Raw genomic sequence first — 72,089 nt, forward strand, 5'->3', positions numbered from 1 at the left:
GGAATACACCTCCCAAAAAAGACACTGGATTTGAGTTTGTTACGCTGCTATCATTCGGTGGTGTTGAGAAATCTGGCCCAATCCAGCTCTTGTTTATTTTTATAAGAGTCAGCCTGTCAGCATTTTCATTTGACAGGTGGATGCGCTTATCAATTAGAATTCCACCAGCAGCACTAAAAACCCGCGCTGCTAAAATGCTAGCGGCAGGGCAGGCCAGGATCTCCAAGGCGTAGAGAGCCAGTTCATTCCACGTGTCCAGCTTGGATACCCAATAATTATAAGGCACAGAGGAATCACGAAGGACGTTGGTACGGTCGGCAAGGTACTCCCTCCTAAACTTTGCACTTCTTGTGAGAATACCCCACGCCTCAGGGCCTGTGTGATGGGAGGTGCTGAGAAAATTCTCCCAGAACTTTGACAGTGTTCCCCTGCCTCTGCTGGATTGGAGTTGTGTCTCTCTTGCCTGTACTCCTTGGTTGTCCAATGAACTGTGACCTCTGTCGCCAGCGTTTTCAGATGGGAATTTTTTTAATAGTGCTGCAACAAAGGCCTTCTGGTACTGCCCCATTTTTGTACACCTGTCGGCCTCAGGAATAAGAGATATAAAGTTCACCTTGTAGCGTTGGTCTAGAAGTGTCACCAACCAGTAATGACCATCAACCAAAATTTTGAGAATGCGAGGGTCATGGGAAAGGCAGTGTAACATAAACTCAGCCATGCGTGCTAGACTGCTAACAGGCAAGACTTCCGTGTCCTCACCAAGAGGATGACTGACCATGCTCTCCCCTCCTCCTCTCTGTCCTCAGGCCATCCACGCTGAACAGACGGTATGACAGTTGTGCAGGCAGTACCGTCTATAGCTCATGAAACTAGATCCTGTTCTTTCTCCTCCTCCTCTCCCTCATTGTCACCCAATCCACATTCGTATGAGATGAGGCTGGGCTGTGTGTAATCACCCTGTATGGTTCCTTGCTCCATCTCATCGTGCTCCGCCTGCAATGCATCTTCTTTGATTGTGAGCAGAGAGCGTTTCAGAAGACAGAGGAGCGGGATGGTGAAGCTAATTATGGAGTGATCGCCGCTCACCATCTTGGTGGAGTCCTCAAAGTTTTGGAGGATGGTACATATGTCTGACATCCATGTCCACTCCTAGGGTCTTATGTGTGGAGTCTGAACTGAATACTGACGGACTTGTTGATGTTGGTATTCAACAACTGCCCTCTTCTGCTCACAAATCCTTCCCAACATCTGTAGTGTAGAGTTCCAACGCGTGGGGACATCACACACCAGTCTGTGAGCCGGAAGCTGCAAACGCTGCTGAAACACGGCAAGGGCGGTGGAAGCTGTAGGTGACTTTCTAAAATGGGCACACAGGTGGCGTACTTTAACAAGCAGCTCCAGGTAGGATTTGAGAAACTGCTGAACCATGAGGTTAAGCACATGGGCCAGGCATGATACGTGTGTGAGCTTGCCTCATAGCCGCCACCAGATTCCGGCCATTGTCACACACGACCATGCCTAACTGTAGGTTAGGGTTAGGGATCTGCTTGATCTTTCAGAGCTGTCCACAACTTTTCAGCATTGTGCGGTTTGTCACCTAAGCCTATTAGCTTCAGCACAGCCTGTTGTCGCTTGGCCGAGGCAGTGCTGCAGTGCTTCCAGCTTGTGACTGATGTGGTCATTTCAGAGATGGAGGCTGAAGAGGAGGAGGAGGCTGAGGAGGATGAAGTGCAGGGACTGTAGACTGTGGGGGCAACCTTGATTGACCTAGGGCCCACAATCCTTCGTGTCGGGAAGACGTGTTCCGTCCCAAGGACCGACTGGGTCCCAGCTTCCACTATGTTAACCCAGTGTGCCGTCAGAGAGATGTACCGTCCCTGCCCATAAGCACTTGTCCACGTGTCCATGGTTAGGTGAACTTTCCTGGTAACTGCGTTGTTGAGGGCGCGACTAATGTTGGGACACGTGCTTGTGTAATGCGAGGACGGCACACAGGGAGAAATAGTGGCGACTGGGGACTGAGTACCGAGAGATGGCAGCCGCCATCAGGTTGCGGAATGCTTCCATCTCCACGAGCCTAAAAGGCAACATTTCGAGCGCGAGCAGTCATGAAAAGTGAGAATTTAGTAGTGTGGCCTGTGGGGCGTTTGCTGCATATTTGCGCTTGCATTCCAAGGACTGGGATATGGACAACTGAACACTGCGTTGGGACAAGGACATGGACGTGCTTCCTGATGCTGCTACTTGAGAGTGTACAACGACAGGTGCAGGGCAGGAGGCATCTTTGCATGCACCATGGACAGGGGATTAGCTAGCATGCACAACAGCGGAAGAAGCAGTGGTGTCACCTGCAGACACTGTTCCTGGACCCTGGGGTTCAGCCCACAAACTCGGGTGCTTGGCTGCCATGTGCCTGATCATGCTGGTGGTGGTCAGGCTGGTAGTTTTGCCACCCCTGGTGATGCTGGCCTGGCAGGTGGTGCAAATGGCCTTTTTGGAGTTATCGACAGAGTCTTTAAAAAACAACCAGATCGGGAAGACCTAACAGTTGTACTGGCAACTTCCTTCGTATTGGTGTTACGGGGAACGGTTGCCTGCCTTCTGTCTGCGGCCACCACACTGCTTCTTCCTGCCTGTTGGGGTGCTCTGCCTCCCTCCCCCTGTGTGCTGCTGTCCTTGTTCTGCATGTCCTTCTGCCAGGCTGAGTCAGTTTTGTATATCATCCACCACCTCCTCTTCCACTTCCGCACCCTGGTCCGCCTCCTGACTTTCTGGCAACTGTGTCTCATCATCGTCCACCTCTTGTGACACTTTCCCACCGTCGTCTTCGTGTGACCGTGGCTGCTCAAATATTTGGGCATCGCTACATGCGATCTCCTCTTGTCCCGCTTCTAGTAGGCCGGATGAGAGGCCCGAATCTATAAATGGAAAAGAGAACAGGTCTTCGGAGTGTCCAAGTGTGGGATCAGTTGTCTCCGGGCACTCAGCATGGTGGGAGGAAGGAGGATCAGGGTGGGGAATATGCAGTCCAGACTCAGGGCTGCTGAGACTTGACTATGTGGAAGACAGGGTGGTGGTGGTGGCAAAGTGACTGGAAGCATTATCTGCTATCCAACCAACAACCTTTTGACACGGCTCTGGGTTCAATAGTGGTGTGCTGCTAGGAATTGGGACAGGATGGTCGGGCGAGAAGATGTGGGTGTTTGTTGTGGCACAATTTCAGCTTGCCCACGGCCTCGGCCTCTGCATGCACCAACCCTAACCCTAACCCTTGCCACGTGCCTTACCCATTTTAAATGGAGGACAATATCTTCCATGCTCACTACAAATGGCTGAATTTGGAGCGAAGTTATATGTGATCTGTGTGACAGACAAACCACAGTTTTAAATACCTGACACACTGCAACAAAATTTAAATGGAGGCCAGAAAAGACAATATTTTCACCGCAATTATTTATGATCCGTGTGATAGACAAACCACAGTTTTAAATAGCTGGCCTGTAGGTAACTATTTTTAACCACACCGACCTCGTGTGAATCAGTTCACTGACACACTGCAACAAAATTTAAATGGAGGCCAGAAATGGCAATATTTTCAGCGCAATTATATGTGATCCGTGTGACGGAGAAACCACAGTATTAAATACCTGGCCTGTAGGTAACTATTTTTAACAGCAAACCGGTGTCAATAACTTTGCTGACACACTGAAACAAAATTTTAATGGAGACCAGAAATGGCAATATTTTCAGCGCATTTATATGTGATCCATGTGACGGACAAACCACAGTTTTAAATAGCTGGATTTTTATCGCTGTAATATGGAAAGGACCTGGCTGTATTCTGCACTGCCAACAAGCAAATGGCGCAGATAAACCGTGTTCTCTGGATTGCTTTTTAAGCAAATAATGAGGATTAAGATCCAAAAAAAATTATTCCTGGCCCCTGAGACCTGGACCTATGTCTAGAAATGTCTAATAGCAGCAGCAGACAGAACTGGAATGGAGCCTCTTGTGCTATGTGTACAGTCATGGCCAAAAGTTTTGAGAATGACACCAAAATGATATTTTCCCATGATCTGCTGGCCTCTGGTTTTTATTAGTGTTTGTCTGATGTTTATATCACATACAGAAATATAATTGCAATTATATTATGAGTACCAATAGGTTATATTGACAGTTAGAATGAGTTAATGCAGCAAGTCAATATTTGCAGTGTTGCCCCTTCTTCTTCAAGACCTCTGTAATTCTCCCTGGCATGCTCTCAATCAACTTTTGGACCAAATCCTGACTGATAGCAGTCCATTCTTGCATAATCAATGCTTGCATTTTGCCAGAATTTGTTGGTTTTTGTTTGTCCACCCGTCTCTTGATGATTGACCACAAGTTCTCAATGGGATTAAGATCTGGGGAGTTTCCAGACCATGGACCCAAAATCTCTATGTATTGTTCCATGAACCATTTAGTTATCACCTTTGCTTTATGGCAAGGTGCTCCATCATGCTGGAAAAGGCATTGTTGGGCGCCAAACTGCTCTTGGACGGTTGGGAGAAGTTGCTCTTGGAGGACATTCTGGTACCATTCTTTATTCATGGCTGTGTTTTTAGGCAAGACTGTGAGTGAGCCAATTCCCTTGGCTGAGAAGCAACCCCACACATGAATGGTTTCAGGATGCTTTACAGTTGGCATGAGACAAGACTGGTGGTAGCGCTCATCTCTTCTTCTCCGAATAAGCTGTTTTCCAGATGTTCCAAACAATCGAAAAGGGGATTCATCAGAGAAAATGACTTTGCCCCAGTCCTCAGCAGTCCACTCCCTGTACCTTTTGCAGAATATCAGTCGGTCCCTGATGTTTTTTCTGGAGAGAAGTGGCTTCTTTGCTGCCCTCCTTGAAACCAGCCCTTGCTCAAAGAGTCTCCGCCTCACAGTGCATGCAGAAGCACTCACACCAGCCTGCTGCCATTCCTGAGCAAGCTCGGCACTGCTGGTAGTCCGATCCCGCAGCTGAAACAGTTTTAAGATACGGTCCTGGCGCTTGCTGGTCTTTCTTGGGCGCCCTGGAGCCTTTTGACAACAATGGAAGCTCTCTCCTTGAAGTTCTTGATGATGCGATAGATTGTTGACTGAGGTGCAATCTTTGTAGCTGCGATACTCTTCCCTGTTAGCCCATTTTTGTGCAGTGCAATGATGGCTGCATGTGTTTCTTTAGAGATAACCATGGTTAACTGAAGAGAAACAATGATACCAAGAACCAGCCTCCTTTTAAAGTGTCCAGTGATGTCATTCTTACTTAATCATGATTGATTGATCACCAGCCCTGTCCTCATCAACACTCACACCTGTGTTAATGGATCAATCACTAAAACGATGTTAGCTGCTCCTTTTAAGGCAGGACTGCAATGATGTTGAAATGTGTTTTGGGGGTTAAAGTTCATTTTCTGGGCAAATATTGACTTTGCAAGTACAGTAATTGCTGTTAAGCTGATCACTCTTTGACATTCAGGAGTATATGCAAATTGCCATTACAAAAAATGAAGCAGTAAACTTTGGAAAAATTACTATTTGTCTCATTCTCAATACTTTTGGCCATGACTGTACTGCAGTCTGCTATACACACTGCCTGCCTGCCTATATACACTGCCTGCCTGATATCTCTGCAGATGGATTAGTCCTGTGTAATATACTTCTGTTCTACCTACACTACCTAATAAACAAGCAAATCTCTCCCTAGCTCATCAGCACCTCTCCCTACACTGTCTGATTGGGGAGTAGACTGACGAGCACGGCGGCGCCAGGTCTGATATAGACCTGATGACGCTGTGCGGCCAGCCAATCACTGTAATGCCACAATTAACATGGCTCCGGCATTACAGAGAGTGGCAGGCAATCCCTGCTTGTTCATTGGCTCTGTAAAGAGCCACAAACATGCAGGGAGGGGACCCGAGCATCCGCCCGAGCATCTCGCGAGTACTCAGCGAGCTCCGAGCATCTCGAGTACTGAGATGCTTGGGCGAGTACTCATCACTAGTAAGGAGTACTATGATCGAAAACGTTATGGAGCAGAATTGACAACGGGATGCCGGGTGCTTGTCAAGAACGTACATGAGAAAGGTGGTCCAGGAAAACTTTGTTTGTACTGGGAAGACAAGGTGTATGTGGTTGTAAAGAGGAAAGCTGATGACAGTCCAGTGTATGAAATCCAATTGGAAAGAGGGGACAAGAAAACCAGAATAGTCCATCGGAATTTATTAATACCCTGTGATTACCTCCCACCACAACAAGACTTCTCAGAAGCAGACTGACATCGACCGAGATCGACTAAGGGACCACCACAGACTGAAACTCCAGAGGTGGATAGTGACCTTGAAAGTTCCGATGAGGAAGAGCATACCGTTGTATTTCTCAGACCGGCAAGGAGAGGGACATACCATCCTCAACAGAGTGAACTAAGTCCCGAGGCTCCAGAGTTTGTACCAAGGAGTACAGATGAAGTCCAATTCAGATATGATGATCGAACACCGGTCACTGAAGAGACCGATCGACACTTAGGAGTAGCAGAATTACCAGACCAGGTGGAAAGGGACAATTCAAGAGAAGTACAGGAACTTACAGAGGTAGTTCCAAGATCATCTGAGGAAGTAAGAGAAATGAGTGTGGTAGAAGAACCTCCTGTAACCTAAGAACCCGTGGTATGTGAGGAACAACCCACCAGGAGGATGTCGACTCGAGAAGTGAGGAGGCCCGTGATGCTGACATACGAGACACTTGGAGAACCGAGTCAAGTGCCAAAGACTGTCGACTGGAAACAGGTATTTCTGCCTGTGAACCAGGTAAGCCCACTTGAGTGGTATTCACCACAGAGAGACAATATTACCTGGTGGAAAGTCTTGTTTTGGCCTAGTGAGAGAGAGAGCTGGTTGAAAACGTACGAAACGCTCCAGTGGAAGAGATGCTGATTGTTTTAATTGCTGTAAATATCCCTGGCAGTGTGCTGGCATGGCTTACCATCTCCCACCATGCAAGACCGCCAACTTAATTATCAGTCCAGGCTGCACACTTTGCTCCATTACTTGCTGTGTGTGTGGCGCCCCTGAGGGTTCGGTCGCCACAGAGGTACTGCATCTCACCCAGAGGTGTGGTATCTCACTCTCAGGTAAGGAAGGAGTACACCCCAGAACCGTAATACCTGCATCCAAAACATTCCACTTCAGTGGGGGCAGGGCGAGATTGCTCCTAAGGGAGAGCACAGTCCCTGGTCCCTAGCTGAAGAGTGGAACTATGTAGAGGGTGTGGGTGGAGGAAGCAGTTTAGGGGAGCACATGGAAGGAAGTGATATAAAAAGGTGGTGGAATATTCTAGTAAAGAACAGTCTACAGTGAGAGGAGTTGAGAGCAGGAGCTCTGTAGGAGCTCTGCTCAGGAGGAGGGCCTGAGGAGAGGCCCGGGACTAAAGGAGAAGGAAAGGAGCAGAAAAGGCTCGAGGAATGAGGAAGGGACCCCAAGGGTACGGGCAGTGCTGGAGGCCACCCGTACGCCCGAATCTACCAGGAGGCGGAGGGGTCAGGCCGCACAAAGGGGACCGGTCCCTCAACTAGCAGAGTACTTTATGTCTCAACTAGAAACCGGAGGCTGCAGCATTTCACATCCTGCTGCCAACAGTCCACATCAGTCTCACCAAGAAGGTAGCCATAGAGGACCCAGGGGACGGAACAGACGTCGCCCGACAAGGCCCGCGGGAGTATCGGATTGGGACACTAGGTGTGAGGTGTAGGAAGACGGCCAGAGAGAGAGAACACACAGAAGGGGGTCCCTAAGTACTCCGGAGATATCTGAGGGTTGGCTGAACCCCTCCCTGAGTAAGCGCAGCACGACGAGGGAAGTTACACTGGTACCTGTAACTTGGATTGCAACAACCGTGAGTAAAGACCCTGAAGACTGCACTCCACTGTCTCTGTGATTATTATCTGCGCCATCACCCCTGCACTACAACGCCCAGCACCACCTATAACATCTACAACATCCCTACCCTGCCCTGGAGCTAAGCTCTACCTGTGGAGGGCCAAGCCAACTCAGCTGCACTAAAACCAGCTCCAGAGGTTCTGCACAGCAGTGGCGGCTCCATATAGCTGCATACCACAGGTGGCGCCACGAACTATATATACAAAAACTATAAATCCCCTGTAAATACCCCCCCCCCTTTTGATTGATCGCACTGGATCTCGGACCGGGTCACCGCCACTGTGACATCTCCCTTAGCAACAACCGGCCCGGCACCAAGTACCCCACGGCCCAGGGGGCGCGTCATGTACATGTCTCTTGTCTGATTGCTTAGGGTGGTTGAGCTGTTGCTTCCTGTTTCTTAAAGTTACAGTGTGCGCAGTCCTAATGCATCCCCAGCCTATTGCTGTGAGTCACTGGATACTTAAACCCCCTCCACCCAGTAGGAGGTACCTGAGCAACACTGTCTTTCAGTGTGTTCTGTGCAACTGAGTTGCCAGGTCCTGTCCTGTATCTTGTCTGTTTCCGCCACCCTGGGGGCTGTATACCCAGGTCCGTTACCTGCATCTGTGACTTCTAGTCTGTTTCCGCCACCCTGGTTGCTGAGTTCCCAGGCTCATTCCTGTATCTTGTTCCTGGTTCAGTTCCTGTCTGAACTGTGTCCCAGCCCATTACCTGTTTGTCTCTATGTTCGAACCTTCCCTTTTCCTGCAGTGTCTGAACCTGCACCTAACTCCAACTCGTTGTCTCTGTACTTCTGTTTGTGAGTTTTGTGTCCACTCGCTACTTCATTGCAAGCTCTGCTCTGCTTGTCCTCCGCACCTGTGATTTCGCTTTGCTCTGCTTGTCCTCCACACCTGCGGTTTCGCTCTGCTCTGCTTGTCCTCCACACCTGCGGTTTCGCTCTGCTCTGCTTGTCCTCCGTACCTGCGTTTTTTGCTCTGCTCTGCTTGTCCTTCGCGCCTGCGGTTCTGCTCTGCTTGTCCACCGCACCTGCGGCTCTGTTCCTGTATCCCAGTCTGTACTAGTCCCTATCCAGCCTGCGTTCCTACCTGCCAGTACCCGCCTGTCTGCATACCAGCCGTGCCTGCCAGTACCCGCCTGTCTGCATACCAGCCGTGCCTGCCAGTATCCACCTGTCTGCATACCAGCCGTGCCTGCCAGTACCCACCTGTCTGCATACCTGCCGTGCCTGCCCATTCCTGCATTCCCCGGTGTGGGTCAACAGCTGTGACCGGGGTCTGACCTGGAGTAGCACCTGGGCCACCTCCCACGTCTCTCCTCGGACCACAGAATCAATTAAGCCGCCGTATGTTTGTGGTCGGATTTGGCGAGGCCCCTAGTCACGCCCCTCCAGGCACTCCTCGGTTCGTGGCCCAGTGGGACCACTAACTATGCTCATGCTAGTCAGTCCGGGCGTGGGCGTAACAATTGTGTTAGTTGTTTATTTCTTACAGGAGTCCTACAAGAAAAAGGTCGTAAGAATAGGTTGCCATCAATGTTTATAAATGTTATACTAATTTGACATTGACAAATTTATATATATAGTTATTAAGCTTTCACCACTGTCTCAGAATTGGTCAAATTGACCAATTAAGACAAATGTTGAGGAAAACATTCAAAAAGGAGGGAAGAGTGTGACATGCAGAAGTAGTGCTGTTGCTTCCAAAGTATCCAGAAACTGTTACAAATAACACAAGCACAGGAGACAGGAAGTGTTGTGCTTCAGAAGCATCCAGCAACTAGAGGGGTTAACACAGTCACAGCAGACAGGGAGTGTTTTAGCAGAGCCCCAGGGGGATTGTGGGGAACTTGCTATTGTAGTCTGGCTGAAGCCGAAGAGAAAAGTGGTGTGCTATCTGGATCTGACAGAAGACAACTAAACGGGATTCAGATCAGGAGAGAAACTAAACACATGTCAGATAAGCTCCCTGAACTAACAGTGCAGAGTATTATCAGGCAGGAAGATAAGGACTGTAAGGAACTGTGTCACAGGGATCATCTCCCTCATCAAACCCTCCCCCTCTGCATCTCCATGCAGGATAAAGAATGCTGTGTACTATTGTGTCCTTGTGAAGGAAAAGCCTGTGGTTGTGTATGCAAAGAAGTGTGCTGCTAAGGGATCTAATCTATGCTGAATTATGCTACTGAAGAGACTGTAATACTGTGCCTTGTGAAGAAACTACTGTATTGTTACTGGAGCCGGTTGCTCAAGAAACTCAGACTGTACTGTAATGAAGATTGTTGCTGTAATATCCCTGAATTGCGCTGGCTGCGCTTCAGATTAAATTCCATTGTTAAGCTGTTGAAAAAGACTCTTGTCAGATGTGTCTGGTCAGCAATTGAATCTATTGTGTGCCTGAGAGAAGCTGCAGCCTATGGTCGCCCTGAGTAACGGTTCCCCCAGGATTCCAAAGAATTCATGAAACCTGTCTCGCCCTATCGGAACCTAGCGGCGTGCGTGTAACACCTGCCCTAGAGGTATCTGTCTATGCTCTCACTGTCAGCTGGTCTCAGGTCTGTGACATCTGTATTAGTGTTTACTCTTTCTGCCTCTGCTTCTGTCACCAGGCAGCACTCTGCTCTAGTTACGGGGTGCTAATTCTAGTTTAGCTCCTAGATTAGATACTACTAGGAGACATAGTGTTAACTGCAGTGTGGTTTGGGTCGGTCTGCAAGCTATTTATGATCCTGAAAACCTGCTGTCCACTGCCAGTTATTTTCGGACCTGCTTCAGTGTATTTGCCTTGCTTTCTACCAGTGGACAGTCCTGAGTTTTGACCTTAAAATTGCTTTTTTGACTATTTTTATTCTTTACGATATTGTCCTTGCACCGATCTCCTGATTCATACTCTGACTTGAACTCTGTTTACTCACTTGCCTCCTGATTTTGTCACTGACACAACTTCTCGGCTTTCACCCTGCTTGGCAACCTTCTCTGCCTCTGGATGGCAGTCTGTCCATGGTAGCTATCCACTGGATCCCATTGTAAAACCAGATCCCTGTATAGGTGTGACAATACAGCTTCTAATCTTAATCAGCCAGAAGTCTAAATGTTAAGCCAAGACAAATGCACTATTGTGTTTATGTTGACTATAGAACTGCTGTGTGTTTTTTTGGTGGGTCAAGACAGACCAGTATATGTATAACCCAGAATGTTGTCTTCTCTTGGTTCTGTGAACAATGATGTTTGTTACTATGCTAATTGCACATTATACTAAGCTAGCTAGTTTATTTACAAGAGCCTCCAGCTATACCAACTACGTAAATTGATTAAACGCCCAAACAATGAGACCTGAGCCCTGTGGAATAATATGATCCCTAACCGGACCTGTGGATGTGTACTTAAAAGGAAGATATGCCTCTGTAGCAGGCAGATTTGAAATAGAGAATTGAAGGAGACTTTACAGGGAGAATCAAAGATCAGACACACTCTTCAGGAGAGTAGCTTGTAGCACGGATCGATCCAGAGAGACACAGATTTGGATTATACATGATTCCAGCCTAAGGGTATATGGCCCTGGCTGGAAAGATACGGATCTGCTCCATTGACCATCAGAGAACCCATGGATACATTTGGGGAGACCAGGCTGGGACAATGAAGTCACCTGGACCCATGGATATGATGTTTGGGGTTGCCAGGTGGGACCCTCCAGTCACCTGGAACCCATGGAGACATTCGGAAAAGCCAGATTGGGACCATCCGGTTATCTGGCCCCATGGATACTCTCGGAGAGGCCAGGGTGGGACTCTCGGGTATCCTGGCCTTGTAACTCGATGGACTGCTAGCTTCCTAGGCTTGCCACTTCCTTCTCTCTGTGGGGACCCGCCAGAAGCGGGGAGTCACTGGTTGAGGTAGTTGGCCCTGAAAGTCCCAAAGTCGCAGCTGGTCTATCCCAGGCGGGTCAGCGGAAGGGTGAGGACTGTGTAATGTTGCACCATCTTGGGTATTTGCTGGGACTGTTCTATGTGTTTATGGCCTGTTTTGTGGTTCAATAAAGTATTGCCACACTGTTCTACCCTCACCCTGTGTTGTCTGAGTGATATTATGCCCACGGAAGACCCTGTGTCTTCACAATAGGGTTTATTGGGTATTGAGATTTCTCTGGAACCTGCCAGACAGAGTGGTCTGTGCCATGTCTGTCATAGGCAGCCATTTTACACATGCGGCCTCTGACAGACGTAACATTATAATTGGCCAAACTGGATCCCATCTATAGGGTGGTGATTCAAATGCAAAATCAGGTCAAGTTAGTCCAGAATTTTGTAGAGCGGTTTCAGCATCATGAAATTGCTCAGGTCAAAGATCCTGTAGCATGTGCGCCCGTGCGGGTTCAGTCGCCACAGAGGTACTGCATCTCACCCAGAGGTGTGGTATCCCACTCTCAGGTAAGGATGGAGTACTGCCCGGACCCAAACACCTGCATCCAACACTACACTACTCCAAACCGGCAGGAGGGGCAAGATGCACTGCTGCACTGCTGAGCCCTGACCCTGGCTGGAGTAGGGGGAACCATGAGAGGGGGAACCATGTAGTGGGTGTGGGTGGAGGAAGAAGCTCAGGGGAGCATTTGAGAAGGAGTAGTATAAAAAGGGAAGCTATCTTGGGTGTGTGTGGAGTGGAGTTCAGAACAGTGAGGGGAGAGTGTGTGGAGCAGGAGCTCTGCTCGGGAGGAGCGGGCCTGAGTGAGAGAGGCCCAGGAAAAGAGACTGAAGAGAGGAGAGGAGCAGGTAGGAAGGCTCCAAGAAAGAAAGAGTGGATCCTAGGGGAACGGGAAGTGCTGGAGGCCACCCGTATGCCTGAATCTACCAGGAGTGGAAGGATCAAGCCACAGAAAGGGGACCGGCCCCTAAACTAGCAGAGTTCTTCAAGTCTCAACTAGATAACTGGAGGGTGCAGCATTTCAGGTGCTGCAGCCAACAGCCACATCTAATCGCTAAAAAGGTGACCATAGAGGACCCAGGGGACAGAGAAGACGTCACCCGACAAGGTCACCCGCGGTCATTGGCTTGGGACACTGGGTGTGAGGCGCAGGGCAGGAGGGTGAGAGCCAGCATAGGAAGACGACCAGAAAAGGCACACAGAACGGGGTCCCGTTACATACTCCGGAGGTACCTGGGAGTTTGCTGAACCCCTCCCAGGGTAAACACAAGATGGCGTGGGGAGTTACCCTGGCCCTGGTAACTTGGAGTCTAAAAATCGTGAGTAAAACCCTGAAGACTGCACCCCACTGTCTCTGCGAATTATTACTGCGCCATCATCCCTGCACCACCCTGCACAACAGCAACATCTATTACATCCCCACTACTCTGCCCTGGAGCTAAGCTCTACCTGTGGAGAGCTGAACCAACTCTGCTGCATTAACAACAGCTCCAGAGGACCTGCTCCGCAGCGGTGGCTCCATATAGCCGCATACCACAGGTGTCGTCACGAACATTTCATAAAAACTATAATCCTTTTCTTTAAAACCCCCTTTAATTGACTGCCCTGGGTCACGGACCGGGTCACCGCCACTGTGACATCTCCCCTAGTAACAAACCGGCCCGGCTACCAAGTACCCCACAGCCCAGGGGGCGCGTCATTACTTTTGGCGTCATGAACAGGATATGAACCCACCCGTTATCACCGGGTATTGTGCGCCTAGAGACTGTGTTCTATACTGAATTTGGCACCTGCCCCAGAAGAACGGGCGCCATTATATGCGTTATCAAGGACAACAAAGAACCTCCCATCGTGGGCCGGGTCCAGAATGGCCCCAAAAGCGCAACCCGCCCCATGCGCCAGTGGCCATATACCTGGATCTGTCCATCAGTCTGGGGAAGCCGCCACCGGGTGTGGCCGACAGCAAGAACCAATAGGACCGCCCCAGAAAGGGGAGAGGAGAGAAGAAACCCTGGAGACAGGGCGGAGTCTCCAGCAGTCTAGACAGATCGTACCCGGCAGGCAAGATGGAGTGAGGTCAGCCTGAAGCTCCATCTTGTGGTCTGCAGCCCGCGGCAGAATCCCTCACAGTGGAGGGAATGCTAACAAAGTTGTCCCTGGAGGACACCAGCTTCATCCGGAATGAGATGCAAGAACTGGGCAGGAGAATGGAGGAGGCCCAACAAGCTGCAAGTGCTGCCTGGAGAGCGGAGCTCTTGGAGAAAATGCTGACCCGGCAGCAGTCGGCGCTGCAAGTGACCGGCAGCGCCCCAGTCCCGGAGGAGCTGCTCATGGACCGGGACGTGTCAGGCTGAGCTGAAGCAGTCGCGGGAGCAGGTAGGAGTGAAGTCCCTGTCCCGGACGTGGCTGGCGCTGCTCCATCCCTGGTCCCCCTGCAGGTTGAGGCTGATGACCCGGCTGGGCCAGCCTACAGAGGACAGGTGTCTCCCAGGAGGGAGCACCACTACTAAGTAATTTATGTGGAACTGTACTGCATATAGTTACCTGGAAGGGTAAAAAGCAGGAATGTTGTGTTTTAAAGTGAACTGCAAAAGTTTGGCGTGTGTTCATTTAGTTAACCGGTAAGGGTATAAGAACTGACAGGCTGAGGACTGTGAGCAGCCAAAAACTTTTAAACTGTATATAGTTTGCACTTCTTAAAGTGCCTCTTATTGGTTTTATATTAAAAGACCACTGAACAAAAACCCGTTTGGCGTGGCCGAAGACGTGGTCCAACACCTGGATCATCTATGCCCTGCAGCCACGCCCAGTGCCTACGTTGAGGGTTTTCGGACGGGTCCCTCATGCTCATCAGATTGCACCTTGTTCAGTGGAATGGACACCCGGCTATAGATTTCACTGTAGTCTATTGAAAATGTTTAATATGAAAAATGTTTTATGTGCGAGGAAAAATGTTATTTAAAAAAAAGTTTTATATAGTAACCTGTAACGTTTAAGAAATGTGCCTCCTATAAAGAGAAGAAAAAGTTGTGTGGTATTCTTCTATGTGAATGCATTCTAAAAATTTGCATGTCTTTAAAATACTTTGTTATTACTTTGTTCCAGCCCGCGGAATGTGCTGTGTTTTACCAGGGGGTATGTGGCGCCCGTGCGGGTTCAGTCGCCACAGAGGTACTGCATCTCACCCAGAGGTGTGGTATCCCACTCTCAGGTAAGGATGGAGTACTGCCCGGACCCAAACACCTGCATCAAACACTACATTACTCCAGACCGGCAGGAGGGGCAAGATGCACTGCTCCGCTGCTGAACCCTGACCTTGGCTGGAGTGGGGGGAACCAAGAGAGGGGGAACCATGTAGTGGGTGTGGGTGGAGGAAGAAGCTCAGGGGAGCACTTGAGAAGGAGTAGTATAAAAAGGGAAGCCATCTTGGGTGTGTGTGGAGTGGAGTTCAGAACAGTGAGGAGAGAGTGTGTGGAGCAGGAGCTCTGCAGGAGCTCTGCTCGGGAGGAGAGGGCCTGAGTGAGAGAGGCCCAGGAAAAGAGACTGAAGAGAGGAGAGGAGCAGGTAGGAAGGCTCCAAGAAGAAAGAATGGATCCTAGGGGTACGGGAAGTGCTGGAGGCCACCCGTACGACCGAATCTACCAGGAGTGGAAGGATCAAGCCACAGAAAGGGGACCGGCCCCTAAACTAGCAGAGTTCTTCAAGTCTCAACTAAATAACCAGAGGGTGCAGCATTTCAGGTGCTGCAGCCAACAGCCACATCTAATCGCTAAAAAGGTGACCATAGAGGACCCAGGGGACAGAGAATACATCGCCCGACAACGTCCGCGGTCACTAGCTTGGGACACTGGGTGTGAGTTGCAGGGCAGGAGGGTGAGAGCCAGCGCAGGAAGACGACCAGAAAAGGAACACAGAACGGGGTCCCGTTACGTACTCCGGAGGTACCTGGGAATTTGCTGAACCCCTCCCAGGGTAAACACAGGACGGCGTGGGGAGTTACCCTGGCCCAGATAACCTGGAGTCTAAAAATCGTGAGTAAAACCCTGAAGACTGCACCCCACTGTCTCTGTGAATTATTACTGCGCCATCATCCCCTGCACCACCCTGCACAACAGCAACATCTATTACATCCCCACTACTCTACCCTGGAGCTAAGCTCTACCTGTGGAGAGCTGAACCAACTCTGCTACATTAACAACAGCTCCAGAGGACCTGCTCCGCAGCGGCGGCTCCATATAGCTGCATACCACAGGTGGTGTCACGAACATTTCATAAAAACTATAATCTTTTTCTTTAAAACCCCCTTTAATTGACCGCCCTGGGTCACAGACATCTCCCCTAGCAACAACCGGCCCGGCCACCGAGTACCCCATGGCCCAGGGGGCGCGTCATAGCACCTCCCTTGATTTTTCCATAACTTACTGTAAGGTTAACCTCCCTGACCGATTTTCAGGTGACCGTAGGATTTTTTTTTCTTTTAAGGAGCGTTGTTGTCCCTTCTGAGAACCAGGGTGTGAGATTCATAATTTCCCTACTGCCGATAGACCCATAGTCTTGGCCCTTTTCTCTTCCCCTCCCCCGATGCTCCAGAACTCTGAACAGTTGACTCATTTTTTGGAGCCTTAGGGCTCCTGTATGACGACCTGGTCTGAATAGATTTAACAGAAAATAAATTAACTGCCCCCTGTCAAGGGTAATGTACACCTGAGGATTATTGTACAGAGTTTTAGGCTGGGCCACTGACTTGCAGTGGAATGTCCAGGCCCTACGCCATCTGTTTCGTACAGGACTTTCAGACCAAATTAAGGACATGTTAGTGCAATTCCTGTCTCATGACTCCCTTGACTCTGCCATTTTCCTGGCAATCCATCTGGATAGGCATTTGCACAAACGTAGACACGAATGTATGGCTGACTCTGCACCTCCACCAAAGACTTGTTTACCAATTGCACTTGCTGGTGAGCCCATTCAGATTGGGATGACTCGCTCCCATCAACATCGAGGACTACAAAGGGCCATTCTTGGTAACAACTGTGGAGGGTCTGGATATCAGATGTATTCTTGCCCAAGACAACTACCACCAGAGAAGCATCAGTGCCTAGGTGGGTCCCAGACTGACCACCTAGGCGAACAGGTATTTCTCTGTAATTCTGGAAAATAATTGCTATCTGTTTATCTTACCTAGAAAACTCTGTGCGGCTTCAGGCCTTTATTGATTACTGTTCTGCAGCTAATTTTGTTGATGCCAAGGTGGCAAAGGATTTTGGTCAACCCTTGCTAAAATTGTGTTTTCCTACAAAAATCGCTGCTATTGATGATACACCTCTTACCCAAGGTATGATGAAGTACTTTACTAAGGAGGTGTCCCTGCTTGTTGAAGCTTTACATTTTGAATCTATGTCATTTTTTTGTCCTTGAAAACATGTCCATGGTGTGGTCTTGGACCTTGGTTATGTAAACATAACCCAGTCATTGACTAGCAACAGCGTGATATTGTGCACTGGATCCCGGAGTTTCATGTGAAATGTATGTGGCTTTTATTTATGGACCTGTACAAAGCCATACCGAGTGATTTATCTCAAGTATTCAAAAATTTTGTGAAATATTTTCTGTGTCCTAATCAGAGACATTCTGCCCACACAGAGATTATGATTGTCCCAAAGATCTGGTACTAAACTGCCATCTCACCAGGGTTTAACCGACAGTTCAAGTCACCAGAAGAAGCAGGTTTCTTCTTTGTTGATAAAAAAAATAATGGCCTAAGACCTTGTATTGACTATCGGGAACTTAACAACATTACAGAATCAGTATCCTCTGCTGCTGATCCCAGATCTCTATAGCCAGCTGCTAGGAGCCACTTGTTCACCAAGCTTGATCTCAGAGGTGCGTATAACCTGATCCGTATCAGAGAAGGAGATGAGTGGTAGACGGCATTTAACAACCCTGAGGATCACTATGAGTATCTTGCCTCATTGATGCGACTTCTCGGCTTTGACCCTGCCTGGTGACCTTCTCTGCCTCTGGAAAGCAGTCCTTACATGGTAACTATCTACTGGATCCCATGTAAAGCCAGATCACTGTATAGGGATTAAAGGGTATCTGTATTTCCCTGGAATCTGCCAGATGGAGTGGGTTGTGCCTAGTTTGTCAAGCCGAGGTAGCCATTTTGAGCTGGCGGCCTCTGACAGACGTAACAAGGACATGATGGAAAGGACTAATGGTGCCCATTTATTTTCCTAAGAAAAGAAAGGAGTAACCCATCAGAGAAACTTCTCTGTCAGGTTTGTCTTAGATGAGGCCAGAGAAGTTTACAATTTATGAAAATATATGCAAGTTACAGAAGGATTAGGTGTTAGTAGAAAATAATTGGAGATATGTTTTTGTCCAGAAAATATGTACAATGGCAAAAAAATAAAATAAAATTCAGAGTTGATATGGTGATTGGTACTATATGTCTTAGGTGAGTCTTGTGTAGACTATATTTCAACAATAATATGTCCAAAGTGAGTTCTATAAAGTTTTTGTCTATAGTATGAAGTAAGACATAAGTATAAGATTGGTGAATGTAATCTAAAATTAAGTTATAAAATCAAGGTGGGATTATTAAATTATTCTTGTCCATTATTTGTTCTGATTATATTTAAAGTTTTATCAAAACCTTATTGAGTAGAGACTCTGCTGAGCTCACCTGACATAGTTATTATAGAAAGGAAATGAAATGAGGCCATTTATGATCTCAGTCATTTATTACTATTCATTATGATTCTGTTCATTCATTGGATTTCTTGTAATCAATTATTGAGCTTTGATCTTCGGAATTTCTTAGCATAAAAAGGCCATTTTGAGCCTCAGATCACACACATGGCTTCTCAATGCCCTCAGGATAGATCTCTACTTCACATAAATTGAGAATCTCTTCGCGATCAGGAATTACAATACTGACATAGCGTCCCACCATCTCAGGACAGCATATTCTGGTGACCAATCCAGGTTCTGCCTCAGTAATAGTGCCACATCTAAAAACAAAGAAAAACACAAATGTTATCACAAATCTCAACTACGGAGCAAATAAAATCTGCAGTTATTGCTGCTAAATAACATGTTGTAAAGGGCACTGCATGAAAACTCCTATGATGCCAGATGGTGTAGCGTTTCACTCTCAGGATGCTGTAAGTCATAAGATTGTAACCAGGTTAGAATTAATATTTGGCACTGTGGTGAGGCCAGGGACTGGAGATTCATATTCCCAGTTATGAAGGTCTCAGCAGGAATGCTAGTCTGTCTGACTTCAAAGGACCCCAGGGGAAATGATGTATTCCCCACAGTCAGGATATGACTTAATTACCATTACGTTACTATGCCGGCTCCAAAAGGCAATTACCAAAAGGATGCTATTGCCCAGGATGGCGTTCACAGGGACACGACAAATGTTTATAACGAGTAATATTGATTGTCATAGCAGCTGACCAATGTAAGGAATATGCCATGAGAGAAAGGTATATTGCTAGGTGTGAGGGACAACATCATATATTGCACCATTGATGGGATAGTTATTTCATAGACCATAATGATAGCAGCCTGCAATATGATGTGTACTATGTACAGTGTGAGATTTTCTGCTTGTGCTATAGGACACTGTATTGGAGGTTGGCATGCAGGATGGTCAGCAGGGGGTTGGAGGGCCATGTGTTCTCCCCTTCTTCCTGCTGCTTCCAGGTAATCAGCATTAACACAATGGGTAACTGGGCCTGCAGTCTCACCTCAGAGAGGACAAAATATTTACATCAGCATTTGTTTCCCTTCAATTTGTTTCCGTTCACACCAGGGTGACAAGCCAGGAGAGAATTGAATACAAGTCAGCTAGGATATATACCTTTGTAGTGCAAACGCCTATTCCTGACAAGAGTATGGGGGAGCTAATTGAATCATGGCAATGAGGAATAGCTAATTGAATTACCTCTGAAGTCAGGGGAAGCTCCTGTGTTAGATCAATTAGCATGCGCACCTTACAATGAGAATATTGCTGGGAAATGGATTATGAAATGTCTGATAGAAGGAAAGAGGAGATTACATGTAAATCGCCTATTTTCTGCCCTGCCCAAGTTACGTATAAATGTGTCCCTCTGTGAGAGAGGAGGTGTCTTCTGTTGAGGGTCACCTGTTGCTACAGATGTGCAGACCCATGACAGCACCCTTCCTGCCGTGTCCAGAGACCTTTGATGAAAGTGTGGTGTATTCACTTTTTACATAGTTTTTTTTTTACATAGTTTATTCCTTTTAATTTTACTGTATCGTATTACTGCTTCCTTACTGTGTCTGACTACTGTATATATATATATCTTGTAACCGCTTGTACCTAGCATCGCTCTTTTGAGTAAATAAATATATAAAATTTATAAGCTTGCTTCACATTGTGAGGAAGGATCAGGGGCACGTGGCTCCGATCGGTTTGTGACAGGCACTATGACCCCATACATGACACAGCTCATCGATCTCTATCAATGATAGACACTGACGCCGGAAAGTTAACAGGTTTCTTCAATGTGAGGACCAGACTTTTATATTTAACGTCGTTGAAAGCTGCCACAATGAACACAGCCCTACCTCATCAGGTCAGAACATGTGAAGGATATCACACAACAGCAATCCAATACAATTCTCACAGGTGCAGAGTCAGGGCACAACAATATTCAGACCCATACTCAGTTCAGGTGTCCTGGAGGAGGCCAGCCAAGTTCCATGCCTTCCTAGTCCACAAAGGTTAATCATCTAGGCCAGCGCTCTTCTCACTGACTTCAGCTTCGGAAAAACTGGACCTCAAGGACAGATGACCTTACCACTCTGCACACAGGCCAGACTCCATATCACTTCGTGTATTAGGCCACGGTGTCACTCTACACACTGACTACAATCCCTATCACTTAGTGTATTATGCCCGATACCAATATGCTCATAGATCACAGTCCCTATGTTAGGCCGGTACGCAGGAGAAGGGCTTTCTCGCGGCGTCCGGCCAGGCCCTTTCCTGCTGGTCAGTAATTGTCAGCATTTAAGTTACGTTCTAGGGATTCTAAGTGTGGTTTCTGCGTTTCTGCTCATGTGCCGCTAAGCCACGCCCTCTTGTGGTCATGTGCCGCTAAGCCATGCCCTTGCGAGCATGTACTGGTAAGCCACGCCCCCTTGTGGTTATTTGCCGCTAAGCCACGCCCCCTGCTGTCTGGTACAGCGTGGTTGGTTGTCCTGGGGAGCTGGGGCTGTCTCTAGTGTATTTAAGGGCTTGGTGGGCTCCGCCCCGGTGCCTAGTCTATCTCTTTCTAACCTGGGGTGAGGTTTCTGGCAGTAAATGCAGTGTGTGAGAGTCGTTGTCAAGGGTTCCTGCTGTGTGCTCCCTAGTCATCCTAGCCATCAATTAGGGCTTCGGGAATGCTGTGAGCAGCACGCTCTACCGTGTCTGTTCACCGGTTGGTGTCCATGCCACGGAGGCGTCCTCGCTACCGATCCAGCATTCCAGGGTACGCCATTGTATGTGTGGTCACACTGCCGCTTTTACAATGTGTTGGGTGCTGCAGAGATCCTCCTCTTCTTTAGGAACTTAGGTTCCAGGCCTTTACTGGCCGCAGCTATCTGCAGCTCTATACGCCGCCATCTAGTGCTCAGGCGTTTCATGCTGACAAATCCTTCCTGCTCTGCACAGCGGTGTCTTGCAGTGCAGAAGTTTATTAGTTTAGTTTTCCGGAGTGTTGCTAACTCCCAGCATTGTACCTTGTTTAGTTACTACTTGTGTGTGCACTTAACACACTAGTTCATTTCTTTCTCTGTGCTTAGCTGAACATTCCTCTGGGACTCAGCTGCTGCAGCTCCTCTGCAGTCCGGTGGACCCCGACGTGTCCTTTAAGTTTTATTTCATTTTATTAAAGGACATTCCAGCATAACACCCTATCACCTAATGTCTCAGGCCCCAGTGCCACTCTACTCACAGGCCACAGTTCATATCACTTATTGTCTCAGGCCCCAGTGCCACTCTACTCACAGGCCACAGTCCCTATCACTTATTGTTTCAGGCCCCAGTGCCACTCTACTCACAGGCCACAGTCCCTATCACTTATTGTCTCAGGCCCCAGTGCCACTCTACTCACAGGCCACAGTCCCTATCACTTATTGTCTCAGGCCCCAGTGCCACTCTACACACAGGCCACAGTCCCTATCACTTATTGTCTCAGGCCCCAGTGCCACTCTACTCACAGGCCACAGTCCCTATCACTTATTGTCTCAGGCCCCAGTGCCACTCTACTCACAGGCCACAGTCCCTATCACTTATTGTCTCAGGCCCCAGTGCCAATCTACTCACAGGCCACAGTCCCTATCACTTATTGTCTCAGGCTCCAGTGCCACTCTACTCACAGGCCACAGTTCCTATCACTTATTTTCTCAGGCCCAAGTGCCACTCTACTCACAGGCCACAGTCCCTATCACTTATTTTCTCAGGCCCCAGTGCCACTCTACTCACAGGCCACAGTACCTATCACTTATTGTCTCAGGCTCCAGTGCCACTCTACTCACAGGCCACAGTCCCTATCACTTATTGTCTCAGGCTCCAGTGCCACTCTACTCACAGGCCACAGTCCCTATCACTTATTGTCTCAGGCCCCAGTGCCACTCTACACACAGGCCACAGTCCCTATCACTTATTGTCTCAGGCCCCAGTGCCACTCTACTCACAGGCCACAGTCCCTATCACTTATTGTCTCAGGCCCCAGTGCCACTCTACTCACAGGCCACAGTCCCTATCACTTATTGTCTCAGGCCCCAGTGCCAATCTACTCACAGGCCACAGTCCCTATCACTTATTGTCTCAGGCTCCAGTGCCACTCTACTCACAGGCCACAGTTCCTATCACTTATTTTCTCAGGCCCAAGTGCCACTCTACTCACAGGCCACAGTCCCTATCACTTATTTTCTCAGGCCCCAGTGCCACTCTACTCACAGGCCACAGTACCTATCACTTATTGTCTCAGGCTCCAGTGCCACTCTACTCACAGGCCACAGTCCCTATCACTTATTGTCTCAGGCTCCAGTGCCACTCTACTCACAGGCCACAGTCCCTATCACTTATTGTCTCAGGCCCCAGTGCCACTCTATTCACAGGCCACAGTCCCTATCACTTATTGTCTCAGGCCCCAGTGCCACTCTACTCACAGGCCACAGTCCCTATCACTTATTGTCTCAGGCTCCAGTGCCACTCTACTCACAGGCCACAGTCCCTATCACTTATTGTCTCAGGCTCCAGTGCCACTCTACTCACAGGCCACAGTCCCTATCACTTATTTTCTCAGGCCCCAGTGCCACTCTACTCACAGGCCACAGTCCCTTTCACTTATTGTCTCAGGCCCCAGTGCCACTCTACTCACAGGCCACAGTCCCTATCACTTATTGTCTCAGGCCCCAGTGCCACTCTACTCACAGGCCATAGTCCCTATCACTTATTGTCTCAGGCCCCAGTGCCAATCTACTCACAGGCCATAGTCCCTATCACTTATTTTCTCAGGTCCCAGTGCCACTCTACACACAGGCCACGGTCCCTATCACTTATTGTCTCAGGCCCCAGTGCCACTCTACTCACAGGCCATAGTCCCTATCACTTATTGTCTCAGGCCCCAGTGCCACTCTACTCACAGGCCATAGTCCCTATCACTTATTGTCTCAGGCCCCAGTGCCACTCTACTCACAGGCCACAGTCCCTATCACTTATTGTCTCAGGCCCCAGTGCCACTCTACTCACAGGCCATAGTCCCTATCACTTATTGTCTCAGGCCCCAGTGCCACTCTATTCACAGGCCATAGTCCCTATCACTTATTGTCTCAGGCCCCAGTGCCACTCTACACACAGGCCACAGTCCCTATCACTTATTGTCTCAGGCCCCAGTGCCACTCTACTCACAGGCCACAGTCCCTATCACTTATTGTCTCAGGTCCCAGTGCCACTCTACTCACAGGCCACAGTCCCTATCACTTATTGTCTCAGGCCCCAGTGCCACTCTACTCACAGGCCACGGTCCTTATCACTTATTGTCTCAGGCCCCAGTGCCATTCTACACACAGGCCACGGTCCCTATCACTTATTGTCTCAGGCCCCAGTGCCACTCTACTCACAGGCCACAGTCCCTATCACTTATTGTCTCAGGCCCCAGTGCCAATCTACACACAGGCTACGGTCCTTATCACTTATTGTCTCAGGCCCCAGTGCCATTCTACACACAGGCCACGGTCCTTATCACTTATTGTCTCAGGCCCCAGTGCCATTCTACACACAGGCCACGGTCCTTATCACTTATTGTCTCAGGCCCCAGTGCCACTCTACTCACAGGACATAGTCCCTATCACTTATTGTCTCAGGCCCCAGTGCCATTCTACACACAGGCCACGGCCCCTATCACAGGCCCCAGTGCCACTCTAGACACAGGCCATGGTCCCTATCACTTATTGTCTCAGGCCCCAGTGCCACTTTACACACAGGCCATGGTCCTTATCACTTATTGTCTCAGGCCCCAGTGCCATTCTACACACAGGCCACGGTCCCTATCACTTATTGTCTCAGGCCCCAGTGCCACTCTAGACACAGGCCATGGTCCCTATCACTTATTGTCTCAGGCCCCAGTGCCACTCTACTCACAGGCCATAGTCCCTATAACTTATTGTCTCAGGCCCCAGTGCCATTCTACACACAGGCCACGGCCCCTATCACAGGCCCCAGTGCCACTCTAGACACAGGCCATGGTCCCTATCACTTATTGTCTCAGGCCCCAGTGCCATTCTACACACAGGCCACGGTCCCTATCACTTATTGTCTCAGGCCCCAGTGCCACTCTACTCACAGGCCATAGTCCCTATCACTTATTGTCTCAGGCCCCAGTGCCACTCTACACACAGGCCACGGTCCCTATCACTTATTGTCTCAGGCCCCAGTGCCACTCTACACACAGGCCATGGTCCCTATCACTTATTGTCTCAGGCCCCAGTGCCAATCTACACACAGGCCACGGTCCTTATCACTTATTGTCTCAGGCCCCAGTGCCATTCTACACACAGGCCACAGTCCCTAAAAGTACAATCAATAAAAAGGCATAAATTTGAGTAACCATCAATGTATATATGTGTCGGGAATAAAATATTGTTCACATGATTAAAAAATAATTAAGAACCGATATAATTCAATGCAAAATAAATAAATAAAAATAAAAAATAAATATATACAGTACAGACCAAAAGTTTGGACACACCTTCTCATTTAAAGATTTTTCTGTATTTTCATGACTATGAAAATTGTACATTAACACTGAAGGCATCAAAACTAAGAATTAACACATGTGGAATTATATACTTAACAAAAACGTGTGAAACAACTGAAAATATGTCTTATATTCTAGGTTCTTCAAAGTAGCCACCTTTTGCTTTGATGACTGCTTTGCACACTCTTGCCATTCTCTTGATGAACTTCAAGAGGTAGTCACCGGAAATGGTCTTCCAACAATCTTGAAGGAGTTCCCAGAGATGCTTAGCACTTGTTGGCCCTTTTGCCTTCACTCTGCGGTCCAGCTCACCCCAAACCATCTTGATTGGGTTCAGGTCTGGTGAGGCCAGGTCATCTGGCGTAGCACCCCATCACTCTCCTTCTTGGTCAAATAGCCCTTACACAGCCTGAAGGTGTGTTTGGGGTCATTGTCCTGTTGAAACGCAAACCAGATGGAATAGCATGCCGCTGCAAGAGGCTGTGGTAGCCATGCTGGTTCAGTATGCCTTCAATTTTGAATAAATCCCCAACAGTGTCACCAGCAAAGCACCCCCACACCATCACACCATCCCCTGCTCCGCCTGTGGGGAATAGTACCATCTGCTGCTGCCACTACATCCCGCCTCAGAGGACTGAACGCAGCGCTGGTGGGGGATCACCAGAAACCACAGGTGGCGTAGTCATTGAATCCACTCGAGTAACACCAAACCCTGAAAGCCCACTACATCTTTTATTGTGACGGCTCTGGGCACGGAACGGGTCCAGGCCACGACTGTGACCCCCAACATCTGACCCGGCTCCGAGTACCCCCCATCTCTCAGGGTAGGGCTGTGAGCGTCACACATATATAGCCGACAGCAGTACACATAGCACAAGAGGCTCCATTCCAGTTCTGCCTTCTGATGCTGTTAGGCTGTGTGCCCACGATGCGTTTTTAATGTGTTTCCGCAGTGTTTTTGCAGCTGCGGAAATGCATTAAAAACGCATTAAAAACGCATGGTAGAAAGGCAGCAATGTTCCCCAGTGATAATCCGCATGTGCTGTGCACATGCGGCGGAAATTTCCGCTGTGGATTATCATTGCGGAAAAAAACGCAGCACTACCAATTATTTTGCGGAAGTGCTGCGTCTTCGCCGCCATTGACTTGCATTAGAACGCCTGGATTACGCATCACTGCATATGTAGATGCGTAATCCACGCATTCTAATGTGGGGATAGTACCCTGGTGTAGATGAGAGGAGAGTCTCATCCACACCCAGGTACCATTAAAAAATCTGTAAAAAAAAGAATAAACTAAAAAATAAATGTATACTTACCTTCTGTTGGCCCGCGCTGCACTCCTGCTTGCTTCCCGGCACTTTGCAGTGAATTGAAGGACCTGCGCTGACGTCAGAGTCATGTGACGGGTCACGCAATGCTGACGTCGGCAGGTCTTTCAATTCACTGCTGCCGGCAGCCGGGACCGAGCGAAACAAGACAGCGCGGGCCATCGGAGGGTAAGTATATTTTTATTTTTTTATTTTTACCACTCTCTCGGGTCACACTATATAAATCCATGCTGTTTGCATGGATTTATATAGTGTGACCTAGTTGTCAAGCACTTTCCAAGTGATGCTAATCGCTTGGAAAGCGCTTGTCAATCCACATGCGGAAATGTCAGTGAATAACGCTCCATTTCCGCATGTCCCTGGCAGGAAAACGCATGTACAATCCGCATGCGTTTTTTTCTGCCAGGGAGATGCAGAAACGCTCAGGAAAAAATCCTGAGCATTTCTGCATCGTGGGCACATAGCCTTAGACATTTCTAGACAAAGGCCCAGGTCTCAGGGGTCAGGAATAATTTTTTGGGGATCTTAATCCTCATTATTTGCTTAAAAAGCAATCCAGAGAACACCGTTTTTCTGCGCCATTTGCTTATTGGCACTGCAGAATACAGCCAGGTCCTTTCCATATTACAGCGCTAAAAATCCAGCTATTTAAAACTGTGGTTTGTCCGTCACTCGGATCACATATAATTGCGCTAAAAATACTGTCAGCAAAGTTTTGGCACCAGTTTGCTGATCAAAATAGTTACCTACAGGCCAGGTATTTAAAACTGTGGTTTGTCTGTCACACAAATCACATATACGTTTACTGAAAATTCTGCCATTTCTGGCCTCCATTCAAATTTTTTTTCAGTGTGTCAGCAAAGTTTTGACACCAGTTTGCTGTTCAAAATAGTTACCTACAGGCCAGGTATTTAAAACTGTGGTTTCTCCATCACACGGATTACATATAACTTCGCTCCAAATTCAATCATTTGTAGTGAGCGTGGAAGATATTGTCCTCCATTTAAAATGAGCAAGGCGCGTGGCAAGGGACAAGAAACTGGACGTGATGGTGATGGTTATGGTGCATGTGTAACACAGGTACTTTAGATGCAGTGACACAGAAACACAGAACAGCCAATACCGGGTTAATAAACAGGGGAAGTTTATAATAACAGGGTCAATCTCCACGCAGGGAGTAACAGGGGAAAATATGGCGGAAAACAAGGGAAGTAGCAGGTAAAAGTCTTTAACTGACAGTTCACAGTTTAACTAGATATAGCAGAGTCGAACCGGTTGTAATCGACAGTTTTTACACTTAGCTGACTCTTTTCCTCCACAAGGCAGTTGCCAGCTGATGCCGCTGTTGATTTCTTCAGGCTTCCCTGCCCAAACAATGCTTAGTCTTCTGGCGGCAGCGGGCGGTCTCCGGTTTTACCCGCTGAGCCCCTAGTCCATAACACGGCACTTCACGTGCTCGGCTCCACAGACCCTGCGTCTCTTCTCTACTCGGCTTGACTCCTCCGGTCCACTGCACTCGGCTCTTGCTCCCAGTACTGGAGCCAGGAGCCTGGACCCTCTCACACTGCTCTCCTGAGCGGGACTCTTCTCTCGCTTTCCTGCACAAAAGTCCTCGTCTCTCCCTCTCTCTAGCCACGCCACCAGTTTTCCGGTCACCTGACCTCCCAGCTCTCCCTCTGGACACGCCCCCAGCTTCCCAGTCACCTGACTCCTGTGATGGAAGTCTGTCTTCCCGCTGCAACCAGAGGTACGGTCCCGGTAGTTCCGGATCCCTTGTTCTGACAGTACTTACACCCCGGTCTTCCCTCTTACACCCCCACTCTCCTTTAACTCGCCATTCCACAGGCGAGAGTTCCTTCACCAAACGTTCACCTTCTTGGACTTCCTGGACGATACGGTACCATATGAAATGATCTTGTTCATAACGGTGAGGAGCCACTCCTGCTGTTGTTCGTTCTGACCGGCGTAACTCAGTTTGACCGATGGGGGGTGCAGGGTCACTCGGATTCCCAATTTCCGCCTGTCCGGTGGCTTCAACCGAGGTTGTGCCCTCGCTGCCTGCACTGGGGACTGCAGGTAATCGAGTGCTGGGGCTCGGAGGTAGAACCAACAATTCTTCTTCGTCCACATCGTGGCTTGGACCCTCTCTAGAAGCAAGTGATTCTTCTCCATCCTCGCCATCTTTAGACAGACAGGGTTGCAGCATACTACAATGAACCACTCTGGTAGGGGCTCCTTCAGCCCCCTCGGGTTGAACTTCATACACAGGTCCTTCAGCGCCAATCCTGCGCTTCACTCGGTGCGGGCCGCCTGTCCCGAACCATCACCCGCTCCCCGGGCCTCAGAGCTGTACCGAAGAGGCAATGTCTCATGATGTTTGAGCTCCTGAAACTTTTGTTGTACCAACCGTCGGAAGGTCTGCAGTCGATGCCGATGTTCCCGGACCCTGGAAGACATCCCCGTCTGTGGGTAGTCCTCCTCGGGGTCCAGCTCTAACTCGGTAATCTCTCGCCCCTTTCGCCCGAATAGCAAGGTATAAGGAGTGAACCCCGTCGTACGATTCACTCGGTTGTTGTAGACCCACACCAGCTCGGCGACAAACTCAGGCCATCGTACCTTCCAATCTTCCTCCAACGTGCGGAGCATTTGGATCAGTGTCCGATTAAAGCGTTCACAGGCCCCATTTCCTTGAGGGTGGTAAGGAGTAGTCCGTGACTTCTCAATCTTGTACAACCGGTGCAGCTCTTCCATCACCCGGCCTTGGAAGCAGGCGTCTTGATCGGAATGGATCCTCTTTGGGCAGCCGTACACCCGAATGAAGTCTCGGCAGATGGCCTGCGCAGCTGACTCGGAGGTCTGGTCTCTGGTCGGGGTCACTACCGCAAACTTTGTGAAGTGGTCTGTCATTACCAGGCAATGTTCATACCCGAGATGCGCCGGTCCAACAGTCAAATAGTCGATCATCAGCACCTCCAAGGGGGCAGAAGTCACAATGGTTTGTATGGTGACCCGTTGCTCCGGGGGCTTAACCAGCTCACAGCTCCGACATCTTCGACAAGTGTCTTCTATTGTTGCTCACAGTCGGGGATGATACACCAGCCTCTGCAACCACTGAAACGTCTTCTCTGGTCTGAAGTGAGCCCCTCGTTCATGAGCCTCCTTAGCCACTACTCCGACCAACGGGTGCAGCAGCCCGTCTCGCAAACACAGTCTCTCCCATTGTCCCAGCATTTTCAGTGCTCCCGGGGACAGGGTACTCCTCTCTTCTAGACTGGGGACTTGCCGCAAAGCCACCCATTGACGTAATGGAGCAACTCCTCTGTCAGTCTGTTGAAGTCAGATCCAGTCATCTCTTGGCCGCCCTAGCACTTGTTCTTCCAACGTCTCTCCGATCTGTCCCTGTGCCGCGGCCAGCGGGCCCACGAAACTTCGGAAGCTAGGGGTCTCATCCGCCTCCAAATCTTCATTGCGGTCATGATCAGGCCATTCATAAGTCACTCTGGAGAGGGCATCGGCATGAGTATTCTCTGCCTTAGGCCGGTAGGCGATCTTATACTGGTACCAGGCCATGCGGGCCACCCACCGCTGCTCCAGGGCCCCCAATTTCGCATTCTTCAGGTGGGCCAGCGGGTTGTTATCTGTTCTCACCAGTACTTCGGACCCGGACAAATACTCTGCAAACTTTTCAGTCATTGCCCAAACCAGAGCCAGCAACTCTAATTTAAAAGAGCTATAATTATCTGGGTTCCTCTCGCAGTCGTGAAGGGAGCGGCTGGCGTACGCAATCACGCGCTCTTTCCCCTCCTGTACTTGGGATATCACGGCTCTCAGACCATGTAGGCTCACATCAGTGTGGAGTATGAATGGTTGGGAGAAATCCGCATAGGCTAGTATTGGGGCCTCGGTCAGGGCCATTTTTAGGGCGCGGAAGGCCTCTTCCTGGCTGCTTCCCCACCGAATCGCCTGATTCTTGGAGCCCGCCGGCACTCCCTTAAGTAGCTCCAGCAATGGGTTGGCTATGCGGGTGAAGTTCTTCACGAATCTTCGGTAGTACCCAGCAAGTCCCAGTAAGGCCCGAACGTCCTTCACTGTCTTCGGAGTAGGCTACTTCTGTATGTCGGACACCTTTTCCTGGGTGGGCCTGACTCCTTCACCGGACACAGTATGACCGAGATATTCGATCTGATTGCGGAACAGGTGGCAATTCTGGGGCTTCACCTTTAGGCCATGACTCTGTAGGTGACTCAGTACTTGCTCCAGTCGCTGGAGGTGCTCCTCAAAGGTGGCAGCATAGACAATTATTTCGTCAAGGTAAATCAGTGTCGCCTCGAAGTTCAAATCGCCCAGGCACCTCTCCATCAGACGCTGGGACGTCCCGGGGGCGTTAGTCAGTCCGAAGGGCATTCGATTGAATTCGAACAGTCCCATGGGTAATATGAACGCTGTCTTCGCACAGTCATGTTCGGCCACAGGCACCTGCCAGTACCCACTGGCCAGATCCAAGGAGGAGAAGTATCTTGCCTACCCAAAGGCCGACAGAGACTCTTCGATTCGGGGTAGTGGGTAAGAGTCCCATACTGTACAGGCATTCAGCCGTCTATAGTCCACACTGAACCGCAGGGTCCCATCTTTTTTCGAACCAGGACAATCGGGGCTGCCCACGGACTCTGACTCTCCCGTATCACACCATTCTGTAACATGGGCTAGCATCTCCTTAACCTCTTTATACATCTGGGGAGGTATCTGCCGGTATCTCTCCCGCACTGGGGCAGCTCTCCCCGTGGGAATCTCGTAGGTAATGGCTTCGGGCAACCAAATTCATCCTCATGGCGAGCAAAGACTTCCTGGTACCGCTCCAGTACCTCCTCAACCTGCTGCACCTTTCGAGGTGTAAGTCCCATCAATTCAGCCCGCATTCATTCTAGGATTCTTCGTCCCCCCTTCACACTATCCCGGTGGAATTCCAGCGGCACGGTGACCGTCAGAGTCCAGGGGTCACCTCGTACAGCGGACAGCTGTACCACATCAGGTCGCACCAACTTCTCTGGCATTCCCAGAATCTGGGCTATTTCCGCCATGGGAGAGAGTGTGAGATCATCTTCGCCCAGATTAACACACTGCACTATAACATTGCCACCCTGAACAGTGGCCAGTATCCGAGCCACCAAGAGTCCGGGGGGTACTTTGTCCATCGATGTTGGTTCTATCTGAACTTCGACCCCCTCAAGAGGTGTGCAGGCCCGTGCGGATAACGTGAGTACAGTTTGTCTGGGCGGTAAGGTGATCGCCGTAGCTGCTGGCACTATTATTTTCCCCAGGATCTTCCCTTCACTCGACGTCTCCTGAGCCTGGGCAGCTTGGATTAGTTGTTGAAAGACCCTCCTTTGGGGGGTTCGCGGGTCCCACTGGTCTAGAGGAATCTCCTTTGGCTCACTAATCAGGATTTGCCCGATCTCTTTCAGCACATTCATTCCGAGGGTCACCGGGGGTCCACTTCCGGCTCCCCCTGCGACCAGGACGACTCCTTTTTTTCCCACATCTTTTTCACACACTCGGATCTTCATCCATACCACCCCTGCGACCGGGATGGGTAATTGATTAGCTGCCGTGAGTCTAATTACCCCATTCAGGCCACGCTATCTCTGGAAATAGCTGTTGGAAGTAGGCTTCTGTCATCGTAGTCACCTGGGATCCCGTGTCAATCAGGCAGTGAACAGCCCGACCGCTAATTTTGGCCCAGACAGTCGGGTTGGTGAAAACCAGGTCCTTGGGACTTCCTCTTTTTCTTTCCCCTTCCTCAGGCTCTGGGCTGTGTCCCCCAAACACGGAGCCAGCTAATTTAATGGCTGCCGCGACAGGGGCCGCCTCGGTTAGCACAGCTCCTGGCGTAATGTCCTGTGCCTCTACACTTCCAGCAGGTCGTGTCTCTGTCTGTGTAGGGCTGCCTCACTCCCCTACGGAACTCTCCTGCAGGGGGGGTCCTGAATTCAATTCTTTCCATAACTGGAGCAATCAATCTGGGTATCTCTGGTGTCGGGGCAGGGGTCTTCTTGAGACTGGACCATTCATCCCGCATCTCCTGTATCTCCTTTCGAATCTCTCGAGCCCATTACGGTTCAGCTGCAGGCGGGGTGGGTACTTCGTTACTCCGGACCATTCCTGCCAGGGCCGTCACCCACATCTCCTGCTCTCTCACACGTGCCTCCGCCCCCACTTCTAGAAAATTCATACATGGGTTAGCGCGCAGGCGCTCCCGCAAGGCCTGCTTCAGCTGCACACCCCTGAGGCCTGCCACAAACTGGTCCCTTAAGATCACGTCAGGGGGGCCCATTCCCAAATTCCCCATGTCGTCTTTTCTAGTGATATAGGCATGCACCCTCTGTAAGACATTAACATACTGCGCCACAGTCTCCCCCTCCTGCTGCACTTGGTGAAACAGCCGTATCCTCAGCTCTCCTACATTGGTGGGATCCCCATGCATCTCCTCCAGTATCCGCACCACTTTTTCTAAAGTATCCCGGTCATGGGGAGGGCGGTACATCACGGATTGTCGGGCCTCGTAGTCCAGGGCCAGCTGGGGTCATCGGATGCATATGTAACATACTCCTAACTCTCTAACTCCAGTCCCACAGCATCATATTGTCCCCGGTGAACTTTGGGAGATTGCTGAGCATGGCCCCCAGCGGCAAGCTAGATTTAGGGGATCCCAGAATGGACTGATCTGCAGTGTCTGTGTCTAACGACTGCATCCTGCCGACTACGCCAAATGTAACACGGGTACTTTAGATGGGGAAAATATGGCGGAAAACAAGGGAAGTAGCAGGTAAAAGTCTTTAACTGACAGTTCACAGTTTAACTAGATATAGCAGAGTCGAACCGGTTGTAATCGACAGTTTTTACACTTAGCTGACTCTTTTCCTCCACAAGGCAGTTGCCAGCTGATGCCGGTGTTGATTTCTTCAGGCTTGCCCGCCCAAATAATGCTCCGTCTTCTGGCAGCAGCGGGTGGTCTCCGGTTTTACCCGCTGAGCCCCTAGTTCATAACACGGCACCTCACGTGCTCGGCTCCACAGACCCTGCATCTCTTCTCTAGTCAGCTTGACTCCTCCGGTCCACTGCACTCGGCTCTTGCTCCCAGTACTGGAGCCAGGAGCCTGGACCCTTTCTCACTGCTCTCCTGAGCGGGACTCTGCTCTCGCTTTCCTGCACAAAAGTCCTCGTCTCTCCCTCTCTCTAGCCATGCCACCAGTTCTCCAGTCACCTGACCTCCCAGCTCTCCCTCTGGACACGCCCCCAGCTTCCCAGTCACCTGACTCCTGTTCTGGAAGTCTGTCTTACCCCTGCAACCAGAGGTACGGCCCTGGCAAGCGGGGCAAGAGGAGATCGCATGTAGCGATGCCCAAATATTTGAGCAGCCACGGTCACACGAAGACGACGGTGGGAAAGTGTCACAAGAGGTGGACCATGATGAGACACAATTGCCAGAAAGTCAGGAGGAGGACCAGGGTGCGGAAATTGAAGAGGAGGTGGTGGATGATATAGTAACTGACCCAACAAGGACATGCAGAGCGAGGAGAGCAGCACACAGGGGGGGGGGAGGCACCCTAAGCACCCCAGGCAGGAAGAAGCAGTGTGGTGGCTGCAGACAGAAAGCAGGCAACCGTTCCCTGTAACACCAACACGAAGGAAGTTGCCAGTACAACTGTTAGGTCTTCCCGACTCTGGTTTTTTTTTAAAGACTCTGCCGATAACCCCAAAAAGGCCATTTGCACCAACTGCCAGGCCAGCATCAGCAGGGGTGGCAAAACTACCAGCCTGACCACCACCAGCATGATCAGGTACATGGCAGCAAAGCACCCGACTTTGTGGGCTGAACCCCAGGGTCCAAGAACAGTGTCTGCGGGTGGCACCATTGCTTCTTCCGCTGTTGTGCATGCGAGCTAATCCCCTGTCCATGATGCACGCGAAACATGCCTCCTGCCCTGCACCTGTCGTTGCACACTCTCAAGTAGCAGCATCAGGAAGCACGTCCACGTCCTTGTCCCAGCGCAGCGTTCAGTTGTCTATACCCCAGTCCTTGGAATGCAAGCGCAAATATGCGGCCAATGCCCCACAGGCCACACTACTAAATTTTCACATTTCACGACTACTTGTGCTCAAAATGTTCCCTTTTAGGCTCATGGAGACGGAAGCATTCCGCAACCTGATGGCGGCGGCCATCCCTCGGTACTCGTTCCCCAGCTGCCACTATTTCTCCCGGTGTGCCGTCCCCGCATTACTCAAGCACGTGTCCCAAAACATTAGCCCTCAACAATGCAGTTACTGGGAAAGTCCACCTAACCACGGACACGTGGACAAGTGCTTGTGGGCAGGGATGGGACATCACCTTGGGACGGAACTCGTCCTCCCGACGCCAAGGATTGTGGGCCCTAGGTCAATCAAGGTTGCCCCCACAGTCTACAGCTCATGCACCTCATCCTCCTCAGCCTCCTCCTCCTCCTCAGCCTCCGAAATGACCACATCAGTGAAATTCCCACGGTACAGCAGTGCCGTAAAGGAGGTCTCCGGAGCTGCGCTGCCTGAATGCACTCCGGTGACCTCAGTCAGTGGCTTCCGCTGCCGGGAGCGGACGTGTTCCCGCAGTGTGAGCTTACAGCAGCCATGCACAGCTGTCACCATCTCCAGATGTGACAGCTGTGCATGGGAGATCAGCGCAGGAACGTGGACAGGTAACTATTTTTTTTTTTAGTAAACTAAGAATTAAATAAAATGGTGTGTTTTATTTCAAATAAATTATTTTTTTCTGGGTGTAGTGTGTGTTTTATTTTTAACACTTTGTAGGTTAGTAATGGGGGTGTCTTATAGACGCCCATCATTACTAACCTGGGCTTCATGGCAGCTGGCGCTGACATGAACCCCAACCCTATTACCCCCTGCCACCGCACCAGGGCAGCGTGGAAGAGCGAGGCTAAGTGTCAGAATTGGCGCATCCTATGGATGTGCCATTTCTGGGGCGGCTGACGGCTGGTGTTTCTAGCCTGGGAGGGGGCCAATATTCATGGCACCCTTCCTGGGCTATTAATATCAGCCCCCAGCTGTCTGCCTAGCCTTTGCTAGCTATTAAAATAGGGGGGACCCCACGTCATTTTTTTGGGGGGTCTCCCATTTTAATAGCTAGTAAAGGCTAGGTATTCAGCTGGGGGCTGATATTAGTAGCCTGGGAAGCTCCGTGGGTATTACCCACTTCCCAGGCTTCAAACATCTGCCCCAGCCGTCTGCTTAACCTCCGCTAGAGCCTAAAATTACGGGGGATCCCACGCCAATACGCCAATTTTTTCTTAAATAAATCCTTTATTTTAACACTAAATGACAAGTACAGTAATCAACACTGTCACTGTACTTCTTATATATGTGACTGACATGTTTCTATGTATCTAATCTATGTGTGATGCTCTATCTTCCTGTTATAAATTGTCGGGTACCGCTGCTGAATTGCCGGCCGGCTTTTTTAAAGAGACGGTGCATGAAAACACTATTATTTTTTTAAATAAATCCTTTACACTAAATGACAAGTACAGTAATCAACACTGTCACTGTACTTCATATATATGTGACTGACATGTTTCTATCTATCTAATCTATGTGTGATGCTCTATTCTTTCTGTTGTAAATTGTCGGGTACCGCTGCTGAATTGCCAGCCGGCTTTTTTAAAGAGACGGTGCATGAAAACACTATTATTTTTTTTAATAAATCCTTTACACTAAATGACAAGTACAGTAAGCAACACTGTCACTGTACTTCATATATATGTGACTGACATGTTTCTATCTATCTAATCTATGTGTGAAGCTCTATTCTTTCGGTTCTAAATTGTCGGGTACTGGTGTATGCCGCTGCTGAATTGCCGGCTTTTCGCGTAATACATTCTACATTATTCTTAGTTGTTTTCCTTCATGTAGAATTAACCTACAAGGAAAGAAAGGGTTTATTTTCATTCCGATATTTGTGTCCCATTGACTTGCATTGGTTTCCGGTATCGGAATCGGCGATATCCGATACTTTTTGGGTATCGGTCCGATCCAATCCGATACATTTCCTGATATCGGAAGGTATCGCTTAACACTAGTGATCATGTGTGCACTTACACTGTATCCGGTCATTTAATGGTCATGTGTGCACTTACACTGTATCCGGTCATTTAGTGGTCATGTGTGCACTTACACTGTATCCGGTCATTTATTGGTCATGTGTGCACTTACACTGTATTCGGTCATTTAGTGGTCATGTGTTCACTTACACTGTATCCGGTCATTTAGTGGTCATGTGTGCACTTACACTGTATCCGGTCAATTAGTGATCATGTGTGCACTTACACTGTATCCGGTGTGATGTAGCAGACATCCCTTTAATGGTTCAGTATGTTTGAATGACCATGTACCTTCCCCTTTAACTGACTGGTCACATGACCGTGACATCACACAGGTCCTTATGCACACAGTTAAGGTCCTATCTGTGAGTGTGTGTGTGTGCTGCAGTATATATAAACCCTGTGTGATTTGTGACAGGTGTGTTCCGGTGTGTAGGAGTTCCTGGGTGTTGGGAACTCCTGTGTGGGCACCGTGTGCAGAGGTGCAAGGGGTGTGACAGGCGTGTTTCCTGTTACCCGTATGTGCGGACACCGTGTGAGCGGCATGAGGCTGTTCCCTGGGTGTGTGTGTGGGAACACCGCTCGTGTGAGGCCTGGTGAGGCCTGGTGGACTCCGGTGGAGGCGAAGCCTGGATCCCTGTGAGAGTGTGGGGGATGCCAGTAAGCCTCGGAGTGCCACACAAGCGTCCTGGAGGGTGAAGCCTGGGTATGACATGTAATACGCCAGTAAGCCTTGGACGGGAGTAACGGCTGGAGACCACGTATGGTAAGCCGTGAAGCCACAGTGGTGGCGTATGAAATGGACTAAAAGCAGCTAAAAACGACTAAAGGTAATACTCTTTATGTTATGGACATTTTCATGGACATTGTTTTATTACCTTGCGGAAGGCTGTAATTAGAGCCAAGTGGGCCGGTCTGCCACTTGGACTCGTGGACATTATGTATGTGAAATACGGTTTATGAAGTGTAATAAACTGTGGATTGTGAAACACGGCAAAGTAGTTGCTGGTGTGCAGTGATTGACGCAGCAAAGCGAGTATCCCCCAGGATAATAAGTAGCGCTGCCTTACACCGGTCATTTATTGGTCATGTGTGCACTTACACTGTATCCGGTCATTTATTGGTCATGTGTGCACTTACACTGTATCTGGTCATTTAATGGTCATGTGTGCACTTACACTGTATCCGGTCATTTAGTGATCATGTGTGCACTTACACTGTATCCGGTCATTTAATGGTCATGCGTGCACTTACACTGTATTCGGTCATTTATTGGTCATGCGTGCACTTACACTGTATCCGGTCATTTAGTGGTCATGCGTGCACTTACACTGTATCCGGTCATTTAGTGGTCATGCGTGCACTTACACTGTATCCAGTCATTTAGTGGTCATGCGTGCACTTACACTGTATTCGGTCATTTATTGGTCATGCGTGCACTTACACTGTATCCGGTCATTTAATGGTCATGCGTGCACTTACACTGTATCCGGTCATTTAGTGGTCATGTGTGCACTTACACTGTATCCGGTCATTTAGTGGTCATGTGTGCACTTACACTGTATCCCCTGGTCATTTAGTGGTCATGTGTGCACTTACACTCTATCCGGTCATTTATTGGTCATGTGTGCACTTACACTGTATCCGGTCATTTAGTGGTCATGTGTGCACTTACACTGTATCCGGTCATTTAGTGATCCTGTGTGCACTTACACTGTATCCTAGGTTATGAGGGAACATATTCTCCCTGTGTGTTACTTACATTGGATTTTTGTTCATTTTGGCATTTCCAATTCGAACCTCAGCCCCTATTAGACGATTCCAACAGCAGTCCTTTCTGTTCACAACAACCACAGCTCCAATTCTCCGTGGCTCATAAAGGTCGACTCTCCACCATGGAGATTCATCACTTTTGGTTAAGATACAAGATTTCATTCGGTAAGCTCCATCGCGATTACCATCAATGGCATTGGTAGCATTCCCATTGATATGATAGACAGAGATTTGACTCGCCTTACCCTCCAGAGCAATGTTTTTCCCTGTAGAAGAGAAGAATAAGTTTAGCTTTAAACATAAAACCTCACAAGAACCTTATCCTCATATATAAACACTACATCCCTGATATAAGAAGAGATAGTAAAGAGCTATGGGACGTGCACACCAGAGATGGGTGCAATGGGAAGAAAAGGTTTGCCCTTAAGGAGGTGAAGAGAAAGCATGGAAGAAGTGGTTAAGGACTTTGGCACTAGAGGAAGGTGGACCATTAGTTGCAGAATTGTAAGTATGGCCCATGAAGGGGTGGGGCCAAAGTAAAAATGGCGTGGTGGACAGGAGACTGGCATGTTTGCCAAGGGTGGACACAGACTGCTGAGGGCCCCTGTGCAAGGAACTTGAAGTTTGAACCCTCCCCTTCATCCTTGATACTGCAGCAAAGTATGGTCTGTGTGAAAGAAAATTAAAGTATACAACAGTCCAGTCCATTTTAAAGACAAGGCTAATGAGCACTAACTAATCAAAGAGCAGAGGAAATCACACACTGTGTGCGGCTCCCTGTAACGCTGTGTGTCTCTCACGTCATAGAAACGGTTGCAGTATCAGCACTGAGAGAAGAGGAAAGGGCCCCGTCTGGTAGGGAATATGTACAGACAGGGCCGCCATCAGGGCATTACTGGCGTATGGGGCCCAGTGAGCAGAGGTGCCACTAGATCGGCCTTGGGAGGAGGACCAGAGAAGATATACAGCAGCAACAAGAAACGGCAACTACAGGATCTGTGCTGCGCCAATTCTTTGGAATGCACTACCCAGGACAGTTCGATTAATTCCCAATACCCACAGTTTCAAGTGAACCCTAAAAACACATTTCTTTAGACTGGCGTATCGCCTAAACACACTCTGTCCGTCCCAGTTTTCCCCCATATTAAAATCTTCTTCAACTTCAGGTTCATACCAACCATGCACTCAATAGCCTCTGTCAGGACGGCACACCTACTGGCAGGCGACCAGTCCATGTATTATTTATCCTATTCAGTATATCAAGGCGGCATTATACAATATATGTACATTCTACCTTTTGTGTCTCCCCCATTTCCTCATAGACTGTAAGCCTGCGAGCAGGGCCCTCACTCCTTTTGATATGAGATATGCTTATTCTGTATTGTGTGTATAAGTCCCCCCTAAAATTTGTAAAGTGCTGCGGAATATGCTGGCGCTATAAAAATAAAAACTATTATTATTAGCTGTGCCAGCTTCAACGGATTAAATACCAGGCCACCGACACTCATCTGATTTAATTCAGGAACCACAGGATGCTGAGGATGGCATGCGTGGATGCATTGGATACCAGTCTGTTTTCGTCAGTTACTTGTGGAGTTTATTCGCAAGGAAGACATGGAATATGCTCTGAGGAAACTGAATGATGCAAAGTTTTGTTCTCGTGAAGATGAGACCTCTTACATTCATGTTTGTGCTTAAAGATATACTGATGGACTGTCTCCAATAAGTGGAGAAGGATAATTGATAAATAGGATCCTATAATGTCTGGCTGATTAAGATTGGGGGAGCAATGTGACAATACAGCTTATAATCTTAATCAGCCAGATGATTAGATTTGTTAAACCAAGAGAAATACACTATTATCTTTGTGTTGACTTGTAAATGTACAGTACAGACCAAAAGTTTAGACACACCTTCTCATTTAAAGATTTTTCTGTATTTTCATGACTATGAAAATTGTACATTCACACTGAAGGCATCAAAACTATGAATTAACACGTGTGGAATTATATACTTAACAAAAAAGTGTGAAACAACTGAAAATATGTCTTATATTCTAGGTTCTTCAAAGTAGCCACCTTTTGCTTTGATGACTGCTTTGCACACTCTTAGCATTCTCTTGATGAGCTTCAAGTGGTAGTCACCGGAAATGGTGTTCCAACAATCTTGAAGGAGTTCCCAGAGATGCTTAGCACTTGTTGGCCCTTTTGCCTTCACTCTGCGGTCCAGCTCACCCCAAACCATCTCGATTGGGTTCAGGTCTGGTGACTGTGGATGCCAGGTCATCTGGTGTAGCACCCCATCACTCTCCTTCTTGGTCAATTAGCCCTTACACAGCCTGGAGGTGTGTTTGGGGTCATTGTCCTGTTGAAAAATAAATGATGGTCCAACTAAACGCAAACTGGATGGAATAGCATGCCGCTGCAAGATGCTGTGGTAGCCATGCTGGTTCAGTATGCCTTCAATTTTGAATAAATCCCCAACAGTGTCACCAGCAAAGCACCCCCACACCATCACACTTCTTCCTCCATGCTCCACGGTGGGAACCAGGCATGTACACTGTGTTCCAAATTATTATGAAAATAATATTTTCTCACATTTTCCCAAATTACCTATATGAATTGCAGTCATTGTAATTTTCCAGTCAAATAACTATTAGAGTACAATTGAAAGGTTTTTGTACAAACTGCCTATGATAACAGGATATTTTTTTTAAAAATAAAACACTCAAACTGCCCTCAAAATGCATGTTCCAAATTATTATGCACAGCAGAGTTTTCAACCTTTTCATTTTAGTAAAGAACAAAAAAATGGTCATTTTTGAAATTATAAGCATTAGCAGGTTATTACAAACTGAAATCAAACAGTTTTCAACTCAAAACTTTATTCTAGGTGATGTTACATTTGCACATAGGACCGCTTGTTCGAAAGGAGCTTCTGAACTCTCTCGCCCATTGAATTTGTCAGGTTTTGGATGGTTTCTGTAACATACCTGGCGGCGTCCTTGCATGGTGGTCCATCTCCCACTGTGCAAGAGGGCGCACTTGATCTCCTGTCCAGAATGTCTCTCTGGCTTCCCTCCATGCTGTCTGTTTGTGTCTGTTTCTGCTGCTTAAGGGCGGCGCCCGATCACTTCCTGCCTTTTGTACCTGCTGTGGGTCACACCCCTTGTGCGTCCTCAGCCTATTGCTGTCTGTCACTTGGTATATAGCTCAGCAGCTCCCTTCTATCCCTGCCTGAGCATAGTGTTTCCTTCAGTGTGTGCTTGCACTCTGAAGGTGCCAGGTCCCGTTCTTTGTTTCCTTGTCTGCCTTTCCTGGAGGCTGTATTTCCAGGCCTGTCTGAACTGAGTCCTGTATGTCTTCTGCTTTGCGGTATCAGCTCCCGTGTCTGAACTGAGTCCTGTATGTCTCCTGCTTTGCGGTATCAGCTCCCGTGTCTGAACTGAGTCCTGTATGTCTCCTGCTTTTCGGTATTAGTTCCCGTGTCTGAACTGAGTCCTTTCTGTGTTCTCTGGTCTGTCCTGTCTGAACTCGCTCCTAGCCTGTTCCTCCTGCCTTCTAGGGGCCGATTACCTAGACCCGCTCCTGTATCTTGTCTGTCCTGTCTGAACACGCTCCTTGCCTGTTCGTCCCGCCTCTCTGGGGGCAGTATTCCCAGACCCGCTCCTGTATCCCGCTGCAGTGTCGGTCTCCTCCGTACACTCAGTTCCAGTCTGAACTCTCTCCTATCCTTTACCTGTTTTTGCCTCTATGTCCGTTCCCTTCCTTTTTCTGCAGAGTCTGAACTCGTACCTAACTCCTGCCAGTTGTCTCTGTACTCCCGTTTGTGAGTTTGTGGTCCACTCGCTACTTCACTGCAAGTACCCTGTGGGTGTCTGGCTCTGCCTTTCCCTTCCTGTCTGTTCCGTGTGAACAGAGCCCTGTCCTCCCTGCTCAGCCTTGTCTGCACTCTAGCTGTGCTTGCCTGTAACCCTCTGCCTGTATTGTTCCTGAGTCCCGGTGTGTACTGGGTCCTATCCCGCCTGTGTTCCTACCTGCTAGTGCCTCCCTGTCTGCACTCTAGCTGTGCTTGCCTTTACCCCCCTGCCTGCATACCCGCCTGCCTGCATACCAGTCGTGCCTGCCTATACCCACCAGTCTGTGTGCCAGCCTACCAGCCTGTTCCTGTATTCCCCTGTGTGGGTCAACAGCCGTGTCCGGGGTCTGTCCTGGAGTAGCACCTGGTCCCTCTGCTCGGTTCCTCCTTGGTGCACTGGCGTCGTATGCCGTCGTGCGACCCTGGTCGGATCGGGTGAATACTTAGTCACGCCCCTCCAGGCATTCACTCTCCGGCACGGTCCAGTGGAATCACTACAATCACACGCACACGCCGCTTAGCCCGGGCGTGTGCATAACAGCATGCTCAGGCCATGGTTCCCGTTGAGCCCCACGGCCTTCGCTCTTTGAGAAGTTTTTCCAGCGAATACATGCATTAAAATAAATAAATAAATTTTTTTCCCCCTTTAGCTGAGTTCCAGGCGAATTACGCACCCGTCCAGATGGATCTATCAGCTCTCGTTCCTGCGGATCCGCCACGTTACTATGGGGATCCAAGACAGTGTCGTGCATTTGTGGAGCAATGCATGCTACACTTTAAGGCCTACCCTCTCTATTTTCCTTCCGATTGGGCTAAAGTGGCCTTTATGATTGACTACCTAGCGGGTGATGCCTTGAAATGGGTCACCCCCCTATGGGAAGCATGGGATCCTGTCATCCTTGACCTGCAGGCCTTCCTGGTGGCCTTTCGTATGGTCTTCGAGGACCCTAACTCTGAAGCCCCTGCTGAAGCTTCACTTCCCAATATCCCGGAGCAGCCCCGACGGGTAATGTGTGTGGGTAGCGCAATAGTCCTCCAGCCCAATGAGACTACTGCCCACCCAGAATCCTCACAGGGTGACTACGCTTTCCGGAATACTTCTCTCAACCTCAAGAGGCAGTCCAGACGTGCTAGACTTAGAGGCAAGCCGTCACGCCAGGGTCTGTCCTCCCTGAGACCTCCTGACCCCAACCTTGAAGTCCCTACTGAAGCTTCATCTCCCTGTATCCCGGAGAAACCCCAATGGGTAATGTGCGTGGGTAGTGCACCAGTTCTCCTGGCCGAAGAGGCTTCTGCCCATCCAGACTCCACACAGGAGAACTTCCTGCACCCGGCATCAGATGCTTCTTTCTCTTTAACCGGTGTGCATGTCCAAGGATGCTCCAAAGCTGTGGTTACCTCAGAGTCTGTGCACCTCTACTACCTGGCGGAGGATCCCCTGTTGCCTCCTGAACCCTCCGGGATACCACTCGATGACAAATGGAGAGAGACTTCTCTACACCCGGTACTCAATACTTTGTCCGCTTCGTCCTGTGAGCCTGACAATGGGTACCCCAAAGTGGTAGTTACCTCCGAGTCTCTACACCCCTCCGACCAGGCGGAGGATCTCCAGTTGTCTCCTGAACCCTTCGGGGTGCTACCTGGTAGCGAAAGGACAGAGACTCTCCTATACTCTGTACCTGATACCTCGCTCGCTTCGTCCAATGAGTCCAACCTAGTGTACTCCGAAGCAGAGGTTACTCCTGAGTCTCTACACCCCTCCGACCAGGCGGAGGACCTCCAGTTGTGTTCAGAATCCTTCGGGGTGCCACCTGGTGGTGAATGGACAGAGACTTTCCTATACTCTGTACCTGATACCTCGCTCGCTTCGTCCAGTGAGTCCAACCTAGTGTACTCCGAAGCAGAGGTTACCCGTGAGTCTCTACACCCCTCTGACCAGGCGGAGAACCGCCAGCTGTCTCCAGAACCCTTCGGGGTGCCACCTGGTGGTGAATGGACAGAGACTTTCCTATACTCGGTACCCGATACCTCGCCTGCTTCCTCCAGTGAGTCCGACCTAGTGTACTCTGAAGCAGTTGTTTTCTCTGAGCCTCTGCACTCTTCTGACCCGGCGGAGGACCTCCAGTTGTTTCCTGAATCCTCCGGGATACCACCAGATAACAAAGAGACAGTGACTTTTCCTCATTATGTACCTGATAACCCGTCTATTTCTTCCTGTGAGCTTGACAAGATGCACCTCGAAGCAGAGATTACCCTTAAGTCTCTGTCCCCCTCCAACCCAGTGAACGACTGGTCCTCGAATTCCCTGCAGAAGATTCTGGCAGGCCTGAAGAAGAGGGGGCGTAAGGGGGGAGGTACTGTAACATACCTGGCGGCGTCCTTGCATGGTGGTCCATCTCCCACTGTGCAAGAGGGCGCACTTGATCTCCTGTCCAGAATGTCTCTCTGGCTTCCCTCCATGCTGTCTGTTTGTGTCTGTTTCTGCTGCTTAAGGGCGGCGCCCGATCACTTCCTGCCTTTTGTACCTGCTGTGGGTCACACCCCTTGTGCGTCCTCAGCCTATTGCTGTCTGTCACTTGGTATATAGCTCAGCAGCTCCCTTCTATCCCTGCCTGAGCATAGTGTTTCCTTCAGTGTGTGCTTGCACTCTGAAGGTGCCAGGTCCCGTTCTTTGTTTCCTTGTCTGCCTTTCCTGGAGGCTGTATTTCCAGGCCTGTCTGAACTGAGTCCTGTATGTCTTCTGCTTTGCGGTATCAGCTCCCGTGTCTGAACTGAGTCCTGTATGTCTCCTGCTTTGCGGTATCAGCTCCCGTGTCTGAACTGAGTCCTGTATGTCTCCTGCTTTTCGGTATTAGTTCCCGTGTCTGAACTGAGTCCTTTCTGTGTTCTCTGGTCTGTCCTGTCTGAACTCGCTCCTAGCCTGTTCCTCCTGCCTTCTAGGGGCCGATTACCTAGACCCGCTCCTGTATCTTGTCTGTCCTGTCTGAACACGCTCCTTGCCTGTTCGTCCCGCCTCTCTGGGGGCAGTATTCCCAGACCCGCTCCTGTATCCCGCTGCAGTGTCGGTCTCCTCCGTACACTCAGTTCCAGTCTGAACTCTCTCCTATCCTTTACCTGTTTTTGCCTCTATGTCCGTTCCCTTCCTTTTTCTGCAGAGTCTGAACTCGTACCTAACTCCTGCCAGTTGTCTCTGTACTCCCGTTTGTGAGTTTGTGGTCCACTCGCTACTTCACTGCAAGTACCCTGTGGGTGTCTGGCTCTGCCTTTCCCTTCCTGTCTGTTCCGTGTGAACAGAGCCCTGTCCTCCCTGCTCAGCCTTGTCTGCACTCTAGCTGTGCTTGCCTGTAACCCTCTGCCTGTATTGTTCCTGAGTCCCGGTGTGTACTGGGTCCTATCCCGCCTGTGTTCCTACCTGCTAGTGCCTCCCTGTCTGCACTCTAGCTGTGCTTGCCTTTACCCCCCTGCCTGCATACCCGCCTGCCTGCATACCAGTCGTGCCTGCCTATACCCACCAGTCTGTGTGCCAGCCTACCAGCCTGTTCCTGTATTCCCCTGTGTGGGTCAACAGCCGTGTCCGGGGTCTGTCCTGGAGTAGCACCTGGTCCCTCTGCTCGGTTCCTCCTTGGTGCACTGGCGTCGTATGCCGTCGTGCGACCCTGGTCGGATCGGGTGAATACTTAGTCACGCCCCTCCAGGCATTCACTCTCCGGCACGGTCCAGTGGAATCACTACAATCACACGCACACGCCGCTTAGCCCGGGCGTGTGCATAACAGTTTCTGCTTCAATTGTTTTGCATGAGGACAGAATACCCTCCCAGAGCTGTTGCTTAGATGTGAACTGCCTCCCGCCATCATAGACACTCCTTTTGATGATGCTCCAGAGGTTCTCAATGGGGTTGAGGTCAGGGGAGCATGGGGGCCACACCATAAGTTTATCCCCTTTTATGCCCATAGCAGCCAGAGATGCAGATGTGTTATGTGCAGCATGAGACGGGGCATTATCATGCATGAAAATGATCTTGCTGCGGAATGCACGGTTCTTCTTCTTGAACCATGGCAGGAAGTGCTGTTTGAGAAACTCAACATACATTATGGAGTTCATCTTTACCCCTTCAGGGATCCTAAAGGGGCCGACAATCTCTCTCCCCATGATTCCAGCCCAAAACATTACTCCACCTCCTCCTTGTTGGCGCCGTAGCAGTGTTTGCATGGGGTGTCCATCAACCAGCCATCCTCCACTCCCTCCATCTGGACCATCGAGCGTTGCACAGCACTCATCGGTGAACAAAACAGTTTTGAAGTCAGTCTTCATGTATTGTTTGGCCCACTGGAGCCGTTTCTGCTTGTGTGCAGTGGCTAGAGGAGGTCAACAGGATGGCTTACGCACAGCTGCAAACCTCTGAAGGACCCTGCATCTTGTTGTTCGGGGGACGTTGGAGGCACCAGCAGCTTCAAAAACTTGTCTGCTGCTATGACAAGGCTTTTTTGCCGCTGCTCTTTTAACCTGACGTAATTGCCTGTAGGAAAGAGTCCTCAATTTGCCCTTATCAGCACGCACACGTGCTACATACTTCTTGATTGTGCAATGATCACGATGAAGTGTCTTGGCAATGTTGATTGTAGTCATGCCTTGACCTAAACACTCCACAATTTGTTGCTTCTCAGCAGCCGACACATCCTTTTTCTTTCCCATTTTGCCAGAAAATGTAGGCTGCTTAATAATGTGGGACAGCCTTCTTATGTAGTCTTGCCTTTCATTGGACACACCTGCCAAACTAATTAGCACAGGTGCCTGCAATTGCTTACAGTGATATAAAGAGCCCTGACACACATCACCATCAATGAGTTTAACTGACAAACAAAAAAATTCTTACCTTATCACTCCTAAACACTTTTTGCATAATAATTTGGAACACAGTGTAGAGTCCATCCGTTCACCTTTTCTGCGTCGCACAAAGACATGGTGGTTGGAACCAAAGATCTCAAATTTGGACTCATCAGACCAAAGCACAGATTTCCACTGGTATAATGTCCATTCCTTGTGTTCTTTAGCCCAAACAAGTCTCTTCTGCTTGTTGCCTGTCCTTAGCAGTGGTTTCCTAGCAGCTATTTTACCATGAAGGCCTGTTGCACAAAGTCTCCTCTTAACAGTTGTTGAAGAGATGTGTCTGCTGCTAGAACTCTGTGTGGCATTGACCAGGTCTCTAATCTGAGCTGCTGTTAACCTGCGATTTCTGAGGCTGGAGACTCGGATAAACTTATCCTCAGAAGCAGAGGTGACTCTTGGCCTTCCTTTCCTGGGGGGGTCCTTATGTGAGCCAGTTTCTTTGTAGCATTTGATGGTTTTTGCAACTGCACTTGGGGACACTTTCAAAGTTTGCCCAATTTTTCGGACTGACTGACCTTCATTTCTTAAAGTAATGATGGCCACTCATTTTTCTTTACTTAGCTGCTTTTTTCTTGCCATAATACAAATTCTAACAGTCTATTCAGTAGGACTATCAGCTGTGTATCCACCAGACTTCTGCACAACACAACTGATGGTCCCAACCCCATTTATAAGGCAAGAAATCCCACTTGTTAAACCTGACAGGGCACACCTGTGAAGTGAAAACCATTTCCGGTGACTACCTCTTGAAGCTCATCAAGAGAATGCCTAGAGTGTGCAAAGCAGTCATTAAAGCAAAACGTGGCTACTTTGAAGAACCTAGAATATAAGACATATTTTCAGTTGTTTCACACTTGTTTGTTAAGTATATAATTCCACATGTGTTAATTCATAGTTTTGATGCCTTACGTGTGAATGTACAATTTTCATAGTCATGAAAATACAGAAAAATCTTTAAATGAGAAGGTGTGTCCAAACTTTTGGTCTTTACTGTATGTGTATTTCTGTGGCTGTTCAAGAAGGACACACAATTATTTGTGTAACCCTGATTGTTGTCTTCCATTGATCTGTGGATCAATGAATGTTTGCAAAATATGTTGATTAACCTTGTGGCTTGTTGACTCACAAGACAGGAGGACAAACTATGTAAATTGATTAAATGCTCCAACAATGAGACCTGAGCGCTGCCCTTTAACCCCAACCTGTGAATGATGACCTCATACTCCTTGACGCCCAGGTTCTTACTGTATGCAGATGACCTACTGCTGCTGTCATCAACTGAGAAATGCCTACAAGACAACCTGAAAATCTTGGAGGAATTCAGCTCTACATGGGCACTACCCGCAACCCAAACAAAACCAACATCACGGTGTCCCAGAGGAGAAAACTAAGATCAGAGCAGCACCCTTCAGTTGTACTAAACAACTGTACTCTTACAAGAACAGAAAAATACAGCTACCTGGGCCTGGAAATTCACCAGTCAGTGAGCTTCGAACAAGCCATAGAGACCCTGAAGGACAAGGTCTACAAAACCTTATATGCTATCCGTAAGAAACTCTAACATCTGAAGCCGCCAGTTAGAGTCTGGCTAAAAATCTTCAGTGCCATCATCGCTCCAATCTTCCTATAAAGCAGCAAAGTCTGGGGTCCTCACACATACCCAGACTGGTCAAGGTGGGATTCCAGCCCAACAGAGATATTCTCACAAAATTAGAATATCATCAAAAAGTTAATTTATTTCAGTTCTTCAATACAAAAAGTGAAACTCATATATTGTATAGAGTCATTACAGACAGAGTGATCTATTTCAAGTGTTTATTTCTGTTAATGGTGATGATTATGGCTTACAGCCAATGAAAACACAAAAGTCATTATCTCAGTAAATTAGAATACTTTATAACAACAGCTTGAAAAATGTTTTCAAAATCTGAAATATTGGCCTACTGAAATGTCTGTTCAGTAAATGCCTCAATACTTGGTCAGGGCTCCTTTTGAATCAATTATAAAGTATTTTAATTTACTGAGATAATGACTTTTGTGTTTTCATTGGCTGTAATTAGTATTGAGCGAGTATGTTCGGTTAACCCTTTCGCCAAGTATACTCGGCCGAGCACCGAGTATTTATAGAATGCTCGGGCTTTAAGTTTTCGTCGCTCCGTGAACTTGATTTGCAACTGTTTGACAGATTTAATTTATGTGTGGAATGCTATTCCTCACATGTATTAAATCTGTCAAACAGTTGCAAATCATGTTCACGGAGCGACGAAAACTTAAAGCCCGAGCATTCTATAAATACTCGGTGCTCGGCCGAGTATACTCGGTGAAAGGGTTAACCGAACATACTCGCTCAATACTAGCTGTAATCCATAATCACCAACATTAAAAGAAATAAACACTTGAAATAGATCACTCTGTGTGTAATGACTCTATATAATAGATCACTCTGTGTGTAATGACTCTATATAATAGATCCCTCTGCGTTTAATGACTCTATATAATAGATCCCTGTGTGTAATGACTCTATATAATAGATCCCTCTGCGTGTAATGACTCTATAGAATAGATCACTCTGTGTGTAATGACTCTATATAATAGATCCCTCTGCATTTAATGACTCTATAGAATAGATCACTCTGTGTGTAATGACTCTATATAATAGATCCCTCTGCGTGTAATGACTCTATATAATAGATCGCTCTGTGTGTAATGACTCTATATAATAGATCGCTCTGTGTGTAATGACTCTATATAATAGATCCCTCTGTGTGTAATGACTCTATATAATAGATCCCTCCGCGTGTAATGACTCTATATAATAGATCCCTCCGCGTGTAATGACTCTATATAATAGATCCCTCTGTGTGTAATGACTCTATATAATAGATCCCTCTGTGTGTAATGACTCTATATAATATAGGAGTTTCACTTTTTGTATTGAAGAACTTAAATAAATTAACTTTTTGATGATATTCTAATTTAGTGAGATGCACCTGTAAGTGGTCTACCTGAACCAGAACCCCCAGAGCAGCTCACCCAAACCTAACCTGACCAAAACACCAATCACAGCAGCCTGACAAAAGCCAGAATGAGGAAGATGGTAGATGAAGCCCAGGAGAGATACGTCAGTGACTGGAGGAACGATATCATCACCTCACAGAAACTGACCATGTAGCGGAGTCTACAGAGAGAATACAGACTGGCTCCATATCTGGAGAAACTCCCGAACCCAAGAGACCGCCAGATCCTGAGCCGCTATAGACTCAGCGCCCACAATCTGGCCATCGAGGTCGGCTGGCACAGACAGAGCTACAAGCCCAGAGAGGACAGACTGTGCCACACTGCGACCTGGAGGCCCTGGAGGATGAGACCCACTTCCTGCTACACTGCACCAAATAGGGAAGGAAAGTGAGGGAAACTCACTTCAGGAGACTATGATCTCTTCTGGGATTTCAACTCCATGAAGGAAGAAGAGAAAACATTTATCCTGCTGGGGGAAGAAGAGAGTGCGGGGGAGAGAGCAGCGCAGTATGTGAGCACGGTGGAGAGAGCAACGCAGTATGTGAGCACGGGGGAGAGAGCAGCGCAGTATGTGAGCACGGTGGAGAGCAGCGCAGTATGTGAGCACGGTGGAGAGCAGCGCAGTATGTGAGCACGGGGGAGAGAGCAGCGCAGTATGTGAGCACGGTGGAGAGAGCAACGCAGTATGTGAGCACGGGGGAGAGAGCAGCGCAGTATGTGAGCACGGTGGAGAGCAGCGCAGTATGTGAGCACGGTGGAGAGCAGCGCAGTATGTGAGCACGGGGGAGAGAGCAGCGCAGTATGTGAGCACGGTGGAGAGCAGCGCAGTATGTGAGCACGGTGGAGAGCAGCGCAGTATGTGAGCATGGGGGAGAGAGCAGCGCAGTATGTGAGCACGGTGGAGAGAGCAGCGCAGTATGTGAGCACGGGGGAGAGAGCAGCGCAGTATTTGAGCACGGGGGAGAGAGCAGCGCAGTATGTGAGCACGGTGGAGAGCAGCGCAGTATGTGAGCACGGTGGAGAGCAGTGCAGTATGTGAGCACGGTGGAAAGCAGCGCAGTATGTGAGCACGGGGGAGAGAGCAGCGCAGTATGTGAGCACGGTGGAGAGAGCAGCGCAGTATGTGAGCACGGTGGAGAGCAGTGCAGTATGTGATCACGGGGGAGAGAGCAGCGCAGTATGTGAGCACGGTGGAGAGCAGCGCAGTATGTGAGCACGGTGGAGAGCAGCGCAGTATGTGAGCATGGGGGAGAGAGCAGCGCAGTATGTGAGCACGGTGGAGAGAGCAGCGCAGTATGTGAGCACGGTGGAGAGAGCAGCGCAGTATTTGAGCACGGGGGAGAGAGCAGCGCAGTATGTGAGCACGGTGGAGAGCAGCGCAGTATGTGAGCACGGTGGAGAGCAGTGCAGTATGTGAGCACGGTGGAAAGCAGCGCAGTATGTGAGCACGGGGGAGAGAGCAGCGCAGTATGTGAGCACGGTGGAGAGAGCAGTGCAGTATGTGAGCACGGTGGAGAGCAGTGCAGTATGTGAGCACGGTGGAGAGAGCAGCGCAGTATGTGAGCACGGTGGAGAGCAGTGCAGTATGTGAGCACGGTGGAGAGCAGCGCAGTATGTGAGCACGGGGGAGAGAGCAGTGCAGTATGTGAGCACGGTGGAGAGCAGTGCAGTATGTGAGCACAGTGGAGAGCAGTGCAGTATGTGAGCACGGTGGAGAGCAGCGCAGTATGTGAGCACGGGGGAGAGAGCAGCGCACTATGTGAGCACGGGGGAGAGAGCAGCGCAGTATGTGAGCACGGTGGAGAGCAGCGCAGTATGTGAGCACGGTGGAGAGAGCAGCGCAGTATGTGAGCACGGTGGAGAGAGCAGCGCAGTATGTGAGCACGGTGGAGAGAGCAGCGCAGTATGTGAGCACGGTGGAGAGAGCAGCGCAGTATGTGAGCACGGTGGAGAGAGCAGCGCAGTATGTGAGCACGGTGGAGAGAGCAGCGCAGTATGTGAGCACGGTGGAGAGAGCAGCGCAGTATGTGAGCACGGTGGAGAGAGCAGCGCAGTATGTGAGCACGGTGGAGAGAGCAGCGCAGTATGTGAGCACGGTGGAGAGAGCAGCGCAGTATGTGAGCACGGTGGAGAGAGCAGCGCAGTATGTGAGCACGGTGGAGAGAGCAGCGCAGTATGTGAGCACGGTGGAGAGAGCAGCGCAGTATGTGAGCACGGTGGAGAGAGCAGCGCAGTATGTGAGCACGGTGGAGAGAGCAGCGCAGTATGTGAGCACGGGGGAGAGCAGCGCAGTATGTGAGCACGGTGGAGAGAGCAGCGCAGTATGTGAGCACGGTGGAGAGAGCAGCGCAGTATGTGAGCACGGTGGAGAGCAGCGCAGTATGTGAGCACGGGGGAGAGCAGCGCAGTATGTGAGCACGGGGGAGAGAGCAGCGCAGTATGTGAGCGTGGAGGAGAGAGCAGCGCAGTATGTGAGCGCAGGGAGAGATCAATGCAGTATGTGAGCACGGTGGAGAGAGCAACGCATTATGTGAGCACGGGAGAGAGAGCAGCACAGTATGTGAGCGTGGGGGAGAGAGCAGCGCAGTATGTGAGCGTGGGGGAGAGAGCAGCGCAGTATGTGAGCGCAGGGAGAGATCAATGCAGTATGTGAGCACGGTGGAGAGAGCAGCACAGTATGTGAGCACGGTGGAGAGAGCAGCACAGTATGTGAGCACGGTGGAGAGAGCAACGCATTATGTGAGCACGGTGGAGAGAGCAACGCATTATGTGAGCGCGGGAGAGAGAGCAGCGCAGTATGTGAATGCATGCCATAGGCTGTGAGAAAGAGAACTATGATATGCCTTGGACTTACATAGTCCCCACCCTGGATTTGCCCCCATCCATCATCACAACTTATTAATTACTGTACACGTGCTTTGGTCCTTTCTGCCAATAAAGCTTCTTTGAATTGAATTGAATAATAGATAGATAGATGATAGATTATAGACAGATAATTAGATAGATAATAGATAGATGACTACAATAGCCAGATAGATGGGCAGGGTTATATACCATATTACATATTGATTGCATTGTTTCTACACTCATGTGCCCTCAGTGTGCCCAGGGTGCAGCTCATTACCTTTTTCCACACAGTAAGAGTTCACCTGTGCAGCGCCGAGCGCTCCCAGAAGGAGCAGAGAGGCCAGGACGTGTCCCATCATATCCACAAACCTGTCAAGTATGAGCGAAGCATGAGTGAGGAGTCAGATTTTTAGGTCTTTCTTAAGATGTTAAAGTCAGTGAGATTAGAAGAGGTAGGAATCGTAGGGCTGGTGACAGCGGGGTACATGTCAGCAGAACTCGGTATGCTAGTTAGTATGTATGTAGTATGTTAGTATGTATGTAGTGTAGTTAGTAGTATGAGGGAGCTGGGGCTCATAAGGGCAGGGTCCTCCTCCCTCTGTACCCGTCTATCATTGTTAGTTCTTTACTGTAAGTGATATCTGTATCTGGTATGTAACCCCTTCTCATGTACAACACCATGGAATCAATGGCGCTATATAAATAATAATAATATACAATGTATCTGTAGAATGTAAGCCCACAGGGGCAGGGTCCTCCTCCCTCTGTACCCGTCTATCATTGTTAGTTCTTTACTGTAAGTGATATCTGTATCTGGTATGTAACCCCTTCTCATGTACAGTACCATGGAATCAATGGCGCTATATAAATAATAATAATATACAATGTATCTGTAGAATGTAAGCCCACAGGGGCAGGGTCCTCCTCCCTCTGTACCCGTCTATCATTGTTAGTTCTTTACTGTAAGTGATATCTGTATCTGGTATGTAACCCCTTCTCATGTACAGTACCATGGAATCAATGGCGCTATATAAATAATAATAATATACAATGTATCTGTAGAATGTAAGCCCCCAGGGGCAGGGTCCTCCTCCCTCTGTACCCGTCTATCAGTGTTAGTTCTTTACTGTAAGTGATATCTGTATCTGGTATGTAACCCCTTCTCATATACAGCACCATGGAATCAATGGCGCTATATAAATAATAATAATAATATACAATGTATCTGTAGAATGTAAGCCCCCAGGGGCAGGGTCCTCCTCCCTCTGTACCCGTCTATCATTGTTAGTTACTGTAAGTGATATCTGTATCTGGTATGTAACCTCTTCTCATATACAGCACCATGGAATCAATGGCGCTATATAAATAATAATAATAATATACAATGTATCTGTAGAATGTAAGCCCCCAGGGGCCGGGTCCTCCTCCCTCTGTACCCGTCTATCATTGTTAGTCATTTACTGTAAGTGATATCTGTATCTGGTATGTCACCCCTTCTCATGTACAGCACCATGGAATCAATGGCGCTATATAAATAATAATAATATACAATGTATCTGTAGAATGTAAGCCCGCAGGGGCAGGGCCCTCCTCCCTCTGTACCCATCTATCATTGTTAGTTACTGTAAGTGATATCTGTATCTGGTATGTAACCCCTTCTCATGTACAGCACCATGGAATCAATGGCGCTATATAAATAATAATAATATACAATGTATCTGTAGAATGTAAGCCCGCAGGGGCAGGGCCCTCCTCCCTCTGTACCCGTCTATCATTGTTAGTTACTGTAAGTGATATCTGTATCTGGTATGTAACCCCTTCTCATGTACAGCACCATGGAATCAATGGCGCTATATAAATAATAATAATATACAATGTATCTGTAGAATGTAAGCCCGCAGGGGCAGGGTCCTCCTCCCTCTGTACCCGTCTATCATTGTTAGTTACTGTAAGTGATATCTGTATCTGGTATGTAACCCCTTCTCATGTACAGCACCATGGAATCAATGGCGCTATATAAATAATAATAATATACAATGTATCTGTAGAATGTAAGCCCGCAGGGGCAGGGCCCTCCTCCCTCTGTACCCGTCTATCATTGTTAGTTACTGTAAGTGATATCTGTATCTGGTATGTAACCCCTTCTCATGTACAGCACCATGGAATCAATGGTGCTATATAAATAATAATAATATACAATGTATCTGTAGAATGTAAGCCCGCAGGGGCAGGGTCCTCCTCCCTCTGTACCCGTCTATCATTGTTAGTTCTTTACTGTAAGTGATATCTGTATCTGGTATGTAACCTCTTCTCATGTACAGTACCATGGAATATACTTGGGATTTGGAGGCTGAGTTCTTATAAGGTTTCTACAGTTAATATTACAGTTTATGGAGTTAGGACACATAAGATTAGGAGTAGAGACTTAAAAGTTCAGGATTCATACCAGATAGTTAGTGTCCGGTGCTAAACACCAAATACAGACGTCTCCCAGAAGTCCGTTGCAATGTTTGGAGTACGGGGGGCAGTCCGTTGCAATGTTTGGAGTTCGGGGGGCAGTCCATTGCAATGTTTGGAGTTCGGGGGGCAGTCTGTTGCAATGTTTGTTGTTCGGGGGGCAGTCTGTTGCAATGTTTGGAGTTCGGGGGGTAGTCCGTTGCAATGTTTGGAGTTCGGCGGGCAGTCCGTTGCAATGTTTGGAGTTCGGGGGGTAGTCCGTTGCAATGTTTGGAGTTCGGGGGGTAGTCCGTTGCAATGTTTGGAGTTCAGGGGGTAGTCTGTTGCAATGTTTGGAGTTCGGCGGGCAGTCCGTTGCAATGTTTGGAGTTTAGGGGGTAGTCCGTTGCAATGTTTGGAGTTCGGGGGGTAGTCCGTTGCAATGTTTGGAGTTCGGGGGGTAGTCTGTTGCAATGTTTGGAGTTTGGGGGTAGTCCGTTGCAATGTTTGGAGTTCGGGGGGCAGTCCGTTGCAATGTTTGGAGTTCGGCGGGCAGTCCGTTGCAATGGTTGGAGTTTGGGGGGTAGTCCGTTACAATGTTTGGAGTTCGGCGGGCAGTCCGTTGCAATGTTTGGAGTTTGGGGGGCAGTCCGTTGCAATGTTTGGAGTTCGGCGGGCAGTCCGTTGCAATGTTTGGAGTTTAGGGGGTAGTCCGTTGCAATGTTTGGAGTTCGGGGGGTAGTCCGTTGCAATGTTTAGAGTTTGGGGGGTAGTCCGTTGCAATGTTTAGAGTTCGGGGGGTAGTCCGTTGCAATGTTTAGAGTTCGGGGGGTAGTCCGTTGCAATGTTTGGAGTTCGGGGGGTAGTCTGTTGCAATGTTTGGAGTTTGGGGGGTAGTCTGTTGCAATGTTTGGAGTTTGGGGGGTAGTCTGTTGCAATGTTTGGAGTTCGGGGGGTAGTCTGTTGCAATGTTTGGAGTTCAGGGGGTAGTCTGTTGCAATGTTTGGAGTTGGGGGGTAGTCTGTTGCAATGTTTGGAGTTCGGGGGGTAGTCTGTTGCAATGTTTGGAGTTCGGGGGGTAGTCTGTTGCAATGTTTGGAGTTCGGGGGGTAGTCCGTTGCAATGTTTGGAGTTTGGCGGGCAGTCCGTTGCAATGTTTGGAGTTCGGCGGGCAGTCCGTTGCAATGTTTGGAGTTCGGGGGGTAGTCTGTTGCAATGTTTGGAGTTCGGGGGGTAGTCTGTTGCAATGTTTGGAGTTCGGGGGGCAGTCTGTTGCAATGTTTGGAGTTCGGGGGGCAGTCTTTTGCAGAGAGAGAGAGAGATTTTTTTCCAGATCCAAAGTTCGGGCCTCCATTGTTTTAAATGTGGTTTGGGTTTTGGATGAAAACTTCCATAGGTCCGTCAATGCTTAGCTAGGCGGTTAGAGTATATAGGGTAAAGAATTTTTAGGCTAGCAGGATTAGGGTTAGGGTTTATAAGGTTGTAGCAATAAAATAAATAAGGCTAGGGTTAGTAAATTGGGTTTATGAAGATTAGATTAGCAAGGTTAGGGTAATTAGGTATAGAGCACATACAATAAGAAAGGGTCGGAGTAGTAATTTTAGGATTATTAGGGACAGGGTTTATAAATGAAATAAATTAAGTTGTGTGGTTAGTAACATTAGGGTTATTGTTCAAAATGTTTTTATTGAAAGTTTTTCAAATATTATGGGGTTATTAAGGTGGGGATTATAAGGTAAATTGGTGAAAGGTTTAATAAGGTTAGGTTAAGGTTAGAACAGAAGATTAGGATTTTTGGGCTAGGGATTTTAACGTAAATGGAGAGATAGTAAGATTAGGGACTATAATACAAGTAGAGTTAGTAAATTTTGGTTAGTAGGAATAGGGATTACATGTTAGCAAGGGTACGGGTACATTTAGTACCATTAGGATTATTGGATTATGGATTGTAAGGTAGGTCGGGTTATTAGGGACTGTGATATAAGTAGTGGTGGGTTTAGGGCTGATGTAGGTATAAATAGGGTTAGGGGTAGAAAGATTAGAGTTCAGAGCAGTAATTATTCTATGAAGAGAACCCACCTGCGTCCTGTCGGGGGTCAGCTCTGATACTTCTGTATCCTTTCCCAATACTTAGATATATATATATATATGTCTTGTAGGCCGCACCCAATGTCCTCACTGTTTACTGTGCAGGTTTCTCACAGAGGTCACTGCGCGGCTCCAGGCTCCAGCCCTGTTCTGGCCACTTGAATTCTCCCCACTAATCCACATGCGGTAATGCTGCATTACAGCCATTGTGTAGCCACACAAATGAAGTGACAAGTGTGATAAATTCTCCTTCCATGCTGCCAAGTACAACAGATCTTCATCCAGAGCCTTCCATTGAACCTGTTCTCACACGTACGACATCTGACCTGTTATTAGCACACGTGTAATAATGCAGCTTCTGTATGACAGGACAGGATCACATACACTGCCTGCACAATTATTAGACAATTTGTATTTCTCATGATTCATTTTATTACTGGACAACTCCATTGCTGTCGGTCAATCCAAAAGGTTTAAGAAGAAAGCCTAACAGGCCAAAATGAATAATTCGGGTGGGTCAGACGCACAACAATCCTAAACAAGAACAACCCCCAGGCTTTAAAGTAATTAAAATGACAGTATTTTTTATTAAGTTAACATGTAACAATTACAATCAAAGACATAACAACACAAATGCACGGGGATAGCAATTCATGATTGAGCGATACAGAAGCTGTATGATATAAGACTTCCATAGTACAGTCAATTCAGATCATCACATTCTGCAAGGTACATGATTCCAAACAGTAACCGGTAATCATATACATCGATATAACCCTCAACAGATAAATATGTCAGTATAGGAATCAATATATAATAATCCAAGACACCATGTAAGGTGGTGGGGAATGTATCCCATATAATAGTTGAGACTATAGTACAAAACAGCGCACCCCTGGAACAGCAATGTGTACAGAAGCATAACCGGCAATATGAGAATACCAGATGATAGCACAACTAGGACTGTAGTGCAGGTGAAGGGAGTATAATTAGAATAGTGCTCAGTATAAATACACCTGTAAATGACAATGTCACACACATAGGATAATAAATCATTTCTCTAGTGGATCCAATGGTGACAATTACTGTAGTAATCCCTAATTGCAGCACATAAACTCAATGAGTACTATTCTGTTGTGATAGCAAACTGTTTATTGCTATAGGTGGCCGAGTAAATAGATATGCCAAATAGTGGTCAGTAATAAAAAGTGCTAAGTGCTTCCCTGTCCAAGAAATAAAGTGCTATGTGCTAAATTCATCCAGTATGGACTCAAAATCACTCAGGATACATTACCCACCAGAGGAATGTCTCACCCAGCACCCTTTGACACACGTTTCGCATCAATCTTCATCAGAAGGGGTTAACTAGATGACCGGACGATTGAGGTTAAATGCCCCTGTTACCCTGTCATTGACAACATATCGTTTGTGACACATGTGTGCGGCGCCCATGCTGAAGGACCACAATCCCGGAGATCAACTGCGCGGCGTCCAGTGACGTGATACGCTCCCCGGAGACGCATCATAGGGGCATGTGCTACCGCGTCACCACTGGGGATCGAGAGAGCAGTTCATCCACACAGGCGCGCTGTGCCTATGAACCCTTAAAGTGAACTGCTTCAGAACTTGTAAGTTGATAATCAAGGAGACACATTCCATATCAAAAAGTTTGCATTACCTCACTGCTACATGACCTGATAAGAGAAATAGTGGTTCTTCACACCCAGGTGATAACTAGTGATGAGTAGTATTGAGCGAGTATGTTGGGTTAACCTTTTCGCCGGGTATACTCGGCCGAGCACCGAGTATTTATAGAATGCTCAGGCTTTAAGTTTTCATCGCTCCGTGAACTTGATTTGCAACTGTTTGATAGATTTAATACATGTGAGGAATGCTGGAATAACACTCACTCAACACTAGTGATGAGCCAATGTGCTCACCACTGCTCAGTACTCGCCCGAGCATCACTGTGCTCGACAAACTCTGCGAGTATTTCCTGGTTGTCCGGGCGGGAGCTCGGGTCCCCGCCCCGCATGTTTGGCATTCTTTAGAGAGCCAATGAACATGCAGGGATTGCCTGCCATGCACTGTAATGCCGTAGCCATGTTGGTTGTGGCATTACAGTGATTGGCTGGCCGCACAGCGTCATCACGTCTATATCAGACCCGGCGTCGCCATGCTCGTCACAGTCTACCCCGGAATCAGGCAGAGTAGGGAGCTATGGTGAGATTTGCTTGTTTATAGTTAGTATAGGTATTCCACAACATATATATATATATCCAGCTCAACTAACAGTCCTTCTGAGGACTAATCCAGCTGCATATAATCAGTACTAGGCAGGCAGGCAGTGTATGTGACAGACTGCAGTGTATGATACACCATCAGAGGGTCCATTGAACGTCCTGTCTGCTGCAGCTGTAATTACAGATATTTGTAGACATAGCCCCAGATATCAGGGGCCAGGGCAATTTTTTTTTTATTTTAATCCTGGTTATTTGCTTAAAAAGCAATCCAGAGTACATAATTTTTTTGCTCCATTTGCTTGTTCTCACTGCAGAATAAAACCAGATCTGTTCCATATTTCAGCGATAAAAATCCAGAAATTTGGACTGAACGTGGAAAATATTAGCCTCCTTTTCCATTCTGTTGCAGTGTATCAATCAAGCTAATCACACTAGGTGTCAGTGAAGAATAGTATTAGTAAATTGCAGGCCTGCTATTGAAAACCGTGGTTCTCTGTCATACGTATCACATATAACTGCGTTGGGCAAGGTGTGTGGCAAGGGATGGGGAAGTGGACGTGATAGTGATGGTGCATGCTGAGGCCGAGGACGTGGCCGTAGGCAACCTAAAATTGTGCCACAACAAACACCGACATCTTGTCGCTCGACCTTCCTGTCTTAATTATTAGGCGACTGCAGTACATCACTATTGAACCCAGAGCAGTGTCAAAAGGTTGTTGGTTGGATAGCAGATAATGCTTCCAGTCACTTTGCCACCACCCTGTCTTCCACACGGTCAAGTCTCAGTAGCCGTGAGCCTGGACCGCATATTCCTCACCCTGATCCTCCTTCCTCCCACCATGCCGAGTGCCCAGAGACAACTGATCCCACACTTGGACACTCAGAAGAGCTGTTCACTTTTCCATTTGTAGATTTGGGCCTCTCGCCCGGCCAGCTTCAAGTGAGTCAAGAGGAGAACGCGTGCAGCGATGCTCAAATATTGGAGTAGCCACAATCACACGAAAGCGACGGTGGGAAAGTGCAATTACTGTCGCAAGAGGTGGATGATGATGATGATGATGAGACACAATTGCCAGAAATTCAGGAGGAGGACCAGGGTCCGGCGGTGGAAGATGAGGTGGTGGATGATATAGTAACTGACCCAAGCTGGCAGGGGGACATACGGAGCGAGGACAGCAGCACACAGGAGGAGGGAGGCGTAGCACCACAACAGGTAGGAAGAAGCAGTGTGGTGGCCACAGACACAAGGCGGCAAAGCATTCCTCGTAACATCAACACGACGGAAGTTTCCAGTACCACTGTTAGGTCTTCCCGAGTTATTTTTTAAAGACTCTGCAGATAACCCCAAAAAGGCCATTTGCACCACCTGCCAGGCCAGCATCAGCAGGGGTCGCAAACCTAGCAGACTGACCACCACCAGCATGATCAGGCACATGGCAGCAAAGCACCCGATTAAGTGGACCGAACCCCAGGGTCCAGCAACAGTGTCTGCAGGTGACACCACTGCTTGTTCCGCTGTTGTGCATACACACCAATCGCCTGTCCATGGCGCATGCCAAGATGCCTCCCGTCGTGCACCTGTCATTGCACAAGTAGCACCATCAGCAAGCACGTCCATGTCCTTGTCCCAGCGCAGCATTCAGTTGTTCCTACCCCAGCCCTTGGAACGCAAGCACAAATAGGCAGTCAACGCCCCATAGGCCACACTAGTAAATTCACACATTTTGTGAATGCTTTCACTCGAAATGTTGCCTTTTAGGCTCGAGGAGACGGAAGCTTTCCACAACCTGATGGCGGCAGCCGTCCCTCGGTACTCGGTCCCCAGTTGCCACTATTTCTCCTGGTGTGCCGTCCTCTCATTACACCAGCACGTGTCCCACAACATTAGCCGTGCCCTCAACAACGCAGTTATTGGGAAAGTCCACCTAACCACGGACACGTGGACAAGTGCTTGTGGGCAGGGACGGTACATCTCGCTGACGGCACACTGGGTTAATATAGTGGAAGCCGGGAGCCAGTCGGACCTTGGGACAGAACATGTCCTCCCGACACCGAGGATTGCGGGCCCTGGGTCAATGAGGGTTGCCCCCACAGTCTACAGCTCCTGCATCTTCTCCTCCTCCTTTTCAGCCTCCATCTCCGAAATGACCACATCAGTCGCAAACTGGAAGCACTGCAGCACTGCCTCAGCCAAGTGGCAACAGGCTGTGCTGAAGCTAATATGCTTAGGTGACAAACCGCACAACGCTGAAGAGTTGTGGACAGCTCTGAAAGAGCAGGCAGATCTGTGGCTCACACTGCTGACCCTACAGCCAGGCATGGTCATGTGTGACAATGGCCAGAACCTGGTGGCGGCTCTGAGGGGAGGCGAGCTCACACACATACCATGCCTGGCGCATGGGCTTAACTCGTGGTACAGCGGTTTCTCAAAACCTACCCAGATCTGTCAGATCTGCTTGTCAAAGTACGCAGTCTGTGTACCCATTTTAGAAAGTCAGCTACAGCTTCCGCCGTCCTTGCCGTGCTTTAGCAGCGTTTGCAGCTTCCAGCTCACCGACTGATCTGCAATGTCCCCATGCATTGAAACTCTACATTGCAGATGTTGGGAAGGCTTTGTGAGCAGAAGAGGGCAGTTGTTGACTACCAGCATCAACTAGGCCGCAGGTATTCAGTTCAGACTCCACACATAAGACCTCAGGAGTGGACATGGATGTCAGACATATGTACCATCCTCCAAAACTTTGAGGACTCCATCAAGAAGGTGAGCGGCGATGACGCCATAATTAGCATCACCATCCCTCTTCTCTGTCTTCTGAAACAGCTCTCTGCTCACAATTAAAGAGGATGCACTGCAGGCAGAACACGATGAGATGGAGCAAGGAACCATACAGGGTGATTCCACACAGCCCAGCCTCATCTCATCCCAATGTGGATTGGGTGACAATGAGGAAAAGGAGGAGGAGGAAGAACAGGAGCTAGTTTCCTGTGCTATAGACGGTACTAATTGCACAACTGTCATACCGTCTGTTCAGCGTGGATGGCCTGAGGACAGGGAGGAGGAGGATGAGGAGAGCATGGTCAATCATCCTCTTGGTGAGGACACGGAAGTCTTGCCTCTTTGCAATCTGGCACACATGGCTGAGTTTATGTTACGCTGCCTTTCCAGTGACCCTTGCATTGTCCAAATTTTCAATGACAGTCATTATTGGTTAGTGACACTTCTAGACCCCCGCTACAAGGAGAACTTTCTGTCTCTTATTCCTGCACGGAACAGGCCTAATAAAATGGGGTAGTACAAGAAGGCCCTTGTTCAGTTCGTTGGACAGCCAAGGAGTACAGGCAAGAGAGACACAAATGCAATCCAGCAGATGCAGGGGATCACTGTCAAAGTTCTGGGACAGTTTTCTCAGACCCTCCCATCGCACAAGCCCTGATGCGCGGGGTACTCTCACAAGGAGGGAAAAGTTTTGGGAGATGCTGAAGGAGTACCTTGCCGACCGTACCAATGTCCTCCATGATTCCTCTGTGCCTTATAATTATTGGGTATCAAAGCTGTACACGTGGCATGAACATGCTCTTTACGCCTTGAAGGCCCTGGCCTGCCCTGCTGCTAACATTTTGTCAGAGCGGGTTGTTAGTGCCGCTGGTGGAATTATAAGTGATTGGCGCATCCACCTGTCAACTGAAAATGCTGACAGGCTGACTCTTATAAAAATTAACAAGGGCTTGATTGGGCCAGATTTCTCAACATCACCGAATTATAGCAGCGTAACATAAACTCAAATACAGTGTCTTTTTTTGGGAGGTCTAACTCTATTCCCATGCACCTCAGTCTTCACACCCAGACATGGGTATACGCTTCCTGATTTTGTCTATTTGCTCTTGTCCTCCTCCTTCTCCGCATCCTCATCCTCCACCACCAAATTTTTGGCAGCCGTTCCTTCACTGCATAGGCAAACAGTAGGAGAGACCCACTTCCTAATAATGGGAGCATTTTTTTCAGGAGGCCCTCCGACCTCTATGTCTCTTTCAAGGGGCATTGGAGTTCCTCCAAATTTTTGGCAGCCATTGCTTCACTGCATAAGCAAACAGTATGGAATAATGAGGAAGTGAAGATGGATCCAGCTCAACACACCAAGCAATTAATTAAAATTCAACAATCTTTATTGGCAAATCCTTTTAAAAATGTGTAGAAAAGACAAAAAATGGACATCTCAGACGACAAAGCATATATTATGTTATATTATGTGTATAAAATATACCATACGCGTTTCAAGTGAAAAACTCTTGAACACTGGCTATAAAAAAATATTCTGAACTGGACTTAAGTATACGAACAAATAATTATGGATACAAAAAACACATGAAAACAATCAAGAAAATACCAATCACAGAGAAGACTAGACTGAATATATGAAAAGAAAAAGGTGGAAACAAAACAAAAAATGTACCCTGGAAAAACTGAATAAGAAATATGCAATACAATAGATATGAACAACTATGTGCGTATACATGTATACATATGAGAAGGTCCTAGAGAAAACTTGTACAAGTAAGGGCAGAAGATACCATCAGACAAGTTACTACGGAGTCAGAGCAAATGACAATGAATGTTATAAATCTGTCATCTCGTCAACTGTCAACTGCTGAGCATAGTCTTCTCTCTGGGGGAATGAACTTTGCTCCTTTTGATCATAAACTGGATATGTTCAATACTGTTAAGGATATAAACAAATTCATTCGGGATTTAACCATCAAAAAACACTTTTGGTCAGAAGAGCCTGAGGTTATCAGGCCTTCTTTAATCATTGCCAATGATTTTAAGCGTCTTGATTTTTGTGAACAACAGGCTTTATTTCATCTAAAAGAATTAAATCCCTCTGAGAACGCCTCTCTGACCAACAGAGGGACTGATTTTTTTTTCACAAAGAATCCGGATTTTTATCCAGTTCAAAGTAGAACATCTGCAATGGATAGATTCCAGGATATTGTTACCAGAGATCTAAAGAATCTCTGTGAAACATCTATTCAGAAGAAAAGACCTAATTTAACCAAAGATGAAAGTACTGCATTGAAAAACCTAATGAAAAATAAAAATGTGGTTCTAAGAATGTCTGATAAGGGCGGCTCTGTAGTGTCATGAATGACAATGATTATGTGGCTGCTATAGAGTCGCACTTACAGGACAAAAAAAACTTATTTACCACTTGCTAGTGACCCTACTTTATTTTTTGCAGAAAAAAACTAAAAAAGTAATTGATGAAGGTTTTTCTTTGGGTATACTGACAAAAAAAGAAACGGAATTCCTTGAAGTAACATCACCCATTATTCCTATCATCCATGCGCTGCCTAAAACACCTAAACCGTTATCACCTATTTCTATAAGACCAATAGTGTCAGGAATAGGCTCGTTAAACGAGCATTTGGGCGCATAGCTAGATAGTGCCTCACAATCATTGGTACAAAGAATACCGGGTTTTTTACAGGATTCTCGTGATGTTTTGCGTATCGTCCCACAGATACACCTGGGTTTCTTGTGATGTTTCTTCTCTTTACACCAGCATTCCCCAACACATAGCTATTATGGCTGTCCAATACCACCTGGACAGGTACAGTTCTTACACACCTGAACTTAAAGAGTATATAGAAAGTGTGCTCTCATTTCTACTCTGCCATAATTATTTTATGTTTAATGGAAAGTTCTTTTTGCAAATTAGCGGAGTGGCGATGGGAGCCAAATTCTCACCATCCGTAGCCAATTTGACTATGGCATGGTGGGAAGAGTGTTTTATGTATACTATCCATAATCCGTTTTCATCTTCAATAAAATTATATGCTAGGTATATAGGTGATATGATCATTGTTTGGGAGGGAGCGGTATCAGAGATTCCAAATTTCATCTCTTACCTTAATGACAACCAGTTTAACTTGCATTTCACACATAGTCATCATGGTGAAAAAATGGTATTCCTGGATTTGGAACTTATTGGTGTCAATAATTGCACAATTGTAACTAAAACCTTCAGCAGGTAATACAATTTTGGATGCTCGTTCATTCCACCCTTTTCATGTTACCAAAGCTGTTCATGTGGGTGAATTTATTAGAGCTGAGCGGAATTGCAGCTGCAGTGCCGGCTCTGACATAGAATCCAGGACTATCAGACAGCGCCTTTCTGATCGACACTATCCCAATTGGAGCTTAAACAGGGAACAACAGATTGCAAACACTAGGAATAGGACGGACTTAATTAATAAAACTAGGATGAAATCAAATAAAAAAAACAGCTTGCCAGTTTTGGTTCTTACCCATAGTCCGTATTTTAGGTCCATTTCCCAGATAGTGCAACGCAATCTACACATTTTGCAAGATAATCCCATCATTACAAACATCTTAAAAGACCGAGTGAGAATAGTACCAAGGAAAGCAAAAACGCTAGTTAATGTATTATCACCTAGTTTGCATGTTAACCATCACACAAAAAACTCATCTCAAACATGGTTGTGACGCGCCCAGGGGATGGGGGACGACTACTCGGCGCTCGGGCCTTGTTGTTGGTTTTGGGGGATGCCGCGGTGGCTGGCTCCCGGGCCCGTACCCTGGGGTCACTCTTAAAAGAAGGGGGAAAGTAATATCGGATAGAGGAATGTTCGTGATGCCACCCGTGGTGTCTGGTGAGGATCACCAGAGCTGCGACAGTCCTCTGAGGCTGGTGTTCAGGCAGCTTAGTTGATGCGGCTCCCCACAGGTGGGGTCCTGTGAGGTACTCCATCCTTACCTTGGAGAGGAGATACCACACCTCGTTCTGAGGTGCAGTACCCCTGTGGCGACTGAACCCTCAGGGGCGCCACATTCCCCCCTGGTGAAACACAGCACGTCCGCGGGCTGCAATAGACCAAAGACAGGGTATTTTCAGACATTCAAAATTTTTGAACATAACAATAACAATCTTCCCTTTATGGGAGGCACTCTTATTAAACGTTGCAGGTTACATGATAAATATTAAAACATTGTAAATATATATAGAAAACAGTAGATAAGGTTATATAAGGTTATATAAGTGCAACTTCAGCAGCATGAGGGACCTGTCCAAAGCAAACCCTCCACGTAGGACCTAGGATCACCGTGCCCTGCAGCCACCCTGAGTTGGACCTCCGTTTGTGCCATTCCAGACAGGTTTTTGTTCTGAGGTCTGACGTTGTGCATATAAAAGCAATAGGGGGCACCTCAATAGATTCAAACTATTTACAATTCAGTCTGTTGACAGCTCACCGTCCGCAGGCATAATGTCTTAATAAAACAAGAACAGTAACTGAAAAACAACAAGGAAGTTCAGCCTCCGGGGCCACATTAATGGTGGTATCCCCACCGGGGGTACGGCTCGTGTTTGCCCTCAGATCCGGACCGGTCTCCAGTGGCAATGCGCAGGGGGGCATCTTCCTTGCACACCCGGTGTACCTCAAGGGCGTACCACCCACGGACTCCGTGGTGGCGGGTGTAGGAGACCAAATCTCCCGGGTACAAATTGCGGTCTGGGTGGCCTTGTTCCAGGTGGGGCTCAACGTCTCGCCGGTTAACAAAGACGTCATGATTGAACTGGGGGCTGCAGATGAAGCCCCAGCCCGCTTCTTGGTGGAACCGGACAATTAGTCCTTCCTCCCGGGGACTGAAACGGGAGGCCTCCGCCAGTCTGGCTTGGGCCTTAGAGGCTTTTGACCGCACCTCTAACTGTTCACAGCGGACCCTCCGGGCACGCCGTTCCTTCTCTAGCTGGAGGAGCTCACCTTTGCAAATCTCCTCCTGCTGTCGAGCCTCAGCTTGGGTCTCCCGGGGAAACCCCATTAGATCCCCCCCCCCCCGGTTGTCCCATCTAAACTCCTCCGCTTTTGGGCAAGCAACCAGGGGTGCTGGAAACGGCGTTAACGGGGGCCGCTGCTGGTCCTCGACCCTTGCGGACCAGTCCGGGTTCGGGTGTGAATACACCCAGGCGAGGGCAGGTGCCGATGGTTCCGGGAGCTGGAGGGGTAGCAGGCCTCCGGTGGCTGCGGCTTCTTGGGCCCCAGGATTCGGGGCCAGTAGCTGCTCCCAAACGGTGGCGCCCGGGGATGGAGGTGACAGTAGGAGGTCCAGGAGCAGGTCGGCACACTCGGCACTTGGGGCAGGGATTTCACTCTTACCCGCTCCTGGGCTGCATGCAGCCTCCTGGTCTTCCTTCCTTTCCGCCTGGGCTGGGGCATTGCTGGTGGGGCGCGGTGTGTCTGGGCGTCGGGCCGCAAGCTTCCCCAGCAGGTCCTCTCTCCACTCCGCGACCGCTCTACGCTGGGCCTCCTCGACTCGATGGGTCAGGTCCAGCGTCTCGCCACGGAGGAACTCGGCCTCCTCCGCTGTTAGCTGAATGCTGTATCCCTCCAGGGTGAGGGAGGTGGCTGCTGGTGGGCCAAAGACGGAGTGCACATCCTGTTCTCCTTCCATCGCGGCTGCCAGGGGTGGTCTGTCTAGACTTGCCCAGACCACACCTTGTCTCTCTCTCTTTCTCCTCCTCTTTCGGGGGCGGTTCAGTGGCTGCTCGCAGACGGGCACTCCTTGGGATGTCCCATCCGTCTTGACGGACACAACTATGCGGACAGTCTCTAAGGCAATGGGCGGTCTGAGGTTTTGGCGCCATTGGGGAACCTGGCCCACGATGGGAGGGCTTAAGTTGTTGTTGTCTTCCCTGCACATAATGGCGCCCGTTCTTCTTGGGCGTGCGCCACATTGAATGTGGAAATACAGTCCTTAGGAAAGGCGCACAGTACCCGATGGCAATGGGTTTAGATTTCTGCCATTGCCACGGGCACGAAATCCTGTTCGTAACGCCAAGAAGAGATGACGCGCCCAGGGGATGGGGGACGACTACTCGGCGCCCCGGCCTTGTTGTTGGTTTTGGGGGATGCCACGGTGGCCGGCTCCCGGGCCCGTACCCTGGGGTCACTCTTAAAAGAAGGGGGAAAGTAATATGGGATAGGGGAATGTTCGTGACGCCGCCCATGGTGTCTGGTAAGGATCACCAGCGCTGCGACAGTCCTCTGAGGCTGGTGTTCAGGCAGCTTAGTTGATGCGGCTCCCCACAGGTGGAGCGGGGCCTCAGGGCAACGTAGAAGAAGGGATGCAGAATACAGCGTTGGCGGGTGCAGAGCCGCGGCGGAAAGAACAGATAGAGGCAGTATTTGAAGTCATCCAAGTCTTTACTCACGGTGGTGCTTTCTCAGCTCAGAGCTCCTCTCTGCTGTCACACGGCGAGCTGCGGCCACCAGGGTGGGGTTCAGCACACTCCAGGTAGTTCAGGAGTGCTTGGCAGGACCCCCCCCGCTCTAAAGTGTTCCTCTCCTGGTGAACTTCTCCCGCCTTGTGTCCCCCACTGTGTCCCATACGGGTACTGCGATGTCCTTTGTGGGTAACGTGTAGTTCCCGGACCAACTGGGTGCCCTTTTTGATGACTGGTGGTGAGAACGTGGCGTTAGGCCGGGTCCCTCTGGATAAACTCAGATTAGGGCATACAGGTGGCGACTCTGCTCCATCCGCACTCCCTGAGATCCTTTCGCCTGTGGAGCCTAACTCCTCTGCTCCCCTCCTGGGCCTTCTTGGTTGGACCGGTTATAACTCTGCCCCAATCCCCCGTCTCAAGGCCTGAGACTGGGAACCGTGGACCCTCCACCCGGCAGCAGCTTTGTACTGACTTGCCGTCCCAAAGACCCACGACTAAAGACCCGGTTATTAAAATGGCTTCCAGTTATATATGATTCTATTAAGTGCTAAAGTAAAGTGCTTCCTCCACCCTCACTTACTACGTGGTTCCCCCTAACTTTGGTTCCCCCCAACTCCTCCATTCAGGCCCGGGGCAGAACTATGGTGCTTTAGGCCCCCTTCAGAACTGGAGTGGTGTAGTGTTGAGTGTGTGGTTGGGGTCCTGTGAGGTAATGAGGTACTCCATCCTTACCTTGGAGAGGAGATACCACACCTCGTTCTGAGGTGCAGTACCCCTGTGGCGACTGAACCCTCAGGGGCGCCTCAGTTGTCATTAAAGAGTTATTTTAAGTGTAAACAAACTCCGTGCAAAACCTGCACAGTGTCGTTCAAAACCAATCATTTTTACAATTACGATCAGAGTGAAAAATTCAGTATAAAAAGCTTCTTAGACTGCAACAGTGATCACGTTGTTTATGTTGCGGAATGCACATGACGCGCCCAGGGGATGGGGACGACTCGGTACCCGGGCCTTTGCCTGGTTTTGGGGATGTCTCGGTGGTCGGCTTGCCGGGCCCGTATCCTGGGGTCACTCTTGAAAAAGGGGATTGGAACTTGGATAGAAATAAAAATAAATAGTTTGTGACGCCACCTGTGGTACCTGGTAAGGATTACCAGCGCTGCTGCAGACCTCCGGGGGTTGATGGGATGGCAGCTGGGATGTTTCTGCTCCCCACACGCAGAGCGGGTCCCCGGGGCAGTGCGGAGTTTGATGGTGGGTGGTGATGCTGGGGCTTGTAGTTCAGGCGGGATGGCGCAGCAGGAGTAACTGACAGAGACAGGGGATTTGCTTCAATACCTTTACTGGTGCGGATGTCAGGTACAGTCCAGGGTACTCAGTAGGATGGGTGCACTTCAGGACTTCTCCCCAGTGAGCGGGTATATGGCCTCCTGGTCCGTGTCTGCCTCTCTGTATGCTCCTGGCCAGCCTGCAACTGGGCCTAGCTTATGTGTCGTGCTGTTCCTTCACCTGTCGCTTGGTAGTGGGACCTTCTGCTGGCAAACACTATCCCTGGTCGCCGGGGCCTTTGTGGTTCCTGGTCCTGTAATGGGTCTAGCTTCAGGTCTGCCAGGGACTTGTAGTCCTCCTGGAATGCCGGTGGTCCCTACTGGGTATAAAGGACCCTGTAGGTGGGGACCCGGTGTCCGGTTTGTATCTTCGGGGTGAGCCTATGATGCTCCTCTGCCCCTTTCAACTCCTCTCTCCTCTCCTCCTTGCCGACGGCCACACTCGCGGCCCTCAGAACTCAGTAGCAGACGTGCTGCGTCTTCGCTGCTCTCAGCGTCAGCACGCTCTCCTCAGACTCTGACTCTGTCTGACTGACTGAATTGCCTGGCTCCACCCTCCATATATATATCCCTAACGGGCTCCCTCTGGTGGTATAAGGTGGAAGGGTGGAGGTGTTTGTATGTTGTGAGGGCCTCTTGTGGAGAAGTCCATCCATGCACCCTGGGTCCTGTGGTACCTGTGAACAGCAGGGTGCCACACACAATCTGTAACCTCAAATATGTTGGTTCCACTATCCGTAATCAAGGAGCACCTTTATGACATTGAAGAGCCCACAGATAGGAACATCTCTAATATCTCACAACATTTTGTGGAATGTCATAATCGCAGTAATTGGTCTGCGTGTATACGCGATAGAACAAATACCGAAACATGTCAGAGGCGGTCGTCATACTGATGCGGTCCGCAACAAAGAAGCTTTCTGGATATTTTCTCTGAACACACATGCTCCATCAGGGCTTAATCTCAGATGAGAAATTATGTTATACGATCAAAAGCATAATACTGAGTCCAAAATGAAAGAGACAAAGAAAAAGGATAAAACGTTTTTATTTTTTTTTTAATATAGAGTTTTCTGCAGTTAATGTTTATTGAAAATTTATTCATGCACATATTTATTGTCTGCAGGGGTGTTTTTTTTTGTTTCCCCCCCATTTTCTCTCTTTTTCCTTTGGGATATTTTCTGCCCTTACTTGTACAAGTTTTCTCTAGGACCTTCTCATATGTATACATGTATACGCACATAGTTGTTCATGTCTATTGTATTTCATATTTCTTATTCAGTTTTTCCAGGGTACATTTTTTGTTTTGTTTCCACCTTTTTCTTTTCATATATTCAGTCTAGTCTTCTCTGTGATTGGTATTTTCTTGATTGTTTTCATGTGTTTTTTGTATCCATAATTATTTGTTAGTATACTTAAGTCCAGTTCAGAATATTTTTTTTATAGCCAGTGTTCAAGAGTTTTTCACTTGAAACGCGTATGGTATATTTTATACACACCACCCCATAATATATGCTTTGTCGTCTGAGATGTCACGGCGTGGACGCCGTGCTCCATGCCAGACTGGAATTACATCTCAGGGGTGAGCTAAAATGTTCTCTTTATTCATAAACAGTATGGGATACCCACTTCCTAATAGTGGGAAAGTTTTTTTTCAGGAGGCCCTCTGACCTCTACGTGTCTTGTAGGGGACATTGGAGTTCCTCCAAATTTTTGGCAGCCATTG

At 48.6% G+C, this 72,089-nt stretch overlaps 1 protein-coding gene across 1 annotated transcript; it reads right to left on the bottom strand.

Annotated features, from left to right (window-relative positions):
• Positions 1 to 18,604: 18,604 nt before the first annotated feature.
• On the bottom strand, positions 18,605 to 57,665 carry LOC141266137 (fucolectin-like). Its single transcript, XM_073680101.1, has 4 exons — positions 57,542 to 57,665; positions 53,304 to 53,395; positions 38,404 to 38,680; positions 18,605 to 18,893 (listed from the first exon to the last, which is right to left on the bottom strand). The coding sequence occupies exons 2-4, from the start codon at positions 53,383 to 53,385 to the stop codon at positions 18,731 to 18,733; spliced, it is 522 nt and encodes a 173-aa protein (XP_073536202.1). The 5' UTR covers positions 53,386 to 53,395; positions 57,542 to 57,665; the 3' UTR covers positions 18,605 to 18,730.
• Positions 57,666 to 72,089: the final 14,424 nt, after the last annotated feature.

The sequence above is a fragment of the Phyllobates terribilis genome, unplaced genomic scaffold (assembly GCF_046119375.1).
Source record: "Phyllobates terribilis strain yellow unplaced genomic scaffold, ASM4611937v1 Scaffold_4__5_contigs__length_816908805, whole genome shotgun sequence".
In the NCBI taxonomy this organism is placed as follows: domain Eukaryota; kingdom Metazoa; phylum Chordata; class Amphibia; order Anura; family Dendrobatidae; genus Phyllobates; species Phyllobates terribilis.

Excerpts from the sequence above, each read along its gene's own strand:
- LOC141266137 (XM_073680101.1), bottom strand. The coding sequence starts at position 53,385 with ATGATGGGACACGTCCTGGCCTCTCTGCTCCTTCTGGGAGCGCTCGGC. Across the intron at positions 38,681-53,303 it reads CTCTTACTGTGTGGAAAAAG|GGAAAAACATTGCTCTGGAG; the intron begins GTAATGAGCTGC and ends TCTCTTCTACAG. Across the intron at positions 18,894-38,403 it reads AAAATGAACAAAAATCCAAT|ATGTGGCACTATTACTGAGG; the intron begins GTAAGTAACACA and ends CTTTGTTTTTAG.